Below are 72,089 nucleotides of genomic sequence, written 5' to 3' on the forward strand. Positions count from 1 at the left end.
CTATTTTCTAGTACAAGTGTTTAGGAAAAAAAGTGTATTATTCCACACTGAATGTTACTGAATTAATAATTCTCTATGAAAACCAAAACCTTGATGGATTTTGTATTGGATTTACACTAAAAAATTCTCAAATTTATTCAAACTTTTCAGGTGCATGAAAGAAACACACTATTTGAATATTACTGCCAAGCTGTGTGAAAAATAGATTCAGCTGAAGATGCTTATGAAGGCTAAGGTACATTATTAAATTATAGTGAAGCCTCTGGCTCAAGACACCAGATACACTAACACAACTCCATTGAATCATTACCACTATGTAGGCAAAAAAAACTGGTTCACCATCTAGATGAATAATTCTCTGTGCTTTCATCTCTGCCAAGCTGACTTGCTTTACAAATTTGTTATACTCTTGAACATTCAGAGGCATTTTCACTTTTCTGTATTTTCTATCTTACATTGCTTTCTATTAAGTACCTGTAAGTGATTCACTGGAAGATGACCTAAGGTTTTTTTCTGAAATTGAACTATTGCTTTGTTTGCTGTAGAGAATATTAAATTAAATCAGCTTCTAAGTCTAAAATGAACATTTGGTATAAAACTTGCTCTGAAAGGTTAATGAATCTCAGAAATCCTCCCAAGTGAAGGAAGGAAGACTATACCTAACCAATATAAAACTTATGCAGCAAAAACCGCTCCTTTAATGTAATTTTTCTTATTTCAGTGAGGTTACACTCAGAATAAATTTGACCTGAATTAATCAAGCCTATCCTATTTTCAGGAAAGGTCCAATATCCAGCAAGGAAATAATCCCCTTCACATGCCAATAGATTATTGGCAAAATCAAGGTCATCGTGTGGTCATAAAACAGTATGGCTTATTTCTGTTATGACATCTGTTTGACTAGCTCAAACCGAAAATTTTTATTAAGGCATTAGAGGAGTATAAAGTATATACAAAAACTGAAAGTTACTACAGTAAGAGGAAAGTTCATGGTGAATTAAATTAATTCTGTATTTAAGAAAAAAAATGTGAACAAATGATGTTTTTGATACCTTACAAGTGTTAGTTATTAACCAGAAAGTGAGATCAGCTCTCATAGGAGAGTAACAGTCAGACCTAAAAATGACAACACAGAAATGTAACTTGTGCATTTACCCTTCAGTCTTTTAGAAAGGACAGGAAAATAACTTAGGGTGCAATTTTATTTTATTTTTTTAGAAATTCAGCAGTTGAGATGTTCATAGGCAGGAAGACAATGAGACAATTTATAGCAAACAATGGATAAACCATAATTCCTAGAAAACATAATTGGAGTAACTTCAGTGACCTTTTCTATACAAAGCTGATCCTTGATGTGGGAGACACCTACATTTCCTTTGAGAAGAGTATTTAGAAGGATTAAGTTCCTATTTTAGATATCTCATCTGAAAGCCTAAAAAGTGAGTACATCCTGACCACTGCATCCTTTTGCCTTTATTGTGCAAACTAATTTTTCATGTTTTTACAGAGTTATTTTAGATTTATATACAAATATGAAGTGCAAAATGAATGTAACCCAGCAGATTTCCTAACATTTATCCTATTCGTAGTGTTAGCTGAGACCCAACTACACCTGTATTTCAGTAAAGATTGTTAATTTGGTAAAACTTTCAACAAATATTGTTTGTGCACTGAGCCAAGCGGTCACAAAGCTTGCATCCCTTACAGAGCACAGCACAAGGGCAGGTTGGTGTTACAGCAGAATACCATTGAACCGCTGTCATACTCAGTGAAGCCATAAAGACTTGAGCCTGGGTTGCATTGACTTATATGCTGTCACAGTTCAACCTGTGTTCTGTTTTGGTTTTGTTTGCAGGTTGTTTTTTGTTGTTGTCATTGTTTGTTTCTTTGTCTTGTTTTGTTTGTGTTACATTTTAATGAAAGAAAAGCATCTAAATCTTCCAATTCAATTTGACAAGTGGAAGATATGGGGTCAGAGGAATATCCATAGCTAGGACATTACTAAGGCCCTGAGATTGTGAGGAGGATAAAGGCCAAAAGCAATGCTAGACATAAGGCTGCTATTTAAAATATATTGATAATAGAAAATGAAGGGTATCTCTTAGATCTAGTCTTATATCCCTGTGCCAGGAGACGTTTACATACTACTTGTCAAGTTCCTTCATTAGTTTTGGAGTCAATGCAGTTTCTTGGAATCAATGCAGTTTTAAGTTATCCAGTGTAAAGAGGATTTTCCTCTCTTTCTGGTGTAGTCTTGTGTAGCCCAGCAAACACTCCCACACTGCATCTGGGGTATCACTCTTCATGCTTTCTTTCTCTCCGTCTCATACTGCATTGTGGAGAGGAGGATTTGCAGCCATTGGAGGTCAACTTCTTATGGAACAACACAGTCACCACCATTAACTACGCAATTTCACTGAAGATGAACAAAAGCCTGCATGTCGTGTTTATCATAATCTGCACCAACAGAGGTTAACCACTGTCATCACAAGACTGTGTTTAGCCAATGTATCAAAATCCATAAATTTATTTTCAATAACTTGAGCTGGTACTGCACTGCCCTCTGTACCCTGGTTTCAGTTCAGATGGAGTTAATAGCACACTGATGATCAGTTGGTGCTTTAGCCAGGCCACACAGAGAATAGCCACTGCTGTGATGTCACAAGTCAGAGGGTGGCCACAGTGTGAGCTGTGCTGGGCTGCATTGGCCTGCAGGCCACAGTGTAGACTTGCCTGACTAAACAGACAAGATCCCTCTTTCCTCTAATCTCTTTACCATTCTTTATTGTCAGATCAGAAATAAAATACATTAGTTGGTAGCCTGTGTTTTACTATCCTGAAAAAAAATATATTAGAAAATGGAGTAAAAGTAGGAGTAAATGTTTCTCATTGTGCTATTTGTATTCTGTCTTTTGCGGAGTATATTATAATGGAAAAAAGGAATATTACATCACCAGAGCCAGAAATTCAGTGCATGATTCACTGCAGATTACAGAGCCTGAAAAAGCAAAACACAGACAGTAAACATTTTTCCTTTTGTTCATGCAACATAACTATAGCAGCAAAGACTAGTGGGAAATTGTTGAATTAGCCCTTCAAACGTATATACATTTTATAAGCTTCTTGAAAATTATAGTTAACTTGCAGAATACTATTTCTGCAAGCTTTTTGTACTTGAGTAACTCAATTACAGCATCTCTAACAGATTTTTACTGGCACATGATTATAAATGATGAATATACATTACATCAACACAAATGACAAGAAAAACAACAACAGAAACAACACAGCCCTCCCACCCAAATCGCATAATCTAAAGGCAAATAGCACTGCTTCCTCCTCACCAGAACTCAGTTACATGATGTGCATACAGGAATCAAGCAAAACAGTTCATATAGTTTGTACAATTTTGAGTATCATAGATACAAGCAAGCTGATTCCAGCTGAGTCGTAAACTATATTCCCATGTTTCTTTATTCACACTAGACAGGGCAATCTGAACATTACTGTTATGATATGGAATCTTTTCAATTGTAGTAAAATTGTAAGTTCATTTTTTCTAACTGGAATTCCTTCTGATGTTTTCTTTTAATTGAAAGAAAGCTAACGCACCACAAATAATTCTTCTCTAGCTAGGTTAAGGCATTTATTCTTTTATCTCATTAAAGATTTATAAAAGTAATTATTAACACTTTTTTCCTGCTTCTGTTTTAGGAAGTAAGAATAAATTCCTGCTTACTGTTACAGCAGGGTGGAGATAAAAGCATATTTAAAATCAGATGGAAAATAGGAGATCCAAAGGAGTTTGTTCTGCAGCTGGCTTCACTGGTCTCTTCTAGGAGTTGCCCAAGTCTCCCTGTCTCAGCCTGAATTCCTGGGGGATTCCATGCCAGCATACCTACAGAGATAACTGTTCTGCTTCTTTCACCTCATGTGAAATGTCACCAGAGGAAGTCTGCAGTTTCCCAATTTTGATCAATCCTTCTGCATTATCATGCTCAGGGCTGCTGGCTGGAGTAAGCAAGAACATTTCCTATTATACAGGTCCTCTTCCCATCATTTAGTGTGGACAGAAGGCACAGTAACCACAGGTTGTAGCAACACATTGAATGAAAAGATAATACTTGCATACTGAAGTTAAAAACATGAAAATTAATTCCAATCTTTCACTATTAATTCTCCCCCTCCGCCCCTCTCACTCCCCCCCCCCCAAAAAAAAAGTTTATTGAGCTGCATGTATCTCACTTTTAAATTCAGCTTTCGTTACACTTTATATTTGTGCTTAGGTGGATAACCTCTTTGCTTCAGAAGCAAAGAGCTGGTATAAAGACCCAACAAGTGAAAATTTCACACTGTGCCATTTTAAAGAATTCTTCTCTCTCATCTTTCCAATGTCTGTTTAGAGCTAGTCATGGTAAAGCTTCTACTACTAATCAATGCAGAGAGCATGTTCTGGTCATTCACTGTGTCACCACTTTAAAAGGAGAAAAAGACAAACTACTGACATCTTCATAGCAAGTTACACCAAACTGTAAATCAGAGGAAAATTATTCATGCTGTGTTCTGGATGTGACAGATTTAACGTCAGCCCAGGTTCTTTCTCATGTTCCACCTGAATTGTAAAGCAGATATCTCAAATCTAAAAATTCTTGACAGAGATAAAAGAGAAAACCTATTCATACCATCAGTGTTGTCTAGAATATCAAAACACTCTCAGATGTGCAGAATAACCAAGGCGCTACGTTCTCACCCATTCTTATTCATTTCTCCAGGCACCAGCACCCAGATGCAGCAAAGGAGAAATGAGTCCATTCAACCCATGAAAACCTAGGTGTGAGGACAGAACAAAGAACAGTATTTATTCTGTACTGGAAAGTTAGAAGAGCTACAACTCTACTTTTTGCCGCTGAAACGTCATCAAACAAAAGAGAAAAAAAAATGCTTATTTGCTTTGTTTTGTTTATTTTCCTAAAGAAGTACTGGATCAGTTGTTCCGATCTTTTTTTTTTTAATGGCATTTGTGTGTCTTTCCTGATTATTTTAGCATCTTGAAAATATTTACAAATAGAAATTATTACTCCATGTGACACAGCTTTCCTGTTACTGAATTGATTTTAAAGATCACAAAAGATGGTTCTTTGGATATTTCATTTCAAAACCCAGACAAGTGACCCAATACTCACATCTCATTGCCAGTCATCCCACCTCATGAATATACATACACAAGCTAGCCCAGACTATCTACCTCTTATCTTGCCTTTTCACCAGTGTTTCTGAACCTGTCCAGGTTAGAGTGAAATAGGTAAGGAAATTATTGTCCGACTGAATATTTTCTAAGTCTGAAACAAACAAATATTTTATTTTCAATGCCTTTTGAATGATTTCTAATATCATTCTCATGCTTCCATTTTATTTCAAATTGCACATGATTTGCTATATTTCTGGAAATATGGGTAAGCAGTAATAAAAATCATTATCCCAGAGAAAAACATTAGCTAAAGGATCTAGTAATGAAAGAGACTGAAACAGATCACCTTTGTCAGGTAATTCTCTTTACAGAAAATGTGGCTTGCTGAGTTAATAAGCAAACTCCTGGAACTTTGGTTGGGTAATTCAAGTCAAAAATTATCCTCGCTGGTTAAGATCTTCACTGTCAATGAAAACAGGATTATATTTTGGATTCACACCAAACTAGATGCCTAGATGCCAGTGTGTCTGGACCAGGCAAGTATTCCCTCTTGGTGCTCTCTTTTCTCCATTTTGAAAATAAATTTTGGTTTCAGTTTTATGCTAGACAATTTCTTACTGCTACTTATCAGTTTTCTGTTTCCTTAGAAAGGACACAATATCCTGAGATACACAGACATTGATGACATCCTCTTTCCTGAACATAAGATGTGCAAGAATTTTTAACAGTGACCTCTGTATTGGGAACACATTCAAAAATAAAGACACAGTAAGAATAGGTATGACCCTAGTGATGCATACGCATTCTTTTTTGAGTCAACTGTTACTCTGTGGTCTTCAGGAGGGTATTGATGTGAAAAGGTTATTCGTGCACATAAGTGTCTGTAGCTAAGCCAGACTTACATTGTAAAGATGTGCAAGTCTGGTTACAGGAATGGAGCTTCACCTCTCTGGCCTTCACTTCATTCTTAGCAGAGAGAAAGATGCAATTCCAGAGGACAAATTGTGACATTCATACCAGCTAGAAATGTGTTACTAACCAATCTGGAACTGACTATATGACAGTACTTAATTACTGCTTCGTCTTATTGTATCAGCCTATTTGTCAATCCTTGGGAAGGTGAATCCTGAAAGGCTCCTGATATTTTAAATTTCTGAGTAGATTCAGAAGACTCACGCAAAATTTCTACTAAAAATCCCTGTCTTTCAAAGGCCCTTTGACATACATACATTTAAAGACATTTGTACAAAGCAGAATGACAAAGAGATACTTTGCCAGACAACAATCATTTTCCTTGGGCCAGCATTTTAAAATGAACTGTATATACAATTCTGAATCTCAGAATTATCTTATTTGAATCTGCATACCTGCAGTTCAACAGATCAATATGATTAAATGAATCCATAACTTGGACTGATATACTGACCTGAATAAGTTCAACTGACATTGACATTTCTTTGACTTTTTTTTCTGTTTCTTTGTGATATACTTCAAATTTCAATTACAATACAGAATTATTATTATTAACTAATTAATTTCACAGAATCATAGAATGAAACATAGAATGATTTGGGTTGGAAGGGACCTTTAAGAACATCTAGTTCCTACCCCCCTGGTATAGGCAGGAACACCTCCCTCTAGACCAGGTTGCTCGAAGTCCCGTCCAACCTGGCCTTGAATGCTTACAGGGAGAGGTCATTTACAACCTCACTGGACAACGTGTTCCAGCATCTTACCACCCTCATAGTTAAGAATTTACTCTTATTCTTACTTACTACATTTTACACCAGCTTTTTCTTTTTCTTCTCTTTAATCTCCAAGGTTCCGGCCTTCTTATAGCAATGTAAGAAAGCATTTAATATAATACTTTAATCATCGCTTGGGGTAATGTTTTCAAAATAAAAGAGAGGAGATTTAGATTAGACATCAGGAATTTTTTTTTTTTTTTTTCTCAGAGGGTGATGAGGCACTGGCACAGCTGCCCAGAGAAGCTGAGAAAGTCCCATCCCTGGAAGTGTTCAAAGCCAGGTTAGATGGGGCTCTGGGCAGCTGAGCTGGGGGGCAGCAGCCCTGCCCAAAGCAGAGTTTGGAACTGGGTGGGCTTCAAGGTTCCTTCCAACCCAAGATATTCTATGATTAAATAACAATTTTTGAATTGTTTTCAGTATGTAATTGTATTACAGCAAAAGCCTATTAAAAACTTTGAGATATTATAATGTTTTTTGATATGTGATTAGCTCACAGTTGGTTTTCTTGCTAACATTCTTTTTGTTATTATTATTAACAATCAGCAAGATAATAAGAACCCTATGGAACTGGTGGTCTAAAAGTCCTGTATCTAACTTCAAGTTTACATACCACATCCAACAGAAACACTGATTCACATTTAGCAAATGCAGCCAACTCTCATTTATCCTTAAGCAGGTAATGTGCTCTGTTGATCATCTGTGCTAGGGATACAAAGCATCATGTCCAGCAGGGCATTTAGTGATACATGAAGCACATTGTGAATACAGCTGTACTGCTTCCAGGGCTGGAACAGACCCAGATGTACACCTACTTTCTCACAGAGCTTTGAGTAATAGGCTCAATGGATCCAAGTTTTCTCTGTGCATGAGTTAAAGTTCACAATCAAAAATTCTGGAGAACAGCCTGAGTCTTGCAAGCCCAGCACTGAAACAGGATGACAAGCAGGATTTGTAACATTGGCTGGCTCCTTGCAGTGATATTTCTGCATTATACTGTACAGACCCTGATGTACTTGTTTTATTCATTCTTTTCAATTATTTAGCACAGCTGAGCTGTCTGTTACTCCGGACCCTATCTAAATGTAAGAAACAGTATGAACACTGCATAGAGTTTGTGTGATCATATTCCATACTCAGCGCATGACAGATAGGGAAAAGTTTTCCATGCTGTTTTGCACAACAGCCAAGGAACTAATCCAAAGTCTACTGAATCAGTGGGTATCTATCTTCTTCTGGACTTCAAACCAAAGCCTTAGAATATGCAGCCAGATAAATGCTTCAGTAGCTTGAGAGAGATGTGTGCTCTAAGGGAGTCAAAGCAAATGTTTTAAGAGATTAATTGCTCTAATCAGTAAATTCCACAGTAAATAGATACTATTTAATGACTGCAGATGTTGCTTTGTGAACTCCTGGATTAACTGGGGTGATGCCTAAAAAGCTGTCTCATCAGTTTTATACTTTAATTTTATTGGCAGTTGAGTGTTTTTTTTCAACAGGAACAACTATTTATATCAGATATTTAATATGCATACCTTACAAATGAAAGAGATTAATGTTAGTCAGTCATAATGTAATTTTAAAGTAAAATTCCATGTAACATTAGCCCACAGAAGACCACCTCTAAACTAACATCTGCATTGAAAATATAATTGATTTTTTTTGTCTGTCAACACTACCATCAATTTATCCCTCCTGAAAGAAAAACTGAAGTTTCTTACTTAGAAGGACAGTAAGAAAAATCAACAACACTGCAGTCAATGAGAAGCATCATTTATTTTTTTCATGCATGTTATCCTTCTTACAGTCACTAGTAAATATACTGTACTAAAGTAGAAATGATCTGTTGCTGGTGTTTATTGCTCTTTTCTACAGATTTGATTGGATCTCTACTAGGAATATGAAATTATTCAGCAACAGTTTCAGAAGTGCAGAGATATGCAGCATAAACAGATTAACCCAATTGTGTCTCTATTGCTGTCATCATAGCAATCGAGTTATCCTGAATTATGAACAAGCTTGAGTGATGCAATAGTGCAGTGTCCCCTGTGGCATTCAGGACACAGACAAAACACAGACATCATCAGACATCAGTCTGAGTCCTGCTGAGTGCAGTGCACTATAGCACTGATGAGACCACTACTTCAGATGCCAGCAACATCCTCCCTTTTTCTTACCAGGGCTGGCCCCAAAACAGGAGCCTCCTCATCCCTACAGGAAGAGAGCAAAGACAGCTGCTTTTCCTGGATTTAGTTTAGATCAAGCATGGCAGAAGCTCCACTGGACATGATGCTTGTTAAGGAGAATTTCCCTGATTAGCAATACCTGAAATGGAAACATATACATTTCCACACAAAAATAATGTAATCTCTCCAAAATTCAGCATTCCTGAATGGTTACAGGTAGAAATAAAAGCAGGTGGGACACTTCATTTTAGCTAATACACCTGTCTGAGCCAAGATTGCTGTAAAGTTATGGATTGGTAATCTGTGACCTACGTAACACAACATCAAAAAAATGCAAATTTATCATACAACTCCAACATAAAAATTGCTGATGTTCAGTAAGAACACCACAAGTGTATGGCACTAGAAGCGTATTAAATAAGAAGCAAGGAAAAAAATAAAATGAAATTCTCTCCAAGAATCATTCTTTGAGTTGTCTCAAATTTAAAGCACAGAAGATAAAGGGCTTACCTTCCTCTACTTTTGTGTAGTTAAATCTGTAGGACATAAATATTCTCTCAGGTTGCTAAGTGAGTTTATTTTGCACTGCTCCCGGCATAAAACCATTCACCAGCTTTTGTGTAAAGTCATGTGCTTCATGACTAGCAATCCCCAAAACCCAGATTTCTGTAGCTGGATTATAGCCTGTTTGGCAAATTAATAACCTGTAATACAGTTATGAGGAAAAGCCAGACTGTCCAGACAAGCAACTTTTTTTCCTTTGACCACCTCAGTCCCCAGCTTCCTGCTTACCAAACATTCTATGTGTCTAGAGATCTATTCTCCTGTCAGCACCAGCAAAGCAGGGATTAAGAGCTTTATTTCAGTCATTCTTCATGGCATCCTGTATATTCTGGAGAAAATCTTTTGTCATAGCAACTGAAAAGGGAGAGCCACAAAGGTTCTGTGAGTATGATGTGATGCACTCCATCTTTTTGCTTGGTTCTTTCATATATATGGAAGACTTGGCCTTGCAACTGACATTACATTTCCTGCATTAATTTTGTTTCATACTTCCTTTGTTTCTACATGGTTAAGGCATGCTTAGTGCTGTTGTGCTGTGAGCTGACAAGCTTTACCAAATAACACTAGTCCTCAAAAACATTTCTTGTGCACCAACAGCTGAATTATCTATTCTCTTCTGTACAGAGATGCATTCTGTTATACTTTAAGTAATCTCTGAAATATCATCTGAATGCTGGACATCCTGAGTCAGCCTATTACTCTAGTTTTAAGGATTTCCACTCTGAGGAATGAAATGCCTTTGAATTTTCCAATTATATTAAGATCACCTTTATCAAAGACTAGGTTAAGATGAAAGAAAAATGAATAATGCATTTACCAAATACAAATAACAAATTTACAGAAGCTTTAGAAACAAATGAGTGGAAGTGAAAACAGAAGCACGCATATATCTACTGCTTAGATAAGCTCCAAAGGTTTCTCTTACCCTGCAGGATGCAGCTGACAAGCTGATTAGATGCTTCATGGCCTTGTCAGTCTCGTTCTATGGAAATCCTATGTCCTTAACTTGCCTCACAGAAGCCTGAATTTGCCAATTCCTGTTCTCCTGTTCCTTTTTAAGCCCCCAACTTTTTTTTTTTTTTTTTTTTTTGGAGGGGGGGGGGGATTCAATGTGGCTTCAGCTTCATCCTCTCCCTCTTCCTCAAGGATTTTTTATTGACAGCCTCCAATAAGAGGTAGTTTTAAAATTCCTTCCCCAGAACTATTGGTTTTCTGCTTTGGAAATACTTATATTCCTTGGGCATGCCCAGATGAGGGCATTGCTTTCTCCTAAACTCAATGGAATGTGCTAATTACTGAGCCCTGCAAAGGGAAGTACTTGAAGTACTTTATTATTCAAATGCTGGAGTGGAGCCTTCACCAAAACCTTATGTTTTCATATAAATATATAATTTTGCACTTTTATCACCAGAATTATAGAAAAATCATTACTGGGTTTAATTTGAAAGTAGATAAAGTGGCAAGATTTCAGAATATTGATGGGCTTGGAGGAACACTAAATCCTAATCTTGTTATTGAGGAGTACTAAGACTGATTTATTTTCTTCTTGTTAAAGCAAGGAGTGTCTGCATTTTCCTCCTATTCTTTTCCTTTGGTGACCTCAGTCTGCAATTATAAACTATCTAGAAATAAAATATTCATTGAGATAAATATGATTCATTATCTCCCAAATTTGAGAATTCCCATACAAGTCTCTTCATAAATATCTTGGTAGGTTTTCCAATAATCCTCAATGCTTCACACAATGCATTCAGAGGATACCCAAATCTAGGCGAGAAAGAAATTGTTCACCTAACTGTGAGGCCAAGAGAATATGTGCTTTATAAATAGCTAAATAGAAATGGCTGGTATTGTAGTTATATCATATATGTATCAGCTTGCTGTAAAACATAAGCACTAAAGAAAAAAAAATAACATCAGAACCACCCAGCCAGCTGGATGATGAAAAAGCAGTTTCAGCTAACACTAGAGCCAGCAGAGCTGTTGAAAGGTAAGGTCAAGTTCATAATGAAGTCACCAGATTATAATCTGTTTTAAATTTTGGATAAGATATTTGGGTAAATGAGGTAAAAGGAGGAAATATAACACAGATTTTAAAAAGTTTTGGGTGACATCATGGGGGGAATGATCACACTGAAAATGGAGTATGTAATAGAATTAACAGCAGCAAAATGTGTTGGGAATTGACTGGCTATGCTACCCACTCACTACGTGTGGAAGAAATACAAATGCAGTATTACCAATCAGCCCTCTGAATAAGAAATGAGTTTCCAGTACTTTATTAGTGTATTTCATAAATCTGTTTCTATCAAGTTCAACTACATAGAACCATCTGAGTTCAGAGATGTCTATTGAAAAAGCAACAACAACAAATATCAAGCTGGTTTTATGTTTTTTTGTTTTTTGTGTTTTTTGGTTTTGTTTTTTTTTTTTGGTCAAATATTGAATGTTTTAAGTCGAAAATTGAATCTGAATATTTTTCCTTTTAAAAAACAACAGCTACCCTCCAAGTTTGCCTTTTTAACAAGTAAAATGACAAATGAACTTCAGTAATTACTTGTTCGGTACAAAGAAAGAGTTCTAAAATCCTGCAGAAAATCTAGACCTTTTCTGCCCCTTTTGATGCAGTAATATTTCTAGAAAATAATTTAATAATAATAAACACAGTTCCTTGTAGCTGAAAACATTTTGTCGGAAGTAAAAATACCGCAGTTCATAAGCATAACAAAGTTTTGAAAGTCACCCAGTAAAAAATACAAGGTGCCACAAGTGTCCTAGGGATACCAAATCCACTTAAATAATAAAGTAAATTAAAATTTAATTAGACTTAAACCTTTCAAAAACACAAGTAATTTGTCAAGTCTGTTCACACAAGCGGGCCTATGTGGGACTTGCCTTTGGGACACAATCTTTCAAGTTACCAAGCAATTAAAGTAAGTGCTGCATATCTTAAATTCCGTTTGATTTCAGGGAAAGAAAAGGCCATAGGTGTAAAATGACTCAAAGTACCTTGGTGCTACCCACTGGAAGTGCTGGACTGAATGTAGGAATTCATCATGGCCAATGAGTAAAAATAAGCACTTCCCTTCTGCCAACACCTCATTTGCTCCTTCCTTGATTTTCCTGTGGTAAGGACTAAGTTCTCTTTTGGAAATAATTGTTGTTAAACACTTAGGAAGTGTACGACATAGTGAAGAGGCCACTATTCTGATTTTATTTTCTTGTTTGAAATAGTAGCGCAGAAGTACTTCCATATTACAGCACTCTCCACAGGCACCTCTGGAATTCACACGCTTTCTGACTCAGGCAACTAACAGACATGCGTGTCAGCAGGAGGAGGAACATTTGGAAATGGGAAAAATAAACAGTCCTGAAAGTCATCAAGAAAATTCTGTGTCTCGAGCTTACAAGTTCTGCCAGTCACTGAATGACCTCATCTTCTCTGTACTACTTCTCCAATGCTTTCTGCCTTCATATAGTAGTACTATCAGGAAGAAGGGCAGCAGGAGGACTTCAGAGGGATGCAAGTTCTATTTCCAAGCACATGCTTTCCTCTCACATGCATTTCAGTTTCAACCTTATGGATGAAATATTTGCATTTTACCACATTTCTGTTAAAATGTTAATTACTATCGTCATCAAGAAGTAGTAACAGTAATCCCTGTCTAGACAATTTTCCTTGATGTGACCTTTCAGTACATAAAAAAAAAGTTATTTCTTTATCTGGGGAATAGTTTTCTTTCCAATAGCTGATGTCTTGCCTTTAGAAATTAATATTTCAGAAAAAGAATTTGAAGGCATCTAGGTCTTATAATGTCTTGAGATGACGCACCTCAGCACTTAACAGCTTTATGCACTGTCTTACATTACATTACATAAAGGCATAAAGTGTGTCATTATGAGACCACAGTGCACACGTCATCATGTCTTATTGCTTAATAAGGTCATCTAGCCTGCCCATCTCTTTAAATGCAATGGCTGACATTATATTTCTATCCTTTCTCTATATTTCTTTTAAAATTCCAAAGGGAACGTGCTTTTACTACTTTCTTAACAGCATTATTTCACAATCCAGTATATCTCACCATTAAGAATTGTTACCTGACTAGTTTTCTGTTTATTTAATGCTAGGCAATTAAAGTATTGTTTTTCTGCATGAGCAGAAAAGGAGATTTCACATCTCCTTATCACTGCATATTTCATATATGATTTATCTTCCTCTCTGTTTTTGATTAGTAAATATATGGACATCACTCAGCCACGAGGATTTTATTTTAAAGAAAAATTCTGGAAACTTTAAATGATACACATGGCAAGACTTATCCCAACAACAATGTAAACATCAGCATAGATCATGCCCTTTTCTCAACCACATCCAGATCTTAGGGGCACCTAAAAGGAGCTGACAATTTTGGTTATGAAACACCTTGTTTTATTCCGCAAGGGGCATGGGCCACAATCCTGAAAATTTTGCAAAAGCTCCCCACGTATGCACTCTTTACTTAAAAAAGGTGGCAAGTAGAGTAAGACACAGCACAGAGTTGAGTGGCTGGAAACTGCGTAGATGTTGGTAGCAACCTGAGATTCAAGCTTTCTGTAAGTGTAAAGGAATTTAAATAGACATCTTATACCTCCCTGAATATAATCTTTATTATTTGTATATTTGATACTTTCTCTATCTAGTGTCTATCTCTATCTAGTGAAAGTCAAATAATTGTGCAAAAGAAAGAATACAAGACTGAAGTATCTGGAATGAGAACGAGGAGAAGATAGCATGAATCCTTAACTTAGTTGTGGTTTAATACTCAGAATGGGCCAAAAGAGGACCTGGGTGTTCCAATTTCACAGAATCATAGAATAACAGAATCATAGAATCCTTAGAGTTGGAAAGGAACCTCTGAAGGCCATCTAGTCCAGTTCCCCTGCAATGAACAGGGACACCATCTAGTGACTCACACAAAACATGACTGGTTTCCAAAGCAATACCAAAACATAATGTTTTCCCTATAGTATGTTAGAGTTGTCAGTTGTAGGCATTAATCTGTCTTCCTTCCATTAGGAGTTATATCTATAGCCTTCACAGAGAAAAGAGTTCAGGTTTCTGGTTTCTGTTCGCTGGACTTTTTCAATATTCAACAACAATCTTTGTTTCAGTATAAGTATAGGCTCTGATGCAGAATAGAGGGGTACAGAATAAAGTTCTGTTACAGGAGAAATTTTTGTCTGAATAACTCAGTTTTGTAGCAGTGTTTATGAGGCTTCCTATTCCACTTGCCTTTTTTCAGGGCAAAAACAGAACTGCTTGCTTGAATATATATATATATATACTTTGGTTTCAAAATAAAAATGTTGGTGATGAAAAATTGCAAACTGGTGATTTTTAAATTCCATTTCAGTTCATACTGTAGTGATTGGTAGTAGCGAGACTTATAAACTATGTTAGCTTTAATTTCAGATCAGGAGTTCACCCATTCCCTAATCAGTATCTCTCATCAATACTTCTATTAAATATACAGGCCACTTGTGCTTGCTTGCTTTAACGTTTGCATATATATATAGAAATACATACATGCAGTGTTCAGGAAACAAGATATGTATCTTAAGTTTACCCTGAACTCCATAGCAGGCTGATGCATAAGAACATAGTTCTGTCTCATACATGCAAAAATGTTAGATTGACTTTGCAAAGAAGTTGCACTCCTACACATAGGTGCACTCTTCAAATCTACCACAGAGATCCACAGTGGAAGCTGAAGTGGGAACCATACAAGAACCCTAAATGAAATGTATATTAATCTTTATGTGAAGATTAGGAACAAGACAAAGTGGTGTACTAAATTTGTGTCAGGTATTATTGCAAATGTATTAACTAGGGAATAAACAGTCACATGTCTACAGAAAAATGAGTAATTTACTTCTTTGTGTTAAAAAAATGAATGCAAACTTATTCTATTCTTTAATAACATTATTCCAGACCCAAACCTTTCATTATATTAAATAGCAGGGAACAGTGTTTTGACTGAATGAATTTTCTAAGTATGTGAATTAAACTGAATCAATTTTTTGCAATTTCAAGGCCATTCACAATGAATACAGTTAAAGAGTCCAAGGGAGCACTACAGCACAGGAGCACATTCAGAGTGAATTGCTTTGAAATTGGCTGAAGGCTACTTCATTTTCTTCAACTACATTTTAAAAGCTTGTTTTCATGGGATAAATTTAATTTCAGGTTGAACTGCTGAATTGATTAAATATCTTATTGTATCTTGCTGTAACTTTATTGTAATTTCAAAGTTCTTTTTTTCCAAATAGTAAAAGTTAAAACAACCATATCCTTTTTACAACTAAAAATACCTACCTTTTCTTCAGAAACTTCTTCAGCTCTTGTCAACTAATTTACTTATTTTTTTTTCCTGATCTTTAGGTTTTCAATGACCTTGTGTAGTCATTTTGTCTTCTATTTTCTAGCTGAACATCATCTCAACATGATGGCCAAGAAAAGCTCTGGACATACTTTCTTATTCCTTTAAAATTATAATGGCTTTCAATAGTGTATTATTATGAGCAATTGACTGGAACGTGTCATCAAGACTTGCTAGCATATTAGGAGAAGTGGAAAGAAGGCAAAGAATGTTCCTAAATAACAACGTTTTTAGGATTGAGAGAAATGATTGGAGAGGGAGAAAAGATGATGGAGTAATTTGTAAATGTAAATACAAAGGGAAAACAAATTTTAATAAACATGGAAGTGTGTTTAGACAGAAAGAAAAATAGAAAAATAAGTTGCTTTTTAAAAATAGATGTAAAGTGACTTTAGCGATTCTAAACTTAAAGCATCATCAGCTACCCTCTTTCCTTTCACTTTGTATTTCTTTCTGTAAAGTATTTTTCAGGCTATCTTCTATGATCAATCTGCTTAAGAACAATACCTCTCACATTCTCCACAGAAGATGTTCATCAGCACCCCAGAAACAAAGGTTTCTGAACACACCCACCTGACCTTGCAGCCCTTCATTGTCAGCAGCAGAGAGGAGGCACTGGTAACACTTGCAGCTGAATCTGCGCTGCAGATCAGAGATTATGTGAGTGCAGAACTGGGCAAATTGCATTCCCCAGTCTCCAAGCCAGACACTTGTTACTTGTATGTACAACTGGAGGTTAAAAACATTTAGATGGGACACTGCAAAACATGATTTACCCACAGTTCCACACACAAAAGCACCTTACTGAGCAGTATATTATCACAAACTCTTTCACAGCTATCAGTAAAATAATTAAAAATATTTTTTTTTTACATAAACATTGCCACTGTGTGAAAACTGAGATGTCTGGATTGCATAAAGAGTCTTACAATCTCTTTTCCACAACATGAGAATGGGATAAACCCATATTAATGGTTATGTACCTTTATTTGTGGTAGCCATCCCATCTTACTATAACATGAAGGAGAGTTTGCATCTAAACCACCACGCTCAACAACAGGTTCTTCTGCAATTCTGTCCAGCCTTCTTTAATCTTACTTTTCTACTACTTACCTTCAAAGCACCCTGTGGCAATAAACAGTGTATTTATGCAGTCTTGAAAATTTTAGTATTTTTTCTTTATCTCAGTCCTTTTGACCCATAATTTAACTTTTTTCCCTTAGTTACTCTGTTATGAGAAGCAGTAAATATCATTTCTAGTTCATGATGGTTTTTGACGTAATTTTTCCTTTGATATCTTCTTGTTCATACTGAGAAATAATAATGAGGATAGCCACAGCCCCAACATTTGTGGCACATATTTTGTACCATTTTTTCTGATGGTACAAACTATTTACATTTGATTTGTTTCATTTTCCTTCCTTGGCTGTTCCTACCTTTCTGTTAGACTTTCTGGCTTCCACTGATCATGGAGCTGGCATTTACACAGTGCTGTCCACAGTGACTCCTAACTCTTTCTTCTGATAGGGAAAACAACAGTCCTTAAGTGTATAGAAATCTGGTATTTTATTTCCATGCACATAACTCTGATTGTATCAATCCTGACTTTCATCTCTTGTTTTATTGCCCAATTTCCCATGCACCTAGTAACCTGGTAATGAAATTTTCCTTTTCTTCTTCTTCTTTTTTTTTTAATCTCCTTTAGTTTAGTCCATTTTAAGGCTTTCTTTGAGGAAAGCATTTGCATAAAGCTCAAAGAAAGTTAAAAACAGTTTGAAAATAAAGAATTTGGCTTTCAATGACTTGGATCTCTGTATCTGTTGAACATTTCTGATGTTCCAGGATAAAAACTGTGAATGCAAAAGCAATAATTTCCGATTTTAAAATGTTTTGGATCATGACACTTCATCCTAAGACTAATGATGACAGTCCTTTCTAAACAGTATTACAAGTGGTTTCCACAGAACAACCCTTTTCAACAAAGATTTTCAAAATTTCTAGGCAATTATCTTATGTAATACTCAGCCACAGGAACTTCCACTGAGCAGTGCTAGTTCCTCTGAAGTCTCATGCTGTCAGTCATCATCCATATTATTTTGATCAAAATAGATTCACTGCACCATGTTATCTGATTGCACAGGATATTTTCTGAAAGCTTCCTCAGGTAAAAAATTGTAAATGAATATTTTTACTGTGATCCTTCAGCATAGAGACAGTGAGCAGCTCCTCCCATGTCACCATGCAAAGTACATGAAAGGCCACAGCTGCATTTCTGCATAGTCTTGCATCTTCTTATCATGATGGCTATATCCACTCCTACTCACTCAGGATAGCTGCATTTTAGTAGATGCATTTCATTTCTAGGTGTTTATATGAAAATTCCATTCATGGGAGCATTCTGTGTCAAGTACACCCAAGAGTCAAGAAAAAACATATCACATCCAGAAATATAAATCCTGTAGTTTTATTCTGCTACAGCTGTTCAGTGAAACACTGCAGTATTATCATTACATTTTGCAGACATTTACAGTGTCTGCTTTTCACTTTCTCCAACTGGACAATATATTGTCTCTGTAAATGTTTTTCTGTGCACTGCATTTTTTTTTTGAAGTCCATAAAATATACAGATGCCACTTGATTATCCTAATGTCAGCATTGGTTTTACACAATGCAATGTCATAGATCAACCATTTCACAAGTAAACAAAATAATATCACACAGCTGGGGAAAAAATGTTGCATTTCTTTCAGATGCATCACTTTGAAACAGAGCAAGTTTCAGGAAACTCAGTACAACTGTGAGAGAAGTTATCACAATAGCCTTAAATATTAAGGCTAAGCTTGATACGACTCATTTCCCTGCAGTGGGAATCCTGCTGCAAGTGATACACATTGAGGTCAAGATAAGGGTCAGGGAGGAGGCAGAACATAATTTCAATTTGAGTTTAAAATAAGTATAAACCTGATTGCAGCCAGCCTTTTGTGAACATGCTGCAGAACGTTACCTTCAGATCCAGAGGTATATAAAGGGACAGAAAATTTCAGGGGCCCAGTCCCTTAAAGATGTCAGTGAATGATTTTCCATGTGGGATCTGTTAATGAGTCAGTGGAGCCAGCTTACTTCACACACACCCTAACATTTCATTTAAGGCTGACTCTCTTGTGGTTCCCAGAGAGGCTGTGCTTAGCTGGATAAATGCCACCTATTTTAAATCAGGATTTTACCCTTAGGTTTTCATTAGTCTCCTATCGCAGGGATCCACACACCCTGCGGAATTCTAAAGAGAGCAATGGCATTAATGACATAGTTACAGAGGCAAAGCACAGAGATAAACAACTTCACAGCACAGAGGGCCATATTCAAAGGACAGTCAGGCACGGAAGATGATTTTAAGCAGTCCTGATCTGCCAAGGAAAACGTTACTGCTTTCCATATTCATATTTCATGCTTTGAGTGACTCCTGAGCAGCCTCGGGGAGAGCCTAGCGCAGCAGCTGCTCGCAGTGCTGACAATGGAATATGTAACCAAGGGGCCTGCTGTCTGAACAGCCCCCTGCTGACACCACCTCAACTTTGGTGAAATTCGAGGTGCCTCTTTCCTCCTCTGCCATTGCGAGGCACCCGCCTGTGAGTGATAGTGACCCTGCAGGCTGAGCCGTGGGACCTGGCAGAGAGGGGCTGGCAGCCACACAGACCATGTTCCAGACCAGCTGGCCAGCAGGGATCCCGATCTGTATCACTGACAAGGCAACTGCCTTTCATTTCCTCCCATCCCTCAGGTTTTAATATTATGGCACAGTGAAATTGTCTTTTAGTACTTCATTGTCTGTGCTTGTTAACGCAGCTTTTCTGAGCCATTTGAGTTAGAGCAGGGGAGGCAGTGTGAGGGGGAGGGAGACATGGTGGGAAGGAGAAGCATGGTGTTTTGTCTGATGTTATCACCACAGGCGACTGACCTGAAAGGAAGGTTAAATGAATCCTTGGAAGAACTATAACATCTCTGACTGCATTGAAAACCTTTGTTATCGCAATGTACTTTGCAGCATTCAAGTCTCAAGGCACTTTTATTCCACTTTTACATCCAGCGTGTTTTGTCCCAAAAGATAGTGGGAGAGGCCTTTCTCCCATGTATAAATTACACATAAACCTTAAGCTCATTTATTGTAAATTAGTGTCCAGATATGTGGGATGCACCACACTCGCTCACAGAAGATTTCACCTTGAAGAATTCTTGTAACCATGACAGAGAAGGCACCTTGTAATGAGAACACATCTGAGATGGGATATTACTAGGCAACGTCATGGAAGTAAGATTCATAGCATAGCCTCAGCATACACTTCTACCCGTTGAAGGTTAGTGTGGAGACAGTTGGGTACAACCTTACTAATGTAATAAAACAGACAGTGTATTGGCTGCAGCATCACAGAAGTCATAGATCCTCACATCTGATGGAAGAGCTGACATAGCAGCCTGAAGCACAAATTTGCTAGTTAACAGGAGCTGAGAAAGGCAGCTGCATTTACCTTAACCATCTGTCAGCAGGGCCATTTTCCCTCCTCCACTTCCCTCTTTTTAGCACAAAATATCCTTCAGAGAAACATGCTCTCAGAAGGGAACTTGACCAATTCTCTTCTCCTCCCAAAGCTGATCTGTAACAGCTCAGGCTATCAGCTAGAATAAGCTAAACAACAGCAGAAACAACAACACATGTACACATAGAGACAAAAACAGCAAAAACCCAAGATGAAGTCATTGCTTAGAATCGCACAGCCAGAAGACCTGCATTCAGGGTATATATACTGGAAGTCCCTACCTTCTTTGCAGAAAAGAAGACAGAAATCCTTTTGCCATCTGCTTGACAATTACAGTGCTCCATTTTAAAAATCCCTAAAAATGAAAAAAATTAATAATAGTTCAGATTTTTTTTTTTTTTTTTTTGCCAATCTAATAGTCTATCTCCTGTATGTAAGAAGATGCGACCAAAACCAGATGTCTCAGAATAGCATCTGAGCTAAGCCTAAATGAAAAGACTTGCAAAGGATGAGCTACAGATTACATGGATCTGACTCTGTTGATAACAGGGCATAAGCTATTTGCCTCTGAGCATTAGGTGGAGCTTTTTTGGTGGAGTTGTACGTTTCTAACATACAAACACAGGCACGTTCAGCTCATCTGGTTTAAATTCTTCACCATAGTCAGAGATTAATCAACAATGCATTAAAAAATGCAGTACATATTCATCAATAAACAAGAAGCATTGGGAAATTTCCTGGTGATACAGTCGTTCAGCTAAAAGTCTGAAATATTATATGATTCATTTCAACTTTGGTTAATTCCATGAAACCACGGGCAGGTGAGCTCTGCTCAGAGCTGGCTTAAGGGAAAGCTAAGAGCCATAAGGTCTCTGGGTATATAGCAGTTCCTTGGAAGATGCTTTTCCAAAGCTTGCAATCTGAGACTCCAGTTCCTGTCTGAAGGTGGCAAAATGTTCTAGAAGAAAACAGCTATTAACTGACACCGGAATGAACTGCGTAAGTCATCAGATTTTATTTTTATTATACATCTTTGTATTCTCAATCAGAACTGATGCTTGGCATCAGTAATTCTCAATTTCAGGTCAGTTCTATGAATTAAAGCTAAATGCTAATACACAAGGGCTGCTCCAAAATTAGTGCCTCCTACTTCATTATGTTGGCCCATGAAGTTAGAAGTGAATGCTGGTGGTATGGCAGTAAACTTTGGACTCACCAATATTCCATTATATTTTGTTGCTATGTGCCAGATAGCAGCAGAGGGATGGTCAGACAAAATGGTGTCTGACATGGAAGTGTGTATGAAGCAAAGTTGTGCCACTGAAATCCTACATGTGGAAAAAATGATAATCATTGCTTGCTGAACATTTATGGAGATCAAACAGTGGATTTTTACAAGCACAGCATGCAGGCTCTTGTTCATCACTGGCGAAAATGTACAGCCAATGATGGTGATTACGTTGAAAAAAAAGCACTTTTTAGCTGAGAATTTGCTCTATTAAATATTTTTATTGTGGTATCTGTATCTATTGTCATTTCCATGGAAATAAATAGGAGGCATTACTTTCAGAGCAACCTACATACTTCTTTAGCAAACAAGATTTTGTTTTATGTTGCTTCTAATCAATTTCTTATCCACTAAATCTAAAGCAGTATAAATCCAACAAGGGCTGAGAGCTTTCTATGACATCAGTATCTATTTTTTATCAACAGCATCTTCTTCAAACCTAGAAATATACCTTTGATACTACTTAACTGAAATATTAGATACATTTTGAGATAAAACAGTGAGTAAAGCAATCACAAAAAGCAGAGGATTGAGTTTTGATTTATTCCAGCTGTGCTGTCAATGGCCACCGTGCAACCACTTGCACAAGAATTAATAACAGGGGATTAAAAAGAGCTTCTGAGACTAAATTGAACTTCATGCAGTTGACACTGCCTATGCATGATCTGTCCTGACCATCTAAATAGGACCCTGGATCTTCACAAGGCGTTGAGCACATTTGTGCTCTCCGCTTTGGGACAGTTCTATTCTGACAGTTCATGGATGTACATTTCCTTCTGCTGAATTAACAGTGACAGTAGAAATATGTGGCAAAGAGATGAAGTGAACCTCTGAGTGCATTAACCTCTTATGCAGCTGCCGAAGTATCTCTAAAGCTCATCTGTTAGCATTGTGTTAGAAGACAAGGACTGTGATTGTCTCCTTCTTCCTACAGAGAGAGTGAGAGGTAAAAATTCGTGGAAAATTTTGTTTCTCTGCATTCCCACAGAGGTCAGGCACAGTCCTACCTTGTGAATTTCATGATTTAAATACTTCTGAGAAGCAATAGTGCGTTCATATTTAAAGCTTATATTTATGTAGAGCACCTTCATGCTTGCATTAATTATTTAACACATTTGTTTGCTCTGTAGAAAAATAGTAATTTCCCCTGCAACTAGCTAAAGGAAATGTTTTTTTCACAGTCTGCTGGGATGGAGCTTTGTATATGCAAATAAAAGCTACAATGAATGTTTAAGCACCAAGCTCTCAAATTTCTGTTGTGTCCCAGTTATTAGCTGCAGATGTCCAGTAATGATTGTTCTTTGTTTACCAAATTGACTTTTTTCTCCCGTGGGGAGAAGGACAGAGCACTAGAGTAAATAAAGACTTTCCCTCCACTTGTTGTTTCCTTAATGAAAAAAATGAAATCTCCTGATGCACGGAGTAGGTTAATTGGAGCAACAACTGTCTTGTTCAGTTAATCAGCTCTGGATTCACCAATAGGTATCCCAGCTGGCACTGGAAGTAATCACTGGAAGTGTAGGAGTGTGTATATAAGCTAGCCAAAGCTCAAAGAACAAAACGGTGCCTATGATGACTGAATAGGTAGCATTATCCTGATGAAGGATTTCTTACAAAATTATTTCAGTGGAAGAAAACAGGATATGCACAGTTAAAAAAAATAGAAAATAAAAAGGAAAAGCAGAACAATGTTAAAATGAAAAGGAAGAGATCGTAAAAAATGAACGTTAAGCCTCGAATCTATAAAGTCAATAGAATTCAGCTGAATAGTTCACTGTACCTATTCTGCTATTAAACAAACAAACAAACAAACAAAAACCCGCTCTATTTGGGAAAAGGATTTTATTTTGGCCTGAAGAGACGCTGTGAAAGGGGTTCTTCTGACTAGAAATCACTGGGATTTTGGCATTCATTCCTAAATAATGAAAAGACAATAAAGTAAATCCCTATTAAAAAAAAAAAAAAAAAAAAAGCTACCATCAAAATAAAACAAACTTAAAAATACTCCTTTATTTCAGGGATGTTAAATTTGATAACACCTAGGAGCTCACTGTTAAAAATCCAAAGTTGGCTCAAAAACAGTGGCACATCATTCACATTATGTCTTAACCAAGAAGTCATACTTCTTTTCCCTGAATGTTCAGATAGATGACAGAGAAGTGTTCTGAGCCAGTATCACAATGTTGTCTCATTATCTCTTTGCTAAGTAGTATCTCTTTTCTTTATTATTTTTCCGGTCATAAAGATCTCAGTCCTGCTCTGTGCTAAATTGGTATTATTGTCACTGTGAAGTTAGAGGGTCTGGCTGAATAGCAGAGAGTGAAATAGAGTACCAATGAGGGTGTTCTTATGGATGAGGCATCATGACCTGGATTATCACAGAAGAGGTCATGACTCCATCATTTTAGCTTTACAGCTTTTGATTATGTAACTCAAACCATGGAAATCCAAAGCTATGTTAACAAAAGAACTTGTACTCTATCTAGGCACTAAATTCCATGACTAAACCTTTGATAAGGCCTCTTCTATGAACATTGCCCAGACACCAAATATTTTCTCTCCACACATATGAATGAAGAAGTGCCTTTATTTTTACGCTACTAAGTATCTGTAGCCCTCATCATGTCCAGGCCATGTCAGCTTCTCTCATTGAAAAAGCCCAGGTGATGATTGCTATCAGCTCTAGCTATTGCCGAGCTAGGTTTCTTCAAAATGGTGCCCAAGATCAAGCTGGCAACAAGTTACACATAGTCTTCCCCATGCAGTATAGACAGAAGTATTTAATTTAAGGATCAAAAAACTTCCAGCAATCATGACGCTTAAATCCTTTTTGTGTAGCCAGTCCTGATGCTTGAAATACTTAGAACAAGAACTTGAATAATTTGGATGAAAAGGATCAAAGCGTTTGATAGAAAGCAGTACATACATGACCAACAAAATAGACCTCTCTGATACTAATATAAACTTAGTAATGATAATTTGTTCATTTCCTATATCTGAATGTTCTTTGTCATTTGGGACCACTGACTTCTCTCTTGAGAATTCCTTGTCTCAAGCCTTCCTCAATATTTGTGAAGGTTTTTCCTCAGAAGAAAGTATAAAAATCAAAGATCTTATGTTTGCTCACTTGCACTGTCATAGCAGAAGAGTAGGATGATCGTATATCAGTATGTATCATATATCATTTTCTAGACATGATCAAGCACAATACGATACACGTCCACAGTTACTGTAAGATGTTATGCTCAAAGCAAAAGAAATCATAGGTTAGGAAGGTTCGTAACTTACAGTAATAAGGTTAAAATGGAAAGAAGGATTGGAAAACCATGATTGCTTTCTTCTTGATCTGTCATATTATGTCTGTGCAGTTTCACGCATCAGCAGTGTTAGAAGTATACAATAAATTGTATTTTGTTGGTTAGAAAAAACTCTCTTCCAGTGTTAGAGGATCAGAAATTCTAAGACTATCTATAGGCTTTGTATATAAACACTTCTTGACCTCTTTGAAGATTCATTCAGTTAAACAAAGGCCATAATACAACTTTAGTGACAAATGTATAGCTAATTAGCAATTGATGCACTTAAAACAGCACAGTACTGTTTTTATTGAATTAGTTACACATGATACTTCTCTTTTTTTCCCCCAACAGAAAGTAAAGATTTACTATGAGATCCTAGGTCATCTGATACTGTGTGATGTACTTGCAACACAAAAATGGAAGTCTATTAACCAGATTGAAGCACATAAGGCCCTACTGCTTCTTTGATTGAAGAATTGCTTCAGGTACAGAAGAAAAGCTACAGGAAGACAGTGTCTGTGTGCAGACAAAAGCACTACGACTTTTTCTTTATTATCCACATATCTCAAGTCAACTTCATTTCTGAAAAATACCGAGAACAGAACTAAGGGAGATATAAAACCTTGGAAAGCTGTATTAATACTGTTGTAAAAAAAATCATACCCAACTAAACCGTGCACAGGACATACTTATCTGAATAGGTACTGTCAATTTCACAGCTCATTTGCCAGAGGTCAGAGACAGACAGATATGAGATTGTTCAGCAGCCATAAGGTCCTAGAGGGCCAGCATCACAAGCAGATAAACCTGTATTGTATTTAATGGTTCAAGATGGGTTCCACTTTAAGGGCATGAGGCTTCTCAAGAAGTGTTCATATATTTGTAGCCAGTTCACAAGTGCAAAGGGACCTGCTATGTGATTCTCAGCACCTGGCAATTTTGTTCTTTGAGAAAATAACCCACTTAACAGATAGGAGAATGCATCACTGAGGAAAAATCATCAACTTCCCTGCAATGAACAGGGACATTAATAGCTAAGTCAGGTTGCTCAGGGCCTTATTCAGCCTCACAAAGTCTCCAGGGATGGGCCATCAATCATATCACTAGACAGCCTGTTCCAGTGCCTCACCACCCTCACTATAAAAGATTTTTTCTTACACCTGAAGCCGGAGGCCCGCTCCAGCCTCATCAAGGTGTTCGCAATCGTTAGGGACATCTCGGTCTGTCCATCTACCTCGGTGCACACCAATGTGGTGGGTGGTAAAATGGCGTTTATTAACTCGTGACAACAGTTTATATAGCCTTGTACACCTTCGTCTACGCCCCTCTTATCACACGTAAGCGCTTACTTCACTACTTCTTATCTAGTTACTACGAGCAACTACTCGAAAGTTCTCTGCTCACTGCTACATCTCCCCCCCCCCTATGCACAAGCATAACTACCCTATGCACAAGCGCAACTACTTTATCCTGAGAGGACCCTAACCGCGTACAACCGAAACCCCGCTTTGCGCCTATACATGCCACTGTCCTCTCAGTCAAGCCTTGCCCCGTTACATCCCGAATCGCAAAGTTCCCGCGCTACCCTTATACCGCTACATTTTCTGACTGCCTACAAGCCTTTTGCATTTTACTATATTCTACGCGATAATTGACTGTGCGGTCAATCATCCTTTGAATACAACCTAACATAATTTGTAGAAAGCATGGCATACACACTATCAAAAGCAGGATAACTACAAGTCCTAAAAGCAGTCCCTTCAATAAGTGCACACCCCATTCTCCGATGTCTCCAAACACACTTCTCAGCCAGCCTCCGATGGTGTCCGTCTCCACGCCGATCTTGTTGACATGTTCCTTCAGATACTGAAGCTTCTTGTGCATCGATTCACTGTGATCGCTGAGATTGAAACAACACATCCCTTCTAGGTCTTCACATTCATGCCCCTGTTAGAAACGCGTTTTCTCGTTGGCAGCAACAATTGAGTTTCCTCCATGCTTCTCCCGGCCTTCTTTTGAGGTTCCTGGGCTGTCTCCTTCTTCTTCGGTGTTCACAGGAGCCATACCTGCAAAACTCAGAGTCCCTCGTTACTGTTCTCTTTCATCAGATCTGGTTTGCACTGGCAAGCCAAGGACCGCAATAGCTACAGCCCAGTGGGCCTGGGCCGAGGTAGAATTAGCTTTTCCGTGTTGGGTAGCCACGATCATCGTGGAGGCTGTGTCAACAGTAACTGCCAACCACGACCAAGGTGACATTCGCGGCTCCCACGTAAAGCCCGTCTGCCATATCTGCAGCAGCCCTAAGCTGCGGGGGTTGACCCCCGCCCCAATAGCAGGAGCTGAATTACAGTGAGGGCAGGCCTGCACCACATCCCTTGCAGCTGTAATGGAAATACCACAGGCTCGAGCGAGTACCCGGGCGCCTATGTGAAGCGTGGAGTGGAGGTCTCTGGCCTTCCGGATCGTCAGGACACGGGACCCTGCAGCCGCATCTGCGGCTGCGTTGCCCTCTGAAAAGAATCCTGGTACATCCGAATGACTTCTTACATGTAAAATTGCTACAGGCTCTACTCGGGTGCACAAAGCATCTTCTAAGATAAGCGCTGCTTCCGTACTAGGGATGCCTTCTTGGCCCATTTTCAAAGCGAGCTTAGCTGCAAAAGCAGAATCTGTGACTATGTTACAGGGAAGGAAGGGCCAATAAACAATCGCCATCGCAACAGCCCTGACCTCGAGCATCTGAACGCTGGCGCCCAACGTGGGGCTCGAACTCACGACCCTGAGATTAAGAGTCCCATGCTCTACCGACTGAGCTAGCCAGGCCTTGGTTATTACAGACAGGAACCGTGAAGGCAAAAGCCTCCCTGTCTTGCCCAGCCAGGGGTATGGAGAAAAAGCAATCCTTCAAATCGATAACAACAACCCCCCAGCCTGCAGGCACGGCAGATAGTACGGGCGCACCCTGCTGAACTACACCAAAAGGCACTAACTGAGTGTTAACTGCGCACAAGTCATGCAGCAAGCGATAGGATCCTGACCGTTTCTTTATCACAAATACAGGAGTGTTCTATTGACTAAGAGAGGGTTCTATACGACCTAAGCGAAGCTCTTGCTGTACTAATGCGTGAAGCGCTACAAGCTATTCCGTCAGTAAGGACCACTGATCCACCCAGACAGGTCGCACTTCCTGTCTCCAGCGCAGTGGGATCGCATACTGCGCTAACAATTGACAGATCGTGGCCCCCACTATAAATTGTTATGCCTGCTGCCCCTGTTCTGCTGTAGCAGAACAGGCCTTTCCAGGGAAACATCCCTGCTGATTACGATAATCTCAACCATCTGGGCGGACCTCCGAGTGGGCGTTGTTCCTCCCACGGTCTCGGGTGGCTGCCGCTACAACCGTCTGCAGCTGGACGTCCCAAGCGTCCAACCACAAAGCATATTGAGCAGGGGCTAGTACGACCCTCATAAGATTCGTAACATCGTGCGGCAGCAGCGGGGAAGACATCACAGCTTCCACTTCTGCCATAGTAACCGGAGACCGCAAGCCTTTGGTCCTAACTGTATCAGCCAATCGCGTAATTACTTTCGACTCCAAGGGAGCCCAGGCCGGCCCCCCCGCTTTTATCACCACGGGCATAGCTATCACGGACGGAGCTGCCGCTGCAAGCTCCTCCCTTACTCTCGCCCAGTCAGTCAAAGCTGGCCCGGGGGCCGAGTCGAAACACCCCGGCTCCACCTTTCGCTCTGCCCCTCGGGGCGGATCGTCCCTCCCCGCCGGTGACGTGGCTACGCCCTCCCCGCTCGGCCCTCCCAACCCCTCCAGAGAAGGATACAAGCCGCTCCCCCCGTAAGGAGGGGGGGCCGAGGGGGCAGCTGTGGCGCAGCTGCAGCCTGCGCCTGTCCCACAGTGATAACAAGATGTTGTTTTTGGCGCGGTCGCCTCTCCCGGCGCCATCTTCGTGTCTTGCTGCGCAGCTGAAATCTTCTCCTCTCCGCCGTTCTGAGGCTCCGCGACCGGTTTCCCTGTGGAATCTGCGGGAGAGACCTTTCCTCCCCCCAAGCCCAGCCAAAACTTCGCTTGCTCAGATGTAACCTGCTCCTCTCGCGCTGCCTTCAGCGCCCCCCAGACCAATCCCCAGGTTTTCAACTCCCCTGACTTCCCGAGTACCATCGCCCGCTGAGAAAGCGCTGCGGTGACAGCATCCCACGACCCCGGGGTATATAAATCTGAGGGAGATGTAAGCAGCCCCTCCTTTAATAACAGTGATAACACTGTACCTATTTCCTTCTTAGAAGGAGCATTTTTACCGCAATGGGTCTTACACGCGGACGAAATCACCTTTATGACGGCTTCCATCGCCGGGCGTAATCTCCCCGACGGATCAAGTGACCACCAGGCTCCTCTTCCGATGGTCCCCTGGGTCCTCGGACAGGCCTTATAGGCTATCGGCCGTACCTTCCGACGCTACCCAGCTTCCACTCTCCTAAGCCGCAGCCCCCTCTTCTAGGGTCATCACCTCCTTCCCCAAGGGAGGTGGATGAGAGCAGGATCCTGCCACGCCGCCTGTGGCCGACCACTTTTCCCTAACGATCACGTCGGGGTCACCATATGAAGCCGGAGGCCCGCTCCAGCCTCATCAAGGTGTTCGCAATCGTTAGGGACATCTCGGTCTGTCCATCTACCTCGGTGCACACCAATGTGGTGGGTGGTAAAATGGCGTTTATTAACTCGTGACAACAGTTTATATAGCCTTGTACACCTTCGTCTACGCCCCTCTTATCACACGTAAGCGCTTACTTCACTACTTCTTATCTAGTTACTACGAGCAACTACTCGAAAGTTCTCTGCTCACTGCTACATACACCTAACTTAAATCTGCCCTCTTTAAGCTTAAAACCATTTCCCCTTGTTCTGTTATCACAGACTCTGCTGAAGAATCTGTCCCCTTCTTTCCTGTAGCTCCTCTTCAGATACTTAAGGCCACTATCAGGCCACCTTGCAGCCTTCTCTTCTCCAGGTCGAACAGCCCCAGCTCTCTCAGCCTGTTCTCATAGAGATGTGTTCCATCCCTTGGATCATTTTTGTGGCCCCCCTTCTGGACACACTCCAACAAGTCTATGTCTCTCCTGTACTGAGCACTCCACATCTGGATGCAGTACTCCAGGTGAGGCCTCACCAGCACAGATTAGAGGGGCAGGATCACCTTCCTCAACCTGTTGGCCATGCTTTTTTTGATGCAGCCTGGGGTTTAGTTCTGGGCTATGAGGGGAAGGTAGGTAGGTAGATAGGTAGGTAGGTAGGCAGGCAGACATGAAGGAAGGCAGGAAGGCAAGAGGGAAGGAGGGAAGGAGGGAAGGAAAGGAGGAAGGGAGGAAGGAGGGAAGGAAGGAGGGAAGGAAGGAGGGAAGGAAGGAAGGAAAGAAGGAAGGAAGGAAGGAAGGAAGGAAGGAAGGAAGGAAGGAAGGAAGGAAGGAAGGAAGGAAGGAAGGAAGGAAGGAAGGAAGGAAGGAAGGAAGGAAGGAAGGAAGGAAGGAAGGAAGGAGGGAGGGAAGGAGGGAGGGAGGGTGGGTTGGTGGGAGAGAGGGAGAGAGGGTGGAAGGGTGGGAGGGAGGATGTGCAATTTGCCACAAGGCTCTTTGGCAATGTGCAGTATTGTTGGATAACATACTGCTTTATTTTGCTGTAACAAGGATGATTCAATACTAGGGTCTGGCTAATAGCTCACACTACTACTTTTAATTGGATAAGGTCCATTTGCACAAGTAAATTTTTTGGGAGCATGAATGGATTCTTGATTTTTCACAGACTTTACTCATGTGAGGCAAAAACTGCTCCATAACAGAGGTATAGTGATGTTGGTGAAGCCAGTGGTCTGTGTGGCCCTTGTTCTTTTCAATCATGTAAAGAACAGAAACATTTATTAGCTGAGACATCATTGCTTTCCACTTGATAAACTGTAAAACTTGCATCTTAGGCTGAATCTATAACTGCTTTATAGCTGCCTGGAAATCTCTGAACAAGCATGAACCTTACTCTAGAAGTTATGTTTAAAAGCCTCAAGCTATTATTCAAAATAACATTAAGAACAGAAAGAACATTTTTAACTAGACCAACTTTCACAGGTAGCATATGAAGTGTCAGTACCCCATTCAGCATCAGAGCAAAACATTTTACATCCACAATGAGTAATAAGAAGGGAAATAAGGATATATAATTCTTCTTTAACTGACATCAGAAAGCAAAGTTGGAGATGACCAACTGTTGATAAATACTTGCTGATAATCATTATGTACTGAGGTCCAAACTTGAACTGGTGCTGGGAAAGGGACCCAATGTGAGCAGGCAGTGCCTGTGCTCACTGTGGCACACCAGCACACCTACAGTGCCGTGTTGTATGTAACAGATTCACAGATCCTAAAGATTGCCTGTGAAAGATCTGCACAGCAGATTTCTGCTTTCTATTGTTCCTGACAAAAACTAGCAGAAACTAGCAAAGAGAGCTAGCAAACCCTCTTAAGTCTGTTTTTTTCCCTGTAGAAATGAACCTGGTTTTGTGCCTGAAGTGCAAGTAGAGGGATGGAGGGAAAAAGTCAAAATATTAAGCACAAATAGAAGCCCAAGGGAGTAAAAATTTCTAACTGGAAAGGAAGGCATAAGAATATCATTGGGGTCATATGACCTGGTATTCTCAGGTGGTATTCATCAAGTCCAATCGCAACCTAACCATACTACCCTAACTCTAACAACCCTCCACTAAATCATGTCCCTGAGCACCACATCCAAATGGTTTTTAAACACATTCAAGGGATGGTGACTCAACCACCTCCCTGGGGAGCATTTTCTAGTGCTTAACAACCCTTTCTGTAAAGAAGTTTTTCCTGATATCCAACCTAAACCTCCCCTGGTGCAACTTGAGGCCATTTTCCCTCATCCTGTCACCTGTCACCAGTGGGAAGAGACCAACCCTACTCTCCCTGAAATCACCTTTCAAGTATTGGAAGAGAGCAGTAAGATCTCCCCTCAGCCTCCTTTTCCCCAGACTAAACAGACCCAGTTCCTTCAGTCTTTCCTCATAGGACATGTTCTCTAAGCCCTTCACAAGCTTTGTTGCCTTTCCTTGGACCTGCTCCAGAACCTCAATGTTTCTATATTGAACACAGGTTCACTCTATCTTCATTTCCCACAATTCTTACATTAAATAATTGTGGCATTTCCTGAATTATATTTTGCCAACAGACAATCAGCAGGACATACATATCACTATGCTTTTTGCACAGGGAGATGCTGACTACCCAGAGGCAGATGGATGGGGGGAGTGAATAAATACAGACATCCAATTGAGCTCATGGTTGACTGAGGAAAATTAGGCTACATATTCAGTCTCTTACATTAGTATTTCATTCCCTAGCCTTGGAAACCATTAAATGTGTGTGTATAACAGTGTTTCCCTGGAGCTTTTGCAAGAAGAGTGCGTAAGAGGGAACATCATATAATGTTTCTTACACTCCTTCTTAATTCTTTCTCATCTGACGAACAACCATAATCTTCAGCTGTCAAGTCAAAGAATGTATCTTCCTTTCACACAGCATCTGTCTGACGTTCTTGAGAGCTGCCATACGCGCTTATCTCCTGATACTTTGTCTTGGATGCTAAACTCTGCCTATGTATTGCTCATCCAATTTTAGTACTGCAGGTTTCAAATCAACAATCTCAAGAGGCATCTGAATAAGTCTTTTAATTGAGTAGTACATCATCTTAAATTGAAAACACAGGTGCTTCCATGTTCAGACATATTTGCCCATGAGTTTCTGTTCGTTTCAAAGCTGAAACACACTTGAAAGACATTTCTAACAGCTCCAACCTCAGAAGACTCTTGGGCCAGTGGGAGTAAACTTGCTGCAGTGTAGAAAGCACTTTGAAAACAATCTGAATTAAATACAACATCAGAAATTCAGTCTTAGGGCATTTGCAAATTTCAGATAGCTCCTTCTCCCATCCACTCTTTTCTACACTCTGTTTGGTCAAAACATCAAAGTTAGAGAGTTAGATTCTTTGCAGGCATGAAATGACAGCAGTTCCCTTGACTTATCCACCTAATCTCACTAAAACAAACAAACAAACAAACAAACTCAAAACAATCAAACAAAAAAAACCTTTTGTTAGGCAATTTGCTTTTTCTTCCTCAGTCACTGTAAGACTTGATAAAATATTTGACATATGTACTGACTCTGCTGCATTGATCTCTGACTGTCCAAATATTGACAATTTATAGCTAAATGGATACAAACGGGCCAGCTTTGGGTTTTTGATTGTTTTTAATGCAAAAATAAGCAACATATTTAATGCAACTATATTAAATTATAGCTTTTCTCTGGATCTTTTCCTTAAACTCCTAATTTGGTTTCATCATATTCTTTTATGATGCAACATGGGCATCGAGGCCTGGCTAATCTATGACTAAGGTCTGCTCAGACAGAAAGGAGAACTACTGAAACTGCAGCAGTTTACCTCAGATGTTTTCCAAAATACAGTAGGAGTGTGAAGAGTGTTTCTGATCAAACCCTTATAGTGTTACAAACCTGGGAGACCCTAAGAAGGTCAAAGAGAATTTCACCCACAATCCAGAGGCAGGCTGAAGTACACTATTAGCAGTTCTGTTGTTGTTTTTTTTTGTTTTTTGTTTTCTCCTGGCTGTTTTTAAAAATGATGAACAAGGAAATTGTTGCCAACATGATGTTGTACTCCTTCAAAATATGAAAAGCATATTTTTGATGTAAATTAACATTAAGCTACAGCCCTCTAGGGTCAAGGAATAAGCTGGCAAGTAATTAAGACCTGAAATTGTGACAGTACAGTTGCAGGAACAGTGCTTTTTAAACAAGACATATGCACAGCTTGTTTTGAAATTTCTTAGAAGGTTCTTCCTCATTATTATCATTTTTTCCTGGCCCTTATGTCCAGAAAAAAGTTTTTCAATCCTTTATCTCCAAACTAACTAGAAGTAAGAAATATGGAGATTTCCTATGAGAATTAAACTTACTATGAGACTTCCACTTTTTTCTTTTTTTTTTCTTTTTTTTTTTTTTTCCCAGAAAGACAGATTTAGATATACAAGATTTCTTTCAGTTTTTCAAGGTGATTGGAAAAGAATCTGTTTCTTAACCTTCAAGTGTTTTATACTCAACTAAAAAGATATTACATATTCTCCTGAAAATGCAAAGTGATATTGTTCACTGCTTTGAATTGAAGGAACTAAGGTTGCAGTACTTAGCTGAAGCATATCAAGGTCAAGTTTAAGCAAGCCTCTGAAAGATTAGTGCTTCTTCAACAAGTATCAACCAGTCGTGCATGCTTCTCAGTTCTTTGCATCTGTTCTCAATTGGAAGTGAAGGTCACTTCTACTACTGGCCAAGATAAGTTAGTGAAGATATGGGGAAAAAGGATCTCCCACTTGTGTCTTGCAGGAAAGTGATTGTACACGTTTGCTGTAGCGTGGGTTTCATTTGATGAATTACTGTTGGAAACTTCTAAGAAACTGAATAAATCACTAAAACCTTGCTTTCTGTTTAGAAATTCTTGCCACTGATAAGAGGTATAAGTAATTTGTTTTCAACAAATTGAACCAGAGCAGTTCATAGCTATCTAAAAAAATTAGCTGAAACTAAGGACACTATCAAGTCTCCGTATATTTTATTCTATTTATAATTTTCTTAGACAGTTCACTAGTCAATAGGAGAAGAAAATTCCTATAACTTTGAAAACTGAAATGCGAAACAGCACTATTCACAAAAATTATTATTTTTTTTTCCAGAGTAGATTAAACCTCCACTGAGATAAAATTTCTATTAGATGGACAATTTTCATCCAAACATCCAAAGACTAACTCCTGTCCTAAAGTTAAACAGGTCTACCATAAGCAAAAAGTATGGTATTCTGCAAATATCATAATATGTAATATTGTGAGTCCTCACTATTGTTTTACCAATCTTGTAATATTTCTTAATTTATAAACTTCAAATCTTAAAATCAGGACATCAAATACTGATCTCACATTTAGTTCAGTTCAGTTTACTTCAGAGCATCACAATTACAGAAAATCATGGTGAACATGAACATCATTTGGGATAAAAACATTTTGCAGAAATAATATCTATTAGGATCCCAAAGAGAACAAGGAAAGGAATCTTGTCATTTTCAGGTAATGATGGTTTGTGAATAAATTAAGTGTATGTAAATAACTTTAAGTGGTAGTAGGAAAATGATTGTGTATATAGCTGGTTTTGTTGTTGCTTTTGTTTTTAATTAGATAAAAGATTAAGAATTTAAAGATCACAGTCCTTGAAAGAGAAATCCTTTAATGAATTTTCAAGGAATGGGTTATCTCCTCCTAGGGAGGAATTTAAAAATAAATTATTTTAATGTTGCTTTTTCTGTCCTAATGACTGATGTAAAAAAAAAAGTAAAGATTCCTTGAAAAATATAAAGGTAGTAAATACTTCTTACAAATAGTCAGGAAATACCACAAGTTGACTTATGCATGACAATAATGTGAAAGTTTTGACTACAAGTGCTATGTTATAGTCTTATTAACCACACAGTTGCAAAATTTTATGACACCGGCCTTATTGACTCAATGCTTAGGACAGAACAGAGTTGACTTATACCGACTTTTACAGCTTTCTACTGTATTCCTTTTGTTTTGTGATACTGTTTGACACGTGCTTTGACAGTAAGAATTAAAACCTGGATTCCTTCCACTCTGTCTTTTGTTGTGGGCACTGTCAATAGAAGGCACATCATAGGATGCCAGAATTGGCTCTTTCAAGTGAGTAACATGTTACCTTCTGGGAGTCATGAAACTACATGGGGATGCACAATCTGTCCTTGCAAGTGGGGGCATCGAAACTTCAACATCCTTGAAACAGTGTGGCTTTACAATGCATCATGATGGTGAATTAACTTAATGGTTTTGCAATTTAATTATAAAAATATTTTGTTTTTAACTTTATGCCTTGCTTCCAGAATGAAAATATTTTCATGTATTCACAAAACAAAAAATGTTGATGTCTTCACAGTTCTTGATCTAAATCATCTTTTAATCCTCTTCTTAGCTTCACTGCATATTAATTTATGACTAATTAGTAGCCAGGCACCAGGCAGAGATGTCCATTGCTTCAAGGAGTTTTCAGACAGATATCTCCTTTGAGAGGAGAAGAAAATAGTGTTATCATCATACTGCAGTTTGGGAACTAAGGCAGAAAAATATTAAGTGAATTGTAAAAGTTTATCCAGGAACATTTTAGCAAAGCTAAGCACTGAATGTGAAACATAAGACTGTTCTTGCAGCCATTTAAACTTTTAAACTAGTCTTGCAGCAATATTTTTCTGTACTTTTTACAAGTATTTAGAAATCTTTTACCACTTTCTCATCTCTCTTCCTTAAATGTGTGTTTTGTTTTTCATTTCAGGATCTGAAAGCAATAAAGCCAACCATATGAATAAAACAACAAACAAAAAACAAGTATATGGATTTGCGGCATTTGTGATTTCACGGCTAATGTGGAGGTTATGAGGAATCTATCTTGTGTATGTACTTGTTTGCTCAGATAGTAGGGATAAAAGCAAGCTTTCATGTAAGTGCCATGTTTACAAATTACAAATTAGATCTACTTGTGCCTCATCACTTTCTTTGTTATTTCGTTATTCTAAACACATTCATATCTCCTGTAAAAATGAAGCCAAAAAGGAACAATATTTTCATTTGTAGTCTGTAGTTTAGAATACTTACGGACCAGAAAACATTTTTTCAAGATAGCTGTAGCAAGTGTCTCAAAACCATCCTTCCCGATAACGTAAGATCTCCTTCACCAGTAGGAGCAAGTGATATGCTATCTTTTCTTAAAAGAGGCACCAAGGTAGTCTTTTCTCATACTCCAAAGATTAAGGAGACAGTGAAAACTTTGCATCTGCCTTATTCTCTCCAACATTCATCAGTCTAAAGTCAGGAGCTGAGCTGACTTGGAGGCAGTGGTCCTTTACTGTCCTATTGCAATGACATGTGATCCTCATCTTTTTTTGTACACTTTCTAGAAATGTAATGTTCATGTCTCAACACATGCTCGGAAAAAAAAGTTTAATGAATATTGAAAGCATTTAGCTATTTTTCCCTCTATTTTATTCTCAAGCAGCCTTTGAGGAACATTCATATAAATTATGCATAGCAGCTTTATGAGATAAACTAGTATTCCTAGTCAAGTGAAAAGATTGTCCCCCTCTGCTCTGCACTGAATTGGCCTCATGTGTGCATTTTTGGGTGCCACAATATAAAAAGGGCATAAAGCATCCAAAGGAGAGCTACAAAGATGGTAAAGGGTCTAGAGGGCAAAGTGTGTGAGGAGCAACTGAGATCTCTTGGTTTGTTCAACCCAATGCAGAGAAGACCGAGAGGAGGCCTCATGATGGCCTGCAACTCTTCATGAGGGGAGTGGAGGAGCAGCACTGAGCTCTCCTCTTTGGTGTCAGCAACAGAGCCCAAGGAAACAGCACAGAGCTATGTGAAGGAAGGGTCAAGTTGGAGGTTAGGAAGAGATTCTTCAGAGGGTGGTGGAAGTGGAACAGGCTCCCCAGGGCAGTGTGCACAGCCCCAAGAAGCACTAAGATAATGTTCTCAGACATACAGTTTGGTTTTTGGGTAGTCTTCTGTGGAGACAGGAGCTGGACTCAGCAATACACGAAGGTCTCTTCGCAATCCAGATATTCTATCATTCTGTGCACTTTATGTTTTTGTAGCATGCAAGAGGCACCTTTGTTTAAATAGTCTGTGGGGATTCAGTTTGTGCCTTGAAATGGACAGATAGAAACTATGGAAATCTAGAAATTTTTCTTCTTAGCTAGGCCTGTAGCAACAGGATGAGGGGAAATGGTTTTAGACTGGAAGAAGGTAGATTTAGACTGGATATTAGAAAGAAATTCTTCACTGTAAGGGTGGTGAGACACTGGAACAAGTTGCCCAGTGAAGTAGTGAATGCCCCCCCCCGGAAGCATTCAAGGCCAGCCTGGATGGGGCTGTGAACAACCTCGTCTAGAGCGAGATGGGGCTGGATCTAGATGATCTTAAAGATCCCTTTCAACCCAAACAATTCTATGATTCTATCTCATCTACAATGTCACCAACTTGCAATATATGATTTTATTAATCTTTCACATTTTCAAGAGACTGCACTAAGAAAATCAAAGCCTGACTTGATGACTTGCACTTTTTGTTAACAAGATTGCATATGACTAGGAAAACTAGGTTTGAATAGTGCACAGAACTGTAAAACAGGTAGAGAATATTGCAAAGCAAAGAAGCATCCTTGTTCCAGAAGCAATTTTATTTCTTTTATCTATCAGCTTCCCACAAAGTATCAGGATGGAACAGCTTCTGATACATATAAAATTAACTAGTCAGCTATAGACCTAAGAAATAAAGAATTTTTTTTCTAGAAGCTATTAAATGTTAACATTACATTTGTCTGCTTGTATGTGTTCACAAAAGATTATTTATATAAGACTGTTATATAAGACTCTGTTGTTAGTCCTTCAGAAAGTGCAAAGCTAGTACATGGTAAATACTTCTGAGAACATAATGTCTAGGCTTACTGAAAAGCATCATTTTGGATCTTTTCTTCTCTATGGGTGTCTTAGGCATTATGGTATGTTTCAGCATACTTTGAAGAAGAAACAAAACCTCCCTCTCATCAAAGATCACATCAAACTTGCTTCCTGGAAAAGGGACTTGGGAAAAAAAGAAGCCCATTTATTTTCCATTTGATCTTCACAGCAGCTGGGATCTATGTTCATTACAACAATGTGTTAATCACTTTAAGACTCTGTTAATAGCGTAATTCTTGTCACCTTACAAATGACAGTACATGACACTCTGAATAACTTTCAGTGTGGTGACTCGCTGTCAGAGTCTTCCACATACAAAGTACCAGAATTCCGTCTAGTCTCACCTGGAAAGGGACTATTTCTACAGATTGTTTCTAAGTCACATCCCACATTTTACTTCCCATCTTAAATGAGATGACATTTTCCATCTCTAATGTTTGCTTCTTCTTAACACTCTTATCTCAACCCACCTTCAATAATTTTTGTGTTCAAGAGAGGAAAAATGCAAGAGGAGCAACATGACTTCACCCGGGGAGCAGTAACATCACATACATCTCCCTGTCATCTTAGGTTTTCTCATTTACATAATATAAACATAATTTTATATTGAAATAACAAACAACACAAGCATTCATTCTCATAAAATACCTCTTCCCCACCCCCTACAGCCCCCTTTTTTTTTTCATCTTAAGACAAACTCTGAATGAAATTTGGATTGGGAGACTGAACTATAATAAATCACCCACTTCCAGGCTTTTCATATACAAGTACTGGACAACTACTGGATTCCCAAAGCACTGGAGGACAGCACAAGGTTGTGTTTATGTTGTTCTCACCTGGTGAAAATGGTAAGGTATTGTGCCAAGAAGTACATTCAAAAGCAAAATTCAACTCGGGACACATGGCATATTGCCAGTCCATAACCTGGACTCCCTGCGGACAGACTCTGCTCCCAGGCTGGATCAGACCTAGAGTGAAATTTCTGCACAGCTGTGTATCTGCCCCCAGATCAATCCTAAAGTCCCTTGACAATATTTTGGCAACATAAAAAGACTTTAAAAGTCAAGATGATTTGAGGATACAGCTGGAACACTATAAGAAGTTCTAATCTTTCTGGTGTTTGATGCTGTATCTTACCTGCCTGCAAAATGTTATCACCCTCAGACCAGAGCTATTCTTATTCACTCCTGGCAGAGTAAAGTCAGCCACGTAAATCTCAATCATTTCTGGCTAATTTTTAGACTTTACACGAGAAACACTGTTAGGGTCTTCTACCATGTTCTGCTGGAACAAGAGTTTACCAAACAGCAACTAGTGGAATAGTGATGACATTGAAAACTTCTGCAGCTGTTTGTGGGCTGGTTTTATGGTTACCTATTCAAAATAAGAATAAATTGCATTTTTACTCAAAACCAGCTGTAGATTCCTCTGTCGACTGAAAATCCTGAGTGAGAAAAGGAGGCAAAACAGATGAAGCACTGTTGGGAAACAGGGGCAACTCTAGCCAAAATCAGATATATCCTTTTTTTTTTTTTTTTTTTTTTTTTCTTCTAAATAAAGAGAGGTGAGGCAGAACTACAAGGAGAATAAAACTGTGAAGATCAGTTTCTAGAGCCAGAAAAACAGCAATCTCCAGAAATCCTAGGGTAAGTTATACTCAACCAAATTGTTTAAAATAACATCTGTTTATGTAGCCAGACCATGACTTACACCAGTGCTAGGCAGACAGAAAAGTTTTGGAATCACAGAATCACAGAATGGCCAGGGTTGGAAGGGATCTCAAGGATCCTGAATCTCCAACACCCCTGCAGGGCCACCAACCTCCTCATTTAATACTAGACCAGGCTGCCCAGGGCCCCATCCAATGTGGTCTTGAACACTTCCACAACCTCTCTGAGCAGCCTATAGAAGTTTCCATTAGTACTGGTCAGAAGAGCTTAGAACTCGGGTGTGATCAGTCAACCTCCCAAGCAATCCATGCAATCTAGTAAGCAAAACTCTTGGATCGTGCCACTGGCAGTAAACAGAGCTTTGTCTAAATCATTATACAACTGAACCTTGACAGAGAGGCTCTTCTGATTCTGCAAACCTGGAGATCCTGAAATTGTTGTCAGGTACCCCTAAACAACAGGTTCAACAAATCTAAGTGCAAGGCTTAAACCTGGGTCGAGGCAATCCCCATTACCAATATGAACTGCAGGAAGAAAGTGTTGAGCATAGCCCTGCCGAAAAAGACGTGGGTACGTAGGAAGCTGGACATGAGCTAGCAATGCGCCCTCAAAGACCAGAAATACAATCATATCCTGAGCTGCCTCTAAAAAAGCGTGGGCAGGGAAGCTGGACTAGATGACCCTCAGAGGTCCCTTCCAGCTCTAACGATTCAAGTGATTTTATGATTCTGAACTACCTCTCAGAGACAGGCAGGCATAAGAAAGGTAGAAACATTTATAGTCTTAAAAATACTGAGAATAATATTTGTCCAACATTTTTTAGTTAAATATTTGAACCTTCAGAATAATTTCAGGTCTTTTTTAGGAAACACGCAGGCTAGGATTTTAACAAAAGGAGGCGAGTTTAGCATATTTCAGTGTTGAAATAGCAAAGATACAGAAGTTTGTTCCACAGGTTCATAAAGCTTGAGTGGGTGGCCTATGTCTGTAAAATACAGGCTGGGCAAGAGCCAGACATTCTGGAACTATTTTAAAAGCAGCCAGTACACTGAGGGCTAGGACACCAAAACTTGCCATTTCACTAAACGATTATGTCAGCAATCATCCCTTTTGTTGCCCTAGAAATAAAAGCAATTAGTCACACAGTCATTTATAAACCTCATGTTTGCATGCATGCATGCTAATGTGCATTTTCACACTGTTAGGTTATACTAACACCTGATCAAAGAGGTAATCAGGAGCCCCCAGCTCACTAGTGGTGCTTTCCAAAACACCACTCCATGGCTACTGAGAAAGCTCCACTTGCCAAAATGTACCTCCAAAAAAACATATATGCAAATGCTTACACGGGCATACAGGAAGACAGGGAAAGTGCTGGGTAACACAACACATTGTGAATTGGCACTAACTTGTGAGGAAAACTCAGACATTTAAGAAGTCTTTCATGACAGAATTTATGTGTTCCAGGTGCTATTACCACCATATTGTAAGGCAACCTGTGAATCTCTCAGAAGAATTAGATGCTTTAAAACGAGGTAATGTTTTATTTTAACTTTTCATTTTCTTTTAATATAAGAGCTATTACTTCATCTATAGACATCCTTCTGAAATCTGGAGATTTAAGAAAGATTTTTAGGAAAACAACAGAAGAGTCATGAGCACTAGGGAAAGTATGGAAGTTAGACTAAAATTTAACTGGGTTTTGGATTCGTATCTCTGCTAAATGACTTCTCTATACAATTATCTAGAATTCTACAGAGTTGTAATATCTATTGTAGAAAAGCAAATAAAAATAACTGCAATTTTAGGGCAGTATTTTAAAGATTAGTTTGTTAGAAATGTTGCGAGCATGATGCACACATAACTTAAGTGCATGCATCAAGTTAACATCCAGTGTGGTATGTTTTATTTATTTATAAATAAATAAATTTATTTAATGGGTATTCATCAAAGACTTTTCCCAAGACTTAAACATTAAAATCTCTTTATATTGGCTTTGGCTTTTAAGTGCCAAAACCAGTACAAACAAACAGAATATACTGACCTCAAGAAGCAAACAATATAAGTAGACTTTCAAATTTGCCATTCATAGATGTTCTGTCATTAACCAGTGTAAGCACTATGAACAATATACATAAAAAATTACTTAAATGATGTAAGCCTTCTCATTTGTAATGAAACGATTCATTTCTTCATTGAAGGTCATATCTTCAATGCAGAATGATGCCTCTGAAAAGAGCAGCTGCATTAATCTCTAGAGAGTCATTGATTTCCATTCTACAGAACCAACAGATAACAATTGCAAACGGAATAGAGTAGGGTAGAGTAAAGTAGAATGGTTCAATTGCAAGGGACCTTCAAAGAACATCTAGTCCAACTGCCTGACCACTTCAGGACTAACTAAATGTTAAAGCACATCATTGAGAGCATTATACAAATGCTTCTTGAACACTTACAGGCTTTGGGCATCAACCTCATAGGGAGCTTGTTCCAGTGTTTGACCTCCCTTTAGGTAAATATTTTTTTTCCTAATCCCTGTGCTGAAATCTTCCCAGTACAGCTTTGTGTCTTTTCCATGCATCTTGCCATCAGTGACTAGGGAAAAAAGACTAAAACCTCCCTCTGCACTTTCCCTCCTCAGGAAGCTGAAGAGAACCCAAGAGCAGAGTTGTTTACTAAAGTAACAAATGCAGACTTGACTAATTCATAATGCTAATTTTTAACTTCTAGGTTTTGAGGCTAAATATTCGAAGTCAGACATATTTCTAGAGCTGAGTGAAACTTTGAATTCAGATTAATTCATGCTATTCCTGCAGTGCTTATACACACTAACCTAGCATTCATTTGACAAAACAGAATTATAGGCTGCAAGATACTTGGTTGTACTCAGTGCCTACTAATCTCAAACAGAATTGCATTCAACCTACTCATATATTGCAGTTAGAGCTATCTTTCCAAAACTTAGAGCCTAAGTTCAGGTCTTAATTTTGACTTCATCATTTTGTTGTTGTCTTCTCCTAATGATTACCATTACTAGTGCCATAGTGTGAAGTACACTGTGTGGAACTCTCTGTCTGTGTGGATTACTTTTAGTGAGAGTCAGTGCCTCTGAATGATGAAATCAGTGAAACATGGAAAACTGAATTCCAAACTGCTTACTCCCTGGTTCACATGAGGAAGTGGAACACTCACAGAGAAGTGAGTGTTTTCACAGAGAAATATATGAATACATCTCTGAAATTATAGGTGAATTGGCTAATCATAGATCTACTGCAGAGATGATAGATGTTCTGAACACAGATCTTAATTTATCTGTCATTTATTACCAATTGCAAAAAAAGTTTTAATTTTCATTTAAAAAATCCATACATCGAAGGCAGTTAAAATATATTTATTTCTATTACATCTAAACATTTTCTCTTTTTTTAGTTAAGTATCCACTGAAAAAAATATATTCACTCATTCTTAGTCAATGAATTCTCTCATACTTGATTATAAAAACATCACCAACACTAACTGCTTTTTCCTGTATATGGTATAGTATTGCTTCTTCTTCCTCAACATGAGGTTTGAGGTGCATTAGTAGATGATATATATAGCTTAATGTCATTCATCACTGTGCGTTTGACAACATTTTCCCCCTTGACAAAAGACAGATTTTATGGCAGAGCTGTCAATCTAATAGTTTTCATAAACACTTTTTTTTTTTTTTTAGATGTTTTGTTGTGGTGGTAGTTTTAATGTATCATCTGATATAAATCTCCAAGCTCTAAAACAAATTTGGTGAAATAGCTGATGACTTAACTGGAGTACAGTTCTGATTTCATTCTATTAATGGTAACTCTTGACTTCTCATTTTCTTAGTGGAAATAATATGAAACACGAGGGAATCATAAAGACAGCGTGTTCAGATGGTATTTTGTGTAAGAAGATAATATTTTTAATACAGCAAGGACACACTGGCAGAAATAAGATTTCAGTTAACAAATAATTAGCTAAAAATCCACTTAAATACTTAAAATATTAAATGGAAAAAGTGTATGACATCCTCACATCTGTGCCTGAGTGCCTGGGAAGATCATGGAGCAGATCCTCCTGGAAGCTGTGTTAAGGCACGTGCAAGATGAGGATGTAAACCAGAATGGCTCATCAAGGACAGATCATGTGTGACCAACCTGTTTGCCTGACATGATGGAGTGACAGCATTAATAGACAAAGGGCAATTGATGTCATCTACCTGAACATGTGCAAGGCCTTTAACATGGTCTTACACCACAATGTTATCTCCAAATTGGAGAGATATAGATTTGAAGACTGGACTACTTGGTGGATAAAGTGTTGGTTGGATGGTTGCAACCATAAGTTTGTAGCCAATGGCTCTACATTCAGGTGGAGACAAGTGATGAATGGAGTCTCCCAGGGGTCAGTCTGGGGACTGGCGCTCTTCAACAACTTAATCAATGACTTAGACAGTGGGATGGAAGGTACTCTCATCAACTTTGCTGGTGACATCAAGCTGAGTGATACAACAGAAGGAAGGGATGTCATCCAGAGGGACCTAGACAGGCTTGAAAAGTGGGCACGCATGAGATTTAACTAATGAGATTTAACAAGGCCAAGTGCAAGGTGTTGCACCTAGGTTTGGGCAATCCCAGATGTGTCTACAGACTGGGAGAAGAACTAATTGAAAGAAACCCTGTGGGGAAAGACTTGATGTATGAAAAGCTGGACATGAGCCAGCAATCTGTGCTTGTTGCCTGGAAGGCCAACAATATTATGGGCTGTATCAAAAAATGCGTGGCCAACAGAGCTAAGGAAATAACTGTTTCTATTATGTTTTCTTGAAGACCCATTTGGAGTACTGCTTCCAGGCCAGGGTCTCCCAAAACAAGAAAAATGTGAAACTGTTGGAATGGGTCCAGAGAATGGCCACAGAATTTATCAGCAGGCTGGAGCATCCCTCCTATGAAGAAAGGTTGAGAGAGTTGGCCTTGTTTAGCTTGCTAAACAAGAGAAGGCTCCAGGAATATCTCATTGTTGTTTCCAGTACTTAAAGAGAGCTTATAAACAGGAGGGAGACTGATTTTTTACATGGTCTCACCTCTTACCTATTATTTATTAGTTTCCTGACATGTAAGGAACAAACAAATCCACTACATTTCTTAGAATAAATATAGTTGCTTTTCTTTAATATGAAAACAGCAATTACTTTGGAACTATAGTCTAGAAAACACCAAATATTCTATTAAGCTGGGTATAGAAACATATTCATACAGAGGCAACTCCCATCTGGTTTGAAAACAAAATGCCTCCTCTACATCAGGCTTATATTAAAAATGTATATGCATATGCCATTTGTTATCAAGAGTATCAAATAAGAATGACCCAATTCCTGCAAACAGCATGAAGCTGTAATCTCATACTTAACAGAATCACTCAGATAAATGCACTAGAGGAGACAACCTTTTCAAACATATCCATGTTGTCTGCTGCAGTCTTAGCTGATCTGAGAGTAAACTGTATGCACAACATCCCAGGGGAACATGACCCATCTGCCCCAGTCAGTAACTCTTCCATATGTTCCTATATATATATACATAATTGGCAAACTAATCTACAAAAAGCAAGCCAAACCAAGGGCTTAATATGACATTTAATGCCGTCCCTACTCTAGAAAATGAGCTATTTTCCTCCACAACTACTTCTATATTCTCTTACATATGACATTTCTTTGTACAAGTTATGTGATTAGGGAGATGGGCAAGTAATGCCTGCTGTACTGTACTAAATTAGTTGAAAATATTTCTTCTTGTCTGCAAGTAATTCTATTTTCAGTGTTCAGCTCTAGAGATACATGTTAAATGATTTTTCCCCATTCCCATCAGAAGATCCATATAACATGCTAATCCACATACATTGCAAAATGGCATATGAAAACAAAAAAGAAAAGCAAAAATCACCACCAGAAACAGATGGAGACTTCATGAACTGTACACTGTAAGCTTCAGACTTTTGGTCAGTAGATAATGTCATTTGCAACTGCTTTTCAATAACATACAAAGTAAGTGCAAGTCTTAGTAGTAAGGACTCGTTACTGTTTTGTTAAGGAGCTTTCTGTTGATTTTCCTGCTCCCCATGAGCTTTCTTGGACTAGAAAATGGATCTCCTATTCAAACTGTATGACATTTCTGAGAAACAACATATGGCATCCATTATTTTATCAAAGCCATATGCATGTGACAGTGGCAAGACCACTGGGCTGAGGCCCCAGATTTTGCTTGCTTTAAAATATTGCTGCTTTCACTTTTGCACTGTTAAAAACATTAGTTTAGTATCATTTCCAGAAAATATCTTTTCAAACCCGATAAGGCCCAGGAGAAGATGATGCACAGTGTTTTAAGTACCAAAAAATCTTAACAGTGCAAAAGGACATGACATTCCCTTCTCCCTGTACTTTGCAGTCTCACATGACAGCCAGCACTGGGAGTGCAGGAATGAATGAATCCCACTCCTCCATTTTCCTTTTCCATTGTACTTGGCCATTCAACAGAGCTTTCTGGACATCTGGCAATAGTTCTGAGGAATGACAATGACACATGCTGACATTCTGAGGTTACCAGTTCACTGTCTCCCTCAGTCAAGACTGAAAGTTGCCCTTAGAGTTGCCCTTAGGTACTGAACAATTCTCTTAAACTGTTTATATATATATACTGTTTTATATATATTTAAACAGAATAGCATTGCTAGGGTGCACTGAGAGTGGGGCTATTCCCCCGGAAAGGCCAAAAGTAAAGGGCAAGCACAACACAAGATGGGCAATGACCTTATCAATCAGGCACAGTCTCCTAGCATTGGACACAAGCAAGCAAGCAGAAAAGAGTGGTGACTGCAGTGGGCCCTATCCAGGAAGCACTTGGCAAGGCAACAGGCCAGGTCCAAGGTCAAACTAGGAAACCCAGGTAGGATGTCAGCACCACACCTGGACTAAAGGCCCAGCCCAGAGATGAAGTGGGCAGTGTGTGTGTGAGGGGGCTCCAGGAGAGGCCTGTCAGAATGCCTCAGTGCTGTCCTGGAGCAAACGAGTCTGTTAGCCTTTTCAGGACCCTGGCAAGTATTTTGATTGACTGTATTCTAAAGAAGTGTACTTTTTATCAAAATCTGAAAGCTTTTCACACAGAACTGAATTGTGGTGTTGAAAGGTGTATAAACAAAATCTCTGCAGGTGATAAAAATTCATTATAGTTTTTAAGGCTTTTACATTCAACAGAATTTTATTGGCAATTATATATATATACATATATATGTTTTAGCACTGTGCTGGATAGAAATGACATGAACAGAAAATCTCAGCTGAGGGACCATGAAGAGGGCAAGATCTTCCATTCCTCTCTCCCATGGGACTAGATGTTGAGTCAGTGAGCCTGTGAAAACATTCATGGCACAAGATGTACTCAGTTATTCTGAACCATTTGAATAAACTTACAGTCTTTAATAAGCACTTTAGTCACTGAGTAAAATTTCTTTGTGTCCACTTAGGAAATCCTGAACAAAACACAAATGTGTAGTACACATGCAGTACACAAGGATGCAGTAAGTGCTGATGCATTCTATATGGATCCAGGTGCCTCTCCATGCCAGTATTTCTCACATTCCACTTCTGTTTTTACTTGGGACTTCTTTCAGACACCATAACCAGACTGCAATGGAACAGATAGTCAGTAATATGTGAGGTGCAAGACAGAAGCCTCCTGCAGCATAGCCCTCTTGATTATTAAAGAGAAATTTTCTCTTGTAGGCAGGAATCGTCCTTCTCAACTGCTCCCATGCAGTGCCTTAATATGTTTGGTTAGCCATGGGCAGAAGCGGAATTCTGCAAGCTAACCTCAAAATCAAAAGCTTTTTTTAGATTTAGTATTTTCTGTAGCAGTGTTAGTATTTTATGGAATTCAACTAATTCAACTCAGTGGAAACGTCCTTCCCAAGGCTCTGTTCTTAGTTCTCTCCAGTAGATACTTTTAGTTTCAGCTGAGTTGGCAAATAGTACAAACCTCTGTCACATTATCTAAGTATTATTTTTATTAATGGGACAAAGGCAAACTTATAAATAACGCATCATTTTACATGTCAGCAGGGTGTTCCCATCCCAAGGATGCTGAAGCATCTGACAAAGTATTGGCAGAAAACTGTGCTCTGTCCTAACACGTTCAAAGTAGGATGCCTGAGGGAGGTGAGGGAGGCAAACAGCTGCAGTCCACACTGGGATGCTGTTGGTTTTCCCAGAAGCAGCACCTGCCAATGCAACGGCATCCTTCATTCCTAGTGCCAAAATATGAGAGTGTGGATGAAAGAGGCTAGTATGAATTGTGAGAGCACACAGTCAGCCTACACTCCAAGGCAAAAATGATGTCTTGCCTTACATCAAGCATTAGTCCGAGCTGGCATGAGTTGGAAGGCTGCTGGGCTTCTGAATAAGAAGATATATATGTTTTTATTTTCTGATTGAAAAGATAGATGTTGCTCCTTCCCACTCACGTTACATAGATGAGGATCATGAATGAAATATATGTAGATGAAATGTACCTATCTCAAATCACATTCTTGAGCTGAATGAGAAGCAGAGCAACATTTTTCTCCATTCAAATCATAATTCTCTCTGCTTATGGACTACTGCTCTAAACTTTCATCTCAAGTCCTATTCCAATGAACGCTGCAAGAAAACACAAGCACCCAATGAACTTCTGCTTCAGAAGATAAAGGATACTAGGCAAAGTCTTCACATGACAACAGCTAGGAACTACATCCACCTCCTGAATATTATATAGAAGCATTTGAAAGTCACCTGAATAAGACAAGAGAAGTTCTCTGTATTTTTACTTTAAGAATTAGCCTGCCATGAAAGGACTTTCCATCATCCCCCAGATGCTTGGATACATAGATGGTTGACTTTTTTGCAAAAAGGTATATTTTTGTAAAGAAGTATCCTGTATACTTGGAACATTCTGGTTTGCTGAACCAGGAACTGAGAAAGACCTTCCACTAATTCAAGGATCTTAAGGTATGTGGAATCAAGAAGGGGGGTAATCCAAAGATTTGTGATTGATATCAAAACTGGATAGAATTAACAAGCAACAACTGATGATCTACATTTATGTGACCCCTATTTTGATCTGGTGGAGAAAGTCTTTTTTTTCATGCGATCTCATTGTGAATTTTTTTTCAGCCAACATTCCTTACAGCAAAATAAGCATATTCTCCATCACAAGCCCATTTTTTCAGATTTCTTCTCTTCTTCAAACAGCATGAACAGATGACAGCCAGCACTGCTGTAGAACTAGATACAACACAGTCCAACAAATCTACTAAAGAGCTGTTCAAGCTCCCCAGCAACTCAGACTAGGGTAACCTATTTCACATGTTCCTAGGTTGTTTCAAGTCTGTCATAGGAAAATTAGGAATTAAGATCCTTGTTATCTACCTACCTATCCATCTACTTGTCTTTCTATTTGTCTGTCTGTCTATCTATTTATCTATCTGTCTGTCTGTCTGTCTATCTATTTGCTTGGTATATTATTTATTTCTTTATTGTTAGGCCAAAACTCAATGCAGGGGCATATTTATCCCTGTGTGTCTCTACATCATTAAAATTAAGTTAGTAATTAAGGCTCAAGTTCACTAAGGTGACTTTGGCACACACCTATCTGCACAAGGATTCCTATTCTGTATCAGTTGCTGAGTCTTTATTTAGAAATCATGAAGCATATGCTTTGAAAACCTCTGTGCTGATATTGAGGTCAGGCCAGTTTAACAGATGAAAATACAAGGGAGTCATATTCTGTGGAGATAAAATTTAAATTCATTCAGTGTATCTCAGGCTCATGTCCTCGTATTATTACACAGTTTTGATGTTTCAAATTTATATCTAGGCTTACAAACTACTATTGTTACAGCTTTATGAGTGCATGGAGTTTCCTGAAAAGATCTATTTCAAAGCTCTTTTGGGTTTCCCAGTGTCAGCAGAAATAGGATAAGTACCTTTCATAGAAGCAAAAGCTCCTTCTATAGATCCTCACAGTGAATTATCTGCAACTCACTTTGCTATCAGCAAACTGAGGCCCACACATGCACAATGGTTAATTACATACAAAATATCTGAAGTTCCCTTGCAAGGGTTTTCAAGGATAGTTATATTTCTCTTCTCACCAAACAAGTTAAGCACACACAACAAAAACAAATTATTTTAAACATTTATTTTTGAAATTGCGATCTTAGAAATTTAGAGTCTGCATAGAATCATATGAAGGCTTTTCTTTCTACATTTGGCTGTAGAAGCATCAGAAATTTCTCATTAAACCCTTTGAGTCTTTGTGAGAAATGAGACAAATCATAAATTGTGCCAGATAAGTGTTCAAACTTGTTTGTTTTGACCTCTGAAGTTACCACTGATAATTCTCCTGCTGTTATTTCATAGCATTTCCTCAACAACATGCCCTGTGTCTTTCTGCAGTATCAGCAACAAATATATATATATATATATATATATATATATATATAATTTTTTTTTTTAAACATTATTTTGGAAATCTCAGCAGCCAATGTTGTGCTGTTTAGTGATAGACTCCATCACTATACTGGAAACCACAATAATTGTCTGCCTCCAAAGAAAACAGTGACACACAGAGTGCCAGCAACCTCATACTGTTCCAGTTCAGAACACTCCACCCTAGTGGGATGTACAAGGTATGAACTGCAGAAGAGTGGGAGAGTGCTTGCTGTGCACAGAGAGGGGCTTTCATCAACAAGAGGCCTAAGTCAGACAAAGATTCCTAAACAGGAAAGCCAGAAAAATAAATGCTTTCCTTCTTTCCAGGGGTCAGCCTATGGCAGATCTTTCTCATGTAAAATACATTTCAGCCATTAACCAGACAAACCTTTGGGGAAATGGTCTCATGAGAAGGAGAAAAATCTCAATTGTTCTGGAAGTAACATATTATGTCTTGATTAAATAAAAAGCTGTACTTCAGCAATTTGGTCAATACAAATGGCAGTTTGAGTGATTAAATTGCAGGTTTGGAATTTGTTTCCAACTATCAATTATTTAATATTCACAGCTTGGAGAAAAATGAAACATTTCATCATGTTCCTAGCTAGAAATAAGCAACCCATTATAGCAGATATTTTAGAAATAGTGGAGTTCAAAAGGAACTCTTAAGCAAAAGTGTTATAATTTCTATCAAAATGGCAACTGCACATGAAGGGTTGAAGGGGAAATATTTCCTTAGCACAAAAGAGCTCATTTGAAGACATGTGAAGCAGAGAAAAACAGATGGCTTCTATCAACACAAATGGAAATATACTGGCAAAAATTATCACTTACAGAGACTGATGGACTCAAAATGAACTGATAGTTTTCTTATCTGTCTAAGAGTTAGCTGATAGACTTTTCATGTAAAAATAAGCCTCACAGACAGCAAGACTAGTAGTTTTGTTAGCAGAACACTATGTAACATTTCAGATATTCTTCCCAGCATAACTGATCCTGATTCCAGTACTTCTCACGTCCTTGAGCCCTGCATCCCTAAACGTCTGGGTGGGGACTGGGGTGGTAAATCCCCCCCTGCTGTGAGGACAGAGCAGGTCCGATACTGCCTCATGAGACTGAAGGTATACAAGTCTATGGGGCCGGATGGCGTGCATCCCAGGGTTCTGAAGGAGCTGGCTGAGGTGGTTGCCAAGCCACTCCATCATTTTTGAAAAGTCGTGGCTGTCAGGTGTGGTCCTGGATGACTGGAGGAAGGGTCACGTCACTCCCATTTACAAGAAAGGGAGCTACAGGGAAAAAGGAGGACCCCGGGAACTACAGGCCAGTGAGTCTCACCTCTGTGCCTGGGAAGATCATGGAACAGATCATCCTGGATGACATGCTTGATCACATGAGGAAAGGGCATGTGATCCGTGACAGCCAGCACAGCTTCACCAGAGGAAGGTCATGCTTGACCAATCTGGTGGCCTTCTATGATGGAGTGATGGCATCAGTGGACAAGGGAAAGGCGACCGATGTCATTTACCTGGACTTGAGCAAGGCCTTTGACATGGTCCCCCACCACATCCTTATCTCCAAATTGCAGGGATGTGGACTTGATGGGTGGACCACTCAATGGATAAGAAACTGGTTGAAAGGCCGCAGACAGAGGGTGGTCATCAATGGCTCTATGTCCAGGTGGAGGCCAATAATGAGTGGCGTCCTCCAGCAGTCTGTCTTGAGAGTGGTGCTCTTTAACATCTTTATCAATGACATCGAAGACGGAATCGAGTGCACCCTTAGCAAGTTTGCTGATGACACCAAGCTGAGTGGTGCGGTCGACACTGCTGATGGAAGGGATACCGTTCAGAGGGACCTCAAGAGGCTAGAAACCTGATGAGGTTCAACACGGCAAAGTGCAGAGTTTTGCACTTGGGCCCGAGGAACCCCAGGCATTCATACAGACTGGAAGGAGCTGTCCTTGAGAGCAGCCCTGTGGAGAAGGACCTGGGGGTCTTGATAGATGAAAAACTTAGTATGAGCCAGCAATGTGCCCTTGCGGCTCGGAAGGGAAATGGGATCCTGGGCTCCATCAGAAGAGGGGTGACCAGCAGGGAGGTGATTGTTCCCTCTACTCTGCTCTTGTGAGGCCCCATCTGGAATACTGCGTCCAAGTCTGGAGCCCCCAGTACAAGAAAGACAGGGAGCTGTTGGAGAGGGTCCAGAGGAGGGCCACAAAGATGATCAGGGGATTGGAGCACCTCCCCTATGAAGATAGGCTGAGGGAGCTGGGCTTGTTCAGCCTGGAGAAAAGAAGGCTGCGGGGTGACCTCATTGCAGCCTTTCAGTACCTAAAGGGAGCCTACAGACAGGAGGGGAATCAACTCTTTGAAAGGGTAGATAACTGCAGGATGAGGGGAAATAGTTTTAAGTTGAGGGAAGGGAGATTTAGGTTGGATTTCAGGGGGAAGTTCTTTACAGAGAGAGTGGTGAGGTGCTGGAACAGGCTGCCCAGAGAGGTTGTGGATGCCCTGTCCCTGGAGGTGTTCAAGGCCAGACTGGATGGGGCCCTGGGCAGCCTGGTCTAGCATTAGGTGGGAAGGTTGGTGGCCCTGCATGTGGCAGGGGGTTGGAGATTCATGATCCTTGAGGTCCCTTCCAACCCTGGCCATTCTGTGATTCTGTGATCCTCTGTGCTCATCTCATGTGTTATATATGAGCGTGATGTGCTACCAGAGCTACCAAGGAGCAGAAAATCATTGACCTCAAGATCTGTAATTGCTGAACCACAGGTCATAAGGCCAGAGAGAAAATTTAGGCATTTGTTTGCTGGACATGTGCCCTGGCATATTTTATATGCACAGTTGTTTTTAGATATTTCACTGTGGTAGATGAATGGGTTATTAAACATAAGTGGACACAAAAACATAAAAATAGTACTGAAATTTCTTGACAAAAAATACTTTTCGTATCATTCAGTGTGGTGCATTAATAAACAGTAGAGAACTATTTATTTTTCTAAATATTCAGAAAAAAAATAAGTATAGTGTTCATGCTAAACATATTAATAGTGTCCACAAGTGAATAAAAAATTGACATCCTTCATCTGTAGCAACCACAGAGTTCTGCAAATAAGTAAGAAATAACCTCAAAATAACAGAAGGATTTTAGCATTAATATTCAGTAGAAGAGTCTGAACAGTTTCAAAACAAAATATCCTCAGGGGGTGATTTAAGCCAGTTTCTGTTCAAAGCAGCCAGATACAGCTATTGAACACCCTAACTTACAATCATGTTTTTAAAATCCTGAAGTTTGTTACTTAGTGCATTGTAAACTCACAGAGTAGACAATGAATAGTACAGAATTTGATGCTTTAGATATTTGTGAAAGGAAGTGGCAGATATATGCATGCATTCCCACTCTAAATAAGAAGTGGACAGAGGCTAAAATGCTCTTGACCCTGACGACTGCCTTACTCTTCCATTGTAGAAATATCTGCAAGATAAGACACCTGAGAGCTCATCTAGTTCAGCCCAAGCCATGGGAGCACAGTAAATGGAACAGAGAGTGATGGACCCCTGAAGTCGCATATTGCCATGTAAGGTTCATATATTTTAAGAAGTAGACTCAGTCTGTGTAGTAACATCAGAACTTTCCATACCCAGTTGTAGCATTATAAGAAATCCCTTTGTGTTCACTACAGTATCATTTAATATAGTAAGTGGCTTCCATATGTTATAGAAAATAATAAATGTACAGAGGGATTGATTGCCAATGGCAGGAGGATTCTGTTAAAGCCACACAGAGCACCAATTTTGCTATCTTATTAAAAAATACCTACCGAGTTAAATCTTTGCAGTAAATTCTTCCTGTCTTCATTTAAAATATGTAACAAGTGACTGCTCGTGGAAACCTGTGGTTACAGAACATCCGTATATATAGTTTCTGCTTTAGCTGTTAATGCCCTCGCTCACTGCTAAATGCATACAAAAATAAGCCATAGAAACAACAGAAAGAAAGAAAGAACAGCCATTTCATCTAAATATTAATTTTTCATTGAAGCTTGCATTTTTATGTGCAGTGAGACCACTGGAGTGTACTAGCCTTGAGAAGACCCCACAGACTCAGATTTTGATTCAAGGAGGTTGCTGAAAAGATTAGAATGGGTCTCTGGGGATCCTCCATGAGGAATTAAACACCATACCTCTTTCCATTTTTGGATTGTTGTGTGTACGCTTTGACAGCACTGTCTAAATGATCACTGCAACAATCATGGTTCCAGTTTACATTCTGGGATACACTGTATCACCTTGGACCTCCAAGAAGACACACTCTAGGTCATGCTGTTGCTCCAGATCCAGCCAATCTTGCAGGCATTTCTGTATAACCAATTTGTCAATCTCACTCTTCTTCAGTACAGGAGGCAGTGCCCCTTTGACACTCTGGTTAGTTCAAGACAATAAATGTTATGGAAAGCAATGCCTTCTCATAAAATAATTTTGGCAATAGAGCATTGAAATTCATACCAAACTGACACTGTAGCCACAGAATTCAATTAGTCTGTTTATTCTTTCAGTAGAAAGTGAAATCAATTAATTTCTGTAAACATAACATTCTACATTAAAGGTATTTCTGGCTCCCAGAACTTAATGGCATCTAAAAGTGTGAATGCTGGCATTAATGTGTTACTGTACCCATGAGTCTGTATACTTTCTACTAGGCTTGTTTGCCCTGCTGAACATCACAGTCAGTGAAGAAAGCTTTGTGTTTACTGGTGACTTTACTCCTGTGAAATGTGTATCAAACAATTGCTCTACCTTGTCAGAGTAAGATTTATTTTAATGAAGACTTGAACCCTCAATTTAGAAGGGAAGAAAGTGGAAAGAGAAGTTCCCTTTTCTGTATTGTGTTATCAAACATACAACAGTGTAGCTTTTCACAATGTCAGGAAATATAAATCTTGTCCTTCATAAAGTAGCTTTTCTAACATTTTTGCATTTCAAATACCCACATTCCTTTTGTCATAAAGTTATTAAAAACTATATATATATATATATATAATGTGTATATACTATATATGTACATATATAACTTTATATATACATAAAACTATATCGTATCCATATCAAGGTAACATTGTAGGCCTATTGAAAAGACAAATCCAGTTCCAAGAATTAAACTGCACCTTAGTTAACGCTCAGGTGTCACTTAACAACTGACACAGCCATTTGTTGTCCTTCAAGTTATTAGGGAAGACTGTTATTGTTGAAGAACATGAAAAACACACCATCACACGTTTAAATAAATTTGCCGTTCCCTTTCCCATTAAACTAAACATGATTTACATTCTTAATGAGGCAGAGAACTTGCATTTTTATCCAGAGAGTCTCTGAATAGTGAGGTGATCCTGTCTACTACCCCTTATACACCAACTAGCACATACTTCAGTTGCTCAATTCCTGGATGGGTTTAGTCCATAGACTGAAAATCAAGTCATGGTGCTACACTATGGCCTTTAAATTTTTCATGCTTCTTTAAAATACAGATCTTCTGTTTAGTATACTCTTTTAAAATTTAAACTCAGTGTCCAGATGTGTGTTCCCAGAGACTCGAAGATTCTACAATTTGTTAGAAAACCTTTTTAACAGCCAGCCTCTTTAAGATCCATAGAGCAGCTGACTTACAACCTTTTATAGATCATGCAGTTTTATCTAAAATATTTCTTGCATGTGCTGAAGATTAAATAGAGGTAGATAGAAAATGGACAGAGGATGCTTTCCCAGCTTACAGATGGGAAAGTGTAGCCAGCTGGAAATCTTCTGCACTGGTTTGCAGCCATAGTCAGGAATTGGCTTCCTTGCCTTCCTTGAGGACAGCACTCTACAGCAGTATCTCAGCTGAAACACCTTTCTGTACTTCTCAAAAAAACCTCTGTCATCTCATTGTTTCAGAGTCTGCAACAGCATTAGTTTCACACTGACTGCATTATGACCGCTGATAGATTACATCCACTGATTGTTTTGGAGATTAGAATCAGAATCATAGAATCGTAGAATCACTAAGGTTGCAAAAGATCTCGAATTTCATCTAGTCCAGTACTAGTACAGTACTTTGAGGCTTTTGACACTGTCTCCCATAGCATCCTTGTATGTAAGCCTAGGAAGTGTGGGAAACATGGGTGAACAGTGAGGTGAATTGAGAACTGGCTTACTGGCAGAGGTCAGAGAGTTGTGATTAGCAGCAGAGTCTAACTAACCGTAACTAACAGTGTTCCCCAGGGGTCAGTACTGGTGGACAACAGGTTGGCCATGAGCCAGCAGAGTGCCTTTGTGCCCAGGAAGACCAATGGCACCCTGGGATGCATTAAAAAGAGCATGATTAGCAGGTCAATGGAAGTGACCCTGCCCTTCTACTCTACCCTGCTGAAACCACGTCTGGAATACTGTGGCCAGTTCTGGGTTATTCAGTTCAAGAAAGACAAGGAATTACTGGAAAGAGTCATAGAAAGACATAGAGTCAGTGAATGGGGTGCTAGCAGAGCAACTCTCTTTTCTTATTTAATGTATTTTTACTGGAAAAAGCTAGTTTATGTTACGTGTGCTTCAAAAATAGAAGGAATGCCAATGCGTATTAAAAAAAAGAATTTTTCTGTAAGCTTTATATTGGCTAATTTTTGCAAATTAGTTATAAACAGTTGTAATGATCAACAGGTCATAAAACTCAATGATAAGTTTTATTAGGGAGAAATCTTGTTGCTCTTGAGAGGCAGCAACAAATTCTTTGAAAAGTCCTTGTATCAGCATCCACTGCATGCTTAAAGATAGCACACACTGATACTTGTACTATCTCTGCTTTTAAAAATATTTTTATTAATTTATGTTTTGTGTAGCACTTTATAAACAGTAAGATTTTTTTGAAATCACAAAATTTAATACTCAGTATTAAAATATTTCAACTATTTATGTATAACATGCCGTAAATAGACAAATGTATTAAACTTAAAAAGTATACAAAGGACTTTAAAATTCTGAAAGAATAAAAATTAAATTATGCCTTCCAGAAAGTTTCAAAAAGTAGTTTAGAAACACCATTTAAAATATATTGCATTTTTCTTCTTTTTTTTTTTTTTTTTTTTTTTTCCTGTAAGGTAACATAAAAAACAGGAGGTGTTAGATGGATAACAGAATATTATGAAAAAAAAATTTGCATTTCATTTTAGTATAAGGAATATGGTGGCTGTCTCACTGAAAAATTTACTTAAAGTACCATTATATGTTCAACACCAAAACCCTACAGCAACAGGAGATTCAAGTATACTCCTTTCATAAAGAAAACAGCAGCTACTGTCAGTGATCCAGGGCCACAATGATATGTGGGCAGAAACTAAAGCCATGATAGTAGGTGATTTGCTTGGGAAGCAAAGGAATTTGTAGTTTGCAAGTGTGCTTGTGCTGAGAAGACAACAGCACCAGGCAGGAATACAGCAAGCATTGAGTGCTGTTTTTTTTCCAGAAATAGTTCTGGGAGAAACCAGAAACTGAGCCCTAAAGGATCCCAACACTTGGCTGCAGATAGTTGGATATTTGGGCAAAGAAAGTGCCTGTTGCTGACATTTTTCGCTGTGCCGAGTGGCACAAACACTTGCACACATTTCTGCTTAATAAAATGGATTTCACCCAAGCAATATTTCATCGGTGTAATCTCCTAAAGGATACAGCTTATGATACCTGGAATATTGACAGACTGGCCTGCAGATAAATATATATATATTGTATAATAATTATCTCTAGCTTTTCCTGCTTCATAAAAAAAAAAAAGATAGAGGGAATATGAAAGCAGAATTTTCCTTTCAATTAAAAATATATATATATATATTTTACAGTTACAATAATTGTTTTAAAATATTTTTTTTCTGTTAAATATATAACTGTTAAATATATAACTAAATTAAGGTACTTCTACTATGACAGATGACATCAGTGAAGATGGCATAGAAATTTTTCCAGGGCCTTGTAGGTCTTTCTTCTGCTTGAAAAATATATATGTTTTCATTATCACTGTGGAGATAACTTCTGCCATACTTACTGTATTTCCTTCTCTTTCAGGTCTGTACAATATTTCTGTCAATGTCACTCTTCACAGATACTTGTTATCTTCTTGCAGTACAATGCTACCTATTCCAACCACAATTCTCTCTGTCTTTAATCTCATTTATCAAATACGTTTCATTTTTCCACTCACTTTCCAGCCACTGGGCTTTCTCTCACATTTTTCTGACTGTGTCTTAGTAGTCATCCAAAATGTGACAGAAATTGCATGCTTCACCAGATAAGAGTAACATCCAACAGACTTTTATAACCTATAGTCAATAGCAGTGCAGGCTTGTGATTTGTTTTTATTAAGTCCCTGTGAAAAAATATTTCAGGATAAATATTTCCCTGGTGATTTTACAAAGACATTAATTGATCCAGATGATCTCGTGGGTCCTGTTTCAGCAGCATGTTTAAGCAAGACACCTAACTTCAAGATTAAATATAAGCTTGTGCTTACATACCTTGCTGCCCTTGGGTCGTAATGAAAGAACTTTCTATGAAGTTACAATAGACTCTTAACTCTGAATTTCCTGCCTCTTATACTACAAAAGCTCACCCTTAACCTTTCTGTAACAGGGATTTTTCATTTAATGCCCCATGGGGTTAAAAGACAGATGAGCTGGTGGTAAGAAGAGATACATAAATGCTTTGCACATTGACAGCTCCTACTCTGGAATGTGGTTTACAGAAAAAAAAAAATGCTGCCATATGTTGAAGAAAGTCTTCATATCTGCTTTTATTTTTTTAATGTCTTCCAGACAACAGAACAGGACATGGCTCCTATCAGAGTGGCAGTTTAAGTAGTCATACAACCCCTGATATTTGGGAGATGTAATACCTGCATCAAATCATCGCTGTAACTCGGACTCCAACAAGCAGGAAATTTGAGACCTCTTACCCTTCCCCGTTGCTTTTATTAATACGGTGCACTGCATGCAAACTTGTAATCTAGGTGAAATTTCAATTAGTTTCCAGCATGTACAGAGCACTGGCATTCTCTTCTGGCAAAACCACTGCCAGGCTGAATGGACTAGACTGCAGAACAGATGGAATGTTTTACTATTCAGAATTAAATACCTGCTACCTCTCCAAGGTTCAGTGTTAAAAAGCAAACAGGCTGATAAGGATTCAGACAAATCAGATGGAATCTAGAAATATTGAACCCGACTTCAGAGTCAATCTAACCCTATCAAATTAAAATATTTCTTGTCATAAAAATTGTTTTTTTTACTCTTAAACTAAGTTTTGTGGGCTTGTTACTATGATATCAATAGCATATATGAATATAAAAAATAAAAATAAAAAAGGAAAGCACTTGACTAGTTTTGACTCATTTTCCATTAATTAAGAAGATTTAAAAATTAATTAGGCTTATTTTGTAGTGATCTTCTAGCGAAGCAAAACTAAAATGAGGGAACATTCTCCAATTTACAGAAGAGACGTGCTGAAATAAAGAAGTGTGAAAGATTTCCTGAAGTCCACAATTGAGATGAGAGGACATAATGGCTGAATGTTTTTAAATGTGTTTACAAGGGATATAATTTAGGGTTTGTAGCCAGTAAGGGTCAAAGTGTGAACAGACTGATCTATGAACAGACACTTGCAGACTGATATTTTTATTGCATCTATAAAGGTCTTCATGTACACACAGAAATGCAGTTAGTCTATTTTTCTACCAGCTTTACAGTGCATCATGCTTAAATCTGCTCCAGGTCCGCATCTGGTAAACTCAAATTTGAATGGTGTTTTCAGCACACGTATAAGAAGAAAGACAAAATATCAAGTAGATTGGACAAATCCTCTGCCATTTTGAAGTTGGACCTCTAGATAACTAAGGCAAAAAGGTACCCACAGTATCTAAGTGGACAATAGCAGTTAGAGTACACATCTTGAAGGAAGTGACAAAACTATTATTTTTTGTATTAAATCAATTTTTAAATCATTGCAAAATTCAAAGCTATTCCCTGCAATGCAACCAAAACAAAGTGTGCCAACACTACTAACTGTTTTAAAATGTAACATAATCTGTGCTTAGTGCATCATCCAGTGCTGGGTGTATACTGCTGGGTGTCCCCTATGTGCTTATGCAGAAGATAAGTATCCTTCACCACTTGTTTGAGTACATAGGAAATGAGTTTCCTTACAATATTAGGAATCATTTACATTTAGTCTTCGTCAAGATTAAGAAAAGGTATTCAGACCTCAGCCTCAGGTTCCCAGATCCTGCCTGCAACCTGCCTGCAGCCCAACTCAGCATGGCTTTATAAATGGTAGATCCTGTTTGACAAACCTGATTTTGTTCTGTGACAAGGTGACCTGCTTAGTGGATAAAGTTGAGGCTGTCAGTGTGGTCTACCTGGACTTCAGTAAAGCCTTTGACACTGTCCCCCACAACATCCTTGTGGAGAAGCTGGCTGCCCATGCTTTAAATGAGCGTACACTCCACTGGGTGAAACACTGGCTGGATGTCTGGGCCCAAAAAGTTGTGGTCAGTGGAGTTAAATCCAGTTGGCAGCCAGTCACAAGTGATGTCTCCCCATGGCCTGGGGCTGTTTCTATTTAACATCATTTTTAATGACCTTGATGAGGGGACTGAGTGCACTCCCAGTAAGTTTACAGATGACACCAAGTTGGAAGGGGGTGTTGAACTGCCTGAGATCTGGATAGACTGGTCAAAGTTAACTCTCTGAGTTTCAATAGGGCCAAGTGTCAAGTCCTGCATTTTGGTCACAACAACCCCAGGCAACCCTACAGGCTTGGAGAGGAGGGGCTGGAATGTTGCCTGTCAGAAAGGGACCTTGGTGTACTGATAGGCAGTCAGCTGAATATGTGCCAGCAGTATGCCCAGGTGTTCAAGAATGTCAGTGGCATTCTGGCTTGTACCAGGAATGGTGTGGTGAGCAGGACTAGGGAAGTAATCCTGTCCCTGTACTCGGCACTGGTGGGACCTCACCTTGACTACTGTGTTCAGTTTTGGGCACCTCAGTACAGAAAGAAGGGCAACAAGGCTTGTGAAGGGCTTGGAGAATATTCCATATGAGGAGAGATGAAGGAACTGGGGCTGTTTAGTCTGGAGAAAAGGATGCTGAGAGGAGACCTTATTACTCTCTTCCAATACCTGAAAGGTGATTTCAGAGAGAGTAGGTTGGTCTCTTCTCACTGGTGACAGGTGACAGGGCGAGGGGAAATGGCCTCAAGTTGCACCAGGGGAGGTTTAGGTTGGATATTAGGAAAAATTTATTTGCATAAAGGGTTGTTAAGCACTGGAATAGGCTCCCCAGGGAGGTGGTTGAGTCACCATTCCTGAATGTGTTTGAAAACCGTTTGGATGTGGTGCTCAGGGACATGACTTAGTGAAGGCTTGTTAGAATTAGGGTAGCGTGGTTAGGTTACAGTTGGACTTGATGATCTTTAAGGTCTTTTCCAACCTGAGGAATTCTGACTCTATGACCCCAAGTACGGCTGCCAGTTGCTTGCTTCCCCAGCTCCACCTTCATCACACAGTTATATGGCTTTCTGTTGCTGAGAAGTTCTGCTGACACACCGTCACAGAGGATTATCTGAAATGCAATGTAAATGAAGAATCGGATGATGTGCCAAACTCCAGTGATGTACTGAGACAGTTCTGTCATCATACCGATTCCTTATCATTTTACTGGGAAGGTTAAAAAACAAATAATTGAAGGGGTCACAATTACAATTTCTCTTTCCTGAGATCAGCCAGGCTTAACTAGCAAGAAACTAAAAATGATCTTCATAAAAATAGCTCTTAGAAATGTTCACTATTTAGCAGTAAACAAATTCAAGAAATCTTTCAGTTCTTGTGTAATTAAATTATGATCTTTCGGTGTAAAATTTCATAATGCTTTTCTCAGTGTTTAGTCATTCTATTACACATGTTTTGCATTTTGTTCACAGTTATAAGTAATTTTGTCTGCATACATTTCATACTCATTTTAATGAGATTTGTACAAATGATTACTATCCAGACTGTTAATAGCTGCAACATCAGGGCTAGCTGACACTCATAACCACTACAAATCAGGATGGTTGAATGCCAATCAAGAAGAGCATAGACTGTTGGTGGGGTTTTTTTTTTTTGCTGAATCTTGTGGGATAAGCAGATTACTTTCTGCCAGTTCTGTCAATGGTTTTCACGGTGACATTATGAAAACCAACATCTCTCAGGCTGAAAACATACTTCACATATTTTTAAATAAATCATACTTGGCAGCTCACATCAAATGATGATGGAAAAAGCTGTGGGAGTTCAACTCTTCCTGCTTCTGTCTGGAGCCCTCTTGTCTGATTAAATGTCCCACATGGCCTATTCAGAAGACTGCTCACTTTTCAGAACCAATAGACAAAGCCGATATCTAGAGTCAGATTATACTTTTGGAAACCAAACTGGAAAGCTTCTTTAACTTTCTGAAACTATGAAATTTGATTTAATCCATCCACTGTTGTTGATTAAATGGTTTGATCCTCCCCTCACTCAATAATTAGCATCATCATAGCACCTGGGCATTGTTGTCTTGGACAGAGATTCATCCTACACTGTACAAGTCCCAATCTAGAGTGAATTCAAGGCATAGCATACAATTTTACTCTTCAGTGCTGAATAATGATGGGTGGAGGGTGGATTTCAGAAATATTTAGAGCTCCATGAAGAAGGAATGGGCCTGTGTTGCCTCTTTTGAAAAGGGGTCTGTTTTGTTGGTAGGTTAACTACTATCCCATATTGTTCTGTGATTTATATCACAGGGACCTACAGGTCTGGATAGGAGCCATTTTTATTATTGCAGGAATTTTCAGAAATAATCTCAGGACTACAGATCCCTTTAGACAGGCACTTCAGACATGATTAAATGCCCTTGCTGGAAACAAAAATCTGTACTTAGTGCAATGAGTTTCATATGGGCCCTGGAGCCATTCTTCTGCTTCCTTTCCACTGGCAGAGAGATATCCCATCACCTTCAAATTGCTCCTCTAGTCTGTTGTTTTTCCCCAGAGCAGTGCAGGATCCATTTTTATTTCATGGATCTTTAACTCTTTGGATCCCCTATGAAGTACATGGGCACATAACATGAGGGAAGTGGCAGATTTTTTTCTGCAGTGCTAATGCCTTACTCTTAGTACTACATATGTTATATGGTAACTGTTCTACAATATAATTGTGCCCTCTGCTGCAAGGCCAGAGAGAAGATCAAGGGAAAGATATTTCCTTTCCTCACAAGTCAGAGGAAGGTTGTTTACACTGCTGCCAAAAATCCATAGTGGTTGGACGTTTTTAGTATGACAGCTGACAAACTACAGCACAACTCCTCAAGGACTTTCAAAGTGTCTGAGAAAAACCTGGCATTCGAACTTCATATATGAATCTGCAGTTTGCACCTATCTCACAACAGCCTCCAGTTTGAAGAATGTTCACCTCCAGAGTGGAATTTCAGATCTTCCATGTTCAGGATCTGGAAGATTTAGACCTTTCATATGCAGGAGAAATTCTTTGTTGAAATTTATGCACAAAAAGAAAATAACTGATTTCAGGGACATACCTAGGACCCCAGCTGACAGACCATACTGAACTTCCCAGGTAAGCTGCTACAAGCAGGCAAAGCAACAAGCAATGTCTTTCAGTGATGTGTGACATGGTGAGTGTATGGCTGCATACCAGCATATTTCCCAGAACACTTCCCCGAGGGAAGAGAAAAATTTCCAGCAGAAAGCTAATCACTGCCACTGCTCCTTCCAGAAGCCATGCTGCGTAAGTTTAACCGACAGCAAAACAGAGCTCTCTGCATACAGCAGTTTTCGTTTTTACAGTCTTGTTGGATTCCTACAGCTCTGACTGCAGCAAATCTCCACTCCAATCTGAAGGTTGCTATCAAACAAATTTGAGGAGAAAAACAGAAAACTGTCCATCAGAACACAGCCTTTTCTTTAAAGAAGTGACACTGTGATGGTTTGCTAAGCAAAATAAAAGGCATGCTGCCTACTCTGTCCCACTTGGATCTCTGCAGTCAGGTTGAAAGGAGAGGGATTTGAGGAGGGATTTTTGGCGTAATGAATATGTAGAAGGAATGTTGGAGACCAGCTGGCAACATCTGGAGAGAGGGGCTGGATTTGGCTTTGGGTTATTTAACCTTTCTGCTTGATCTACATGGGCTTCTATTTTCAGTCAACAGTTGAGCAGAACTAAAATAATTTCAAGAAAATATCATAAAGCTTCTTCTAGTATGTGACAACATGCCTTCTGATATAAAGCAGTTAAAAAAAAGTTGTAACTATAAACATCTCTCTCTGTTTAGTAAGTTGTAAACATCCATATCTTTTCTGTAAAAAATGTTGAAAAAATTGTCCCCCAGCTCTTTTGACAGCTGTACTGGCTAGGGAACTGACTGGGTTAGAACTTCTGTCTTAAGCAGTGTAAAAAAGGCTGTAGGAACCACCTCTGTTTAGCTTGCAGAGGAAATAAAAGCACTATCACTTAAGGCCCAAGACTCCAATAGTATCAAGAATTTGAAGGGTAAAAGTTCTTGGGGAAATTATGGAAAAATAAGAAACAGAGAGTAAAGATTGCCCCCACCCTCAGAAAAAAAAAAAAAATTAATAATGTTTTGGGGTGACAAACTAACAGCTGGATATTAAGCTGTTACATGATATAGAGCTCTAGCATGGCACTTTCAGAGATGTAAAGAACTTTAGAGTAGCAAGTGAACTTGTATAGTGTAACTCACACAGTGGATTAATTACAGAGTTTAACCTTTCCCCTTAGGTGGGTTTAAGTCACATTCTTTAACCTAATTGTGTGTGATATAGCCCTCAGGCCAGCAGGGACAATAACAGATGTCCAGTCATAACATGAGCTTGCATGATGAAATAAAAATTATGGCAGTTTCCCAAAACTTAATATATGACAAATGTGATTTTTTCTGACAGAAATGAGAATAAAATTATGCTTCGATGGTTTAGGAAAAGAAAAATAAATGTTTCAGGTACTGCAGGTTTCATAATTACATATGACAAGACACAGACTTGGGGCCAAATGGAAATAAGTGGTATATTTGGCTTAAAAATAAGGACCTCTTGCCACCCTCGCTTAATTTCTTTGGAAGCTCTGCTGTTGGAAAATTTCTGTGCTGAGGCCCTGCTTTATTTTCCATGAAATACAATACTCTAAATGCTGCTGTCATTCCACAGAGATCTCTAAGGCACAAACCTCCCTCATCATGGTAGACATCCGGTTTCTGAGTTTGTTATCCTCATGACTGCACCCAAGCACTATGGTGCTGGCAGGGTCAGGAGCAGAAATAACAGTCAAGCAAAGCATGGGTCATCACTGCAATTGGTCAAACTCCCAGAATAAGGGGCATAAGGAATCATCAGAGATGATTTTTTTTTTTCCTTTTCCCAGTAAAAAAAATAATTAAAAGCATCGATGTTATTCATTTGAGTGGACTCTCCAGTTTTAGTTTAATAGTGATAAATTTAAAAAAGCATTTATTGATTAAATACCAATACTTTGATCTTCAGTGCTTGCTCGCACACTCCAGTGAATATCAGCAACTCTTTGGGTGACACTGATGCTCAACACTTTTGCTTTAAACCATGAAAGGTGTATTTGTTCATGTTGCTCATTTTTCCATAATTTTCTCCAGAATTTACTGAAGTGTTTTCTGTTCTCTGATCTCAATCTCAATTACCACTTAGTCCAAGTTGTTCATCTATTCCTACAGCTCCTGAAAGGTACTTCTCAGTTGCTGATCTACTTATTGTCTATGCCACTAGACCGCAGATTCTTAGACTCATCTTACAGTGGAAGAAACATTCTTCAATGAGGTCACTGCTAGCTAAAATAAGCACAGTGCATTGGTGTCATACCAGAATCACAGGTCCTACTTCTTCCTCATGTAGACAGGGGTCAGGCTGAATTACTAGCAGACATGAGAGTTGTGTCACCTAATTATGTACAACACCATTAAGTTCAAAAATACCTCATGTGTGACCTTCACAAATAGAAACTTGCTGCTTTTCTCTCCCCACGCCCAACCTTTGCCCTGCAACACCACATAAAGCATCGCTGATTTCTCAAAGGCTTGTGTTAGTCTTGCAAATATGTCCCAACGATGGGTAAATCTTCAGCACTGAGAAGAGATAAGGGGCAGGACTCCTATTAACAGTGATCTAAGTTGTTTAATTCTCCTACAAGCTGTTCTGAAAATGAACCCTACTGTGGCATGTCGCATCAATTTGGACACAGAATGTGACCTGAAGCAGTGGTTCGAATACAAAAAATTCGGTGTCAGATTGTTCCAGTTGATGAAAAAAACAAGACACAAGAAAGTGGTTGTAAAATACTTCATTTTTTAATTTAAAGACACAGTGTCATTTTGAAAATCACAACTCCTTCGTAAATCTTATTACTTCTGCTATAATTAATGTAAAGTTTACAAGTATGTTATGCAGTGACAGAATATTTTAACATTTTGTTTTATTGCTTTGCCCTCTATTTACTGTTTCAGTGTGACTGTTTCTTATACAGTGTTTTGTTATTTTATTGCTTGTATTTTCTTACATTACTCCAATGCATTTCAGGTTGAATATAATGTTACTACTGTTTTCAAAGAAACTCTGGATGTGGCTCTGGGCAGCCTGGTCTAGAGGTTGGCGGCCCTGCTCACGGCAGGTGGATTGAAACTAGATGATCTTTGAGGTCCTATTCAACCCAGGCCATTCTATGATTCTATGAACTCTGTAAAGATTATACTGTTCTTTTTGTTCCGAGAGCAATTTTGATTTACTTGTCTTTTTAAAGTCTTTTTCTAACTCTAAACTTGCATTTCAGATGTTTTGAAAGGGTAGGATAGTCATACTTTCATAAAATTATCATGTTCTGATTAGATTTTTCATTTCCCCACATGAAAATCCAAAAGTTGAAAGTATGGGAAACACTTTCTTTCATATTAAAGAATACATTTTGACTGCACAGACACTTTCCACAATGAATAAGTAAATAAGTAAGTAAGTAAGTAAATAAATAAATAAATAATGTGGAGAGCCATTGCTGTGGACACATATCAGAGCAATGTTTCAGACTGTCTGCTTGATGACAATTGAATGAGAAGGCTATATAGATTTGACCAGCCATCTGATATTTTGTTCTCTTGAAAACAAAGTGATAATAAAGACTTGGCTTTTCATTTTCAGGTGGAACTATTTGTACCTTGCCCACAGGAAACCAACTAACAAGAAACATTAATATTTCAGCTAGTAGGACTTCTGGCAGTTTTACCACTCTAGTCATTTTCTACTGATGTGTAACGCATAAGAATAATCCATAAAGATGCTTTCCATGTATGGCTGTACTCAAGCTCAGACCAAACTAAAACCACAAACACCTGGGAAGATCCACAAGTTTCAGACAAACTGAGGATCACATGCAGGATCATGTGTAGATTCATGCCGACACCTTTTACAGGCTGGCTGAGAGATTGAACTTCACTGTATCTAGACATTTAAATGAGAAAAAGTAATACTGCCAGGAAATCCTGTTTGCTAGGAAAATGCAAGTAGCAGGATGTATTTTGCCACTCCCTAATCCTTAGATAGGAAGAAATGAGAGTTAAAAACAAATAAAACCTGATCATCAAAGTCTTCGTAGCCATAAATATCAAAACACACTTTGCAAGACAGCTAAATGAGATGAAGATCACAGAACAAACAATCCAATAAATAAAGACCACCCAGAAAAAGAAGTGTAGCAGGACAAATGGAGACAACTAACCACACTACACAGAAAATGAACACAAATTAAATTAAGCAATACTGAAAATCGAAGTAAATTACATGCAATCATGGGATCATAAAAAAGTCAGGTCCTAAAAGTATTACCAGTTTCTTTCCGTCTCTGCCTTTGTCCATCAGATAATAGCCAATGCCATTAAGTGTCTCACAATTACGTAGCTGAATTTACCTGATTAGAGGAGTTTCAGTATTTAGAAAGATGTCTCTTACAATTTCAGGAGTGTTGTGCTTTAGTTTTAACTATCACTTTGTGACCAACAAATGACATTTCATACAATAGGTATTTGCTTGGGATAATTTCAGTAACTGTTTCAATTCTCTGTAACAGACAACAGCAAGAACATAAGAGAGATAAACCTTTGCAAAGGCTAAGGTAACTGTGAAAAGAGAAAATGTTCAATTCAGTTATAAACATTTGACTAATACTAATCTATAACAGAATTTCAAATTTGATTTGAGTTTTATAAGTTTATATTTATACCCAGAAGGATTCATTCAGAGTAAATAGTAGAAATTTTACTCTTGAGAGTGTTCAAGTAAGTTGCTGAGCAACTTCAACAGAGTTACCTATTTTTCTGAAATAGAGCACATGCATATACTATGGAAGTTAGGAATCTCTTTCATCTTTCTCCACTCAGGTTATTTACACCTGATGTAACATTGATCTAGTAAATCAGCAAATGCCAGTGAAAAATACCTGTATCTTTCCATTGGTCTGATGTTTCTGAAAGTACAAAGTGAATGACTTGAAAAAATGAAGCTGATGTGAAATGGGAGTGGGAACTCAAAGTGGTGTAGGAAGGTGAAGCTGAACAATTTGTTGCTGACTACTCATTGTGTGGGTTCCTTTTTCTTAGGCATAATTTAAGGTTTTCAGTGATTTCAGTTCCTTGTTTCCCCAGCTTTGAGGTTAATTCCTTCTCCAATTCCATAGGTGAATTTTCTGGTACAGGTGTTGTCTACATGTATGTTTGATACATTGACAACAGTCTTGTGTCATCTCTTCTGTGACTTCTGGGCTTTAACAGGACTAATAGGGTAGGAAGTACCATCTGCTTGACCATTTGCTACTTTATTTACTCCTGATATGCCCTATTTATGGATACTGCCAACATGTGCTTCTTTTCTCAAATGTTCTGAGAGCTGACAGATTCCTACCAGATGCAACTCATACTTGCTTCTGGCTGTTACAAGGGCAAGTACGATAATCCTTGTAATAAAATACTTATGGCTGTGCACATCCATATTGTTCTCATCTTTCACGATAGACTTTAGTTCAACAAGTTATAGTATGGGGTCAAAGCATTTTCAGTGGAACAGTTTTCTGCCATCAGAAAATGGAGTACCACAAAAACTGGAAGTTTTCATGTATACATATTGCCATCAGAAAATTGTTTAGTTAAGTAATATTTTTCCTTACGTTAAGCTGGCATTACTCACTGCCTCTGCCTTATCTATTATGTCTTACATCAATTTGTTTAAACCTGACCAAAATAAAATGAGTTTCACCTTGAGGTAATGTAAAAACTTTGGATTGTATCTGCCATTAAATTCCCTTGGAGAGACCATGCCCCATTGGTTGCTAGTTTTATTTCTTGAAGTTAGAGCTTCGCAGATTAGCTAGGATACATCTGTGCAGATACAGAGGCAGAAAAGGATCCATAGGGTTGAATCCATTGGAACCATTACTGAAACCTTTAAACACCTCTGTCAGCCCTTCAGAGGTTGTAAATTTAAGACCCACAAAAAGAAATGCTGAATTACATAGTCATGATAAAGATACACATTATTCTTTTCTTTCAATATTGCCACATTGTTGAGGTTCCTAAAATGGGAATGATGTGATATTGCCTAAAGATTTTTTTCTACAGTCATTGAAAATTCTGTTTGGAAATCCATAGAAAAAGTTGAAAAAAGATGGATTGTTGTAATTTTCTTGACATAACACAAAATCTGGTCCTCAAGTATGTTTCTGCAGTTATATGCAGATGTGTGAAGACAGTGAAGAACATAACAATGACCACTTTTTTATTAGTCATAGCTACTTGTTTTGTATACAAAGACTAGACAGAGGAAAAAAAAAAAAAAAAGAAATAGAAAAAGGAAAAAAAAAAAAGAAGAAAGAAGAAAGGAAAAAGAAAGAAAGAAAAAAGGAAAATATGCAGTTCTTTTATTGCACAGCTTAACAAGACATTAAACCTTTATGGATCAAGTAAGGTCTTTAAAATCCCAGGAGTTTCTCTGTAGTTCTCATATGTCAGACTAGAGGGTAAATCATTTTGGTAGCAATTCTGGTAAAGTAATATGGTAGCAAAGAATAAGGTCACATGAGCTTGTGGCTTACTGCAGGCTGAAAAGCTCTTTTTGTTCTCAGATTTAGAAAATAATGCTCCAATGATAGTGGTAAAGCATAACTACATTATTGCAATTTAGATGAGAATATAATTTAAGTTTAGTACAATACCAGCTAAAGTATTTGCAATACCAAATTCAATGTTTATTTCAGATTAGTGTCATAATCATTGAAAGACTGACTGCAAAAACTGTGAGTTAAAGAAACTCATGACAGAAAGTGGAAATAGTCACTTCATCCTAGGCAGCAGGACAAAACAGATGCTTATTTCACCATCAGCTAATATTTCTATTAGTTAAAAAATCAGCAACAACAAAGAAAACCACCCTGCATTATTTAATGCTCTACCCACACAGGCATGTGTTTTGTGGCCTTTACACCACCTTGCCTATAAATAAAATGTAAAGATATTTATACTGATTTGTTTCCATAGCAATGTAAAAGCTCCTCATGAGTTTCCAAGGCAACATGCAACTGTCTAACAAATCAGAAAAGTATGGAAAATGCATAGCCATGCCAGCAAGCCATAGGTTTAGGGCACACCCCAGGCCACCAATCGGAAAGGTAGCATTCATTATAGAAATTTGAAGAAATTGCTTGAAATTAAAATAGAAAATAACATCTACCAGGTTTATATTCTCTTTTGTGCTTAAACATGCTTTGTAGAAGTATGCTGTTATTCATGACAATTCTCATTCAAGTGAGCTCCACTGACAGCAAAGAGGGATGAGCACTCTAAATTTTTTAAAAACATGGAAATATTCAAAAG

General features: G+C 38.6%; 1 protein-coding gene across 1 annotated transcript; it reads right to left on the reverse strand.

Moving 5' to 3' along the window:
- Positions 1-26,475: 26,475 nt before the first annotated feature.
- Positions 26,476-30,087, reverse strand: LOC149919073 (uncharacterized). Its single transcript, XM_090135872.1, has 2 exons — positions 29,911-30,087; positions 26,476-29,811 (listed from the first exon to the last, which is right to left on the reverse strand). Exon 2 carries the CDS (start codon positions 29,582-29,584, stop codon positions 28,556-28,558), a length of 1,029 nt encoding a protein of 342 aa, XP_089991998.1. The 5' UTR covers positions 29,585-29,811; positions 29,911-30,087; the 3' UTR covers positions 26,476-28,555.
- Positions 30,088-72,089: the final 42,002 nt, after the last annotated feature.

This window comes from Phasianus colchicus, chromosome 2 (genome assembly GCF_987193195.1).
Source record: "Phasianus colchicus chromosome 2, bPhaCol1.hap1.1, whole genome shotgun sequence".
NCBI classification, from domain to species: Eukaryota; Metazoa; Chordata; class Aves; order Galliformes; family Phasianidae; genus Phasianus; species Phasianus colchicus.

What these genes read in the sequence shown, in the direction of transcription:
- LOC149919073 (XM_090135872.1), bottom strand. Translation starts at nt 29,584, where the DNA reads ATGGAAGCCGTCATAAAGGTGATTTCGTCCGCGTGTAAGACCCATTGC.